The sequence below is a fragment of the Anolis carolinensis genome, chromosome 5, assembly GCF_035594765.1.
Source record: "Anolis carolinensis isolate JA03-04 chromosome 5, rAnoCar3.1.pri, whole genome shotgun sequence".
Classification (NCBI taxonomy): Eukaryota; Metazoa; Chordata; class Lepidosauria; order Squamata; family Dactyloidae; genus Anolis; species Anolis carolinensis.
This window is the reverse complement of record NC_085845.1, coordinates 46644678-46716766: the sequence shown is the minus strand read 5'-3', so window position 1 is coordinate 46716766 and position 72089 is coordinate 46644678. Positions and strand designations below refer to the sequence as shown.

Here is a 72089-nt window from a genome sequence, read left to right as displayed (position 1 = left end):
ATCTCCTTAAGCCTGCTTGGATCCTGTCAACCATGGTGACACAGAATCGGTACCTTGGAGCATTAAAATGTATTTGCTTCATTTTCTGTGGCTGCAGCAATGGAAAGAGACCCAAATTTAAATGTCTTTGAAAATGCCTCTTATCTTCTATGGTTTTGATATATATAGTCCCCGCTCCCCACACTTCTCTTTTAAGCAAGACCCTAAGGAAGCAGTATGCTGAACTTCACTACACATGGTCACCTACTCTCTCTATCTATCTATCTATCTATCTATCTATCTATCTATCTATCTATATATATATATATTGTAGGTGACTATGTGTAGTGAAGTTCAGCATACTTCTTCCTTAGGGTCTTGCTTAGAAGGGAAGCGTGGGGAGCAATTGCAAGGGGAAAAAGTGGGGGACATATGTGTTACCTTGGGTACCATCAGAGGGGCTAATAGTTTTCCTTGGATGTAGCCTTAGTTGCAAGTAGATTAGCCTAACTTTTGGGCTACCCAAGATAGGACCTTGCAGTAGAAGTGGGATGTTAAATACAAGAAACTTGCTTTTTCTTAAACTGATTGAACTAAAGGGAACTACTAATGCTCTGAGCCAACTGTCTGTCATTGGTTGCTTGTCCATCGTCAATTCCCCTTCAAACTAAAAGGTCTAGTCCCCTTTTTTACATACCTCCTCTGGAGATAGCAAAGTGGACAAAGTGGACTAAGAGTTGTACTGAAGATCACAGCATGATCCTATGCTCTGTCTCTCTGAGCCCATGAATTAAAAAACAGCTGAAACATTGTTGAAGCCGCAGTTGAACTTCTTCATTCTCCATGCTTGTCTTCTGTTGAACCATCAGACTAGATGTGATTATACTGGAAATCCCGTTTGAACAGGAGGTCCAACTGCTTTCCCTAGAAAACTCTTAAAGCAGCCCTTAAAAACAGATAATGACACATGTATGGCTGATCTAGTGAAACAACATGATCCATTTTCTAAAATTCAGTCTTTTCAAAAGTGTTCTTGTGTGTTTCAATTAGATAATAGTAAAGGTAAAGGTTTTCCCCTGACATTAAGTCTAGTTGTGTCTAACTATGGGGGTTGGTGCTCATCTCCATTTCTAAGCCAAAGAGCTGGCATTGTCCGTAGACACCTCCAAGATCATGTGGTTGCCATGACTGCATGGAGCGCCGTTATCTTCCCGCCAGAGCAATACCTATTGATCTACTCACAGTTGCATATTTTCGAACTGCTAGGTTGGCAGAAGCTAGGGCTAACAGCAGGAGCTCACCCTGCTCCTCCGATTCGAACTGCTGACCTTTCAGTCAGCAAGTTCAGCAGCTCAGAGGTTTAATGGGCTGCACCACCGGAGGCTCCTCAATTAGTTATACACTGTGCAAATTTATACTGAGCACATTTAATGTTGGTGTTCCTATCATGTGCCTTTACATCAGATGTGTGCATTTTAAGTTATAACAAAACTGGACAGAAAAAACAAAGATAACCATATCCTTTTTGCTTAGCATCTTATTTCCTGCCCATTTTAAGGATTTAATTTTATTTTCTGTGCTTTCCTATTTTGGCTATCATGACATTTGTTTTTGTCACTGCTGTTTGAATCATAGATCATGTTCCAGAGTTATATTAACAAAAACTGTGGGGTGAAATATCCAGGAGGAGCTTTTCAAACACTCCCATATCATCTCCTGGATGAAAGCCAGCAGAATCAAAAGCACATACAAATATTTGGGTTATTTCTCAAGTAACATCATTCTCCTGATTCCAAGCTTTTTAAATTTACAAGCCAGTCAGTTGAAAGGATTGTAAATACATGGTGCCTGATTTTAAAGAGTTTCATAATTTTTTATTTTTTTAAAAACCACTGAATTAAATTAAAAGATGCTTTCAGAAACCGCAATATTACAGAAAATTGGATCAAGATGATGTATAGGTGGTACATTACACCCCAAAAATTGGCGAAAATGTACCCAAAACTGAGTGACAAATGTTGGAAATGCGAAGAAAAAACGGGGACATTTATACACATGTGGTGGAACTGCAGAATGGCTAAGAAATATTGGTCAGAGATTCATGAAGAGACACAGAAAATCTTAAAGGTAAAAATTCGATTGAAGCCAGAATACTACTTGCTGGGTATAATCGATGATAAAATGGCTGAAAACAAAGAGAAACTCTTTCACTTCCTATCAACGGCGGCCAGGATCAATTATGCCAAGGTGTGGAGATCAAAGGAGAAACCAACAATAGATCAATGGATTTTGAAGATAATGGATATTATGAACATGGACGTACTGACTCAAACACTAAAACACTTCCAAGGAATGAAATGCAAACAGACTGGTCATCATTAAAGAAATATATGTTGCAAAGGAAAATGAAAATGATAATAACGATCTAGAAGAGAAAGTAAGAATGATATAAAGCAAGGTCTAGACAAGAGTAGGGGATGCCACAGTGAATATTAATGATGCGAAAAGTATAGACCGCAAAGGAGGAGATTGGAAGTTGACGAAACCCCTCACCCCCCCCCCCGGTTCCCCGTACCCCATTATCCCTGGAAACAGACACATAGTATAGAGTAGATAGACCCATAGAGTTGTTCTATCCTTTCCTACTTTCCTATCCCTACGATTGTTCCCCCACTTTTTAATGTATTTTTTTTTTTTTTGAAAAGAGGTTTCACAATAAAAATTTACTTGAATAGAAACCGCAATATTACAGTATACCTTCCTTCTTGGCTCTGCTGAAGAATGGTTCAGAAAAAGCGTTTTGTACATTATTAAACTGACAGCAGTGATTGATGATTGACGTATAGCAAAACTTTGCTAACATTCTTCTCTTACCAAATTGATTGCAATCCATTCTTTATCAGCCCAGAAATGTAAGAATATTTTACTGAGAGAAGCCAATGTAACATAAATGTGTGGATTGTAAATAGCAGTAGAGGTCATAAGTAATTTGGCACAAAGGTAATTCATAGCAAGTATTGGAAGAAACTATATTGCCCTGCAGTGGTCATTTAGTGGTGTACATATTTGCATTGAGTCCCAAAGGATGGGTAATAATTTGTATTGTATATGGGATCTCTATAGTATTCTTGGTTTCACCTCTTTTCTTCAGAGTGGCATTATCGTGTACTCAGTCGTGTTCTTCTGTCTCTTACAAGATACTACTATGTCTTCTATCCTTGTGAACTGCCTTTTGGTAAGAAGAGGGCGGGAAGGTCTTTTTCTTTGAAATCCTAGTGAAATGTTTAAAAAAGTAAAATGCTTCCCTGTGACCCTCATCACAGAAAACGCATCAAAGCATTCTTAAATTTAGCTGTCTTTTTGTCCACAGGAATACCAATGCTGAAGATCGTCTTTGAAGGCTATGAACACCTATCCTTAATTTCTGTCCCTTTACTCATCTATCACCCGGCTCAGATCCTCCTAGGCAGCGTCTTAGTGCCGACAATAAAATCCTGGATGATTTCTAGACAAAAGGTAAGAATTGGTGACAATAAGGGCAAATTATTTGGACTGCAGTTCGGCATCAGCCCTCATCGGCATGACCAGCATTTAGGAATGATAGGAGTTGAATCCAAAAATTCTGAAGAGCCTCAAGTTTGAGAAGGCTGGGTTACAGTGTCAAAATTAACCCTATTGTCATACCAATCTATAGAGTGGGAAATCAGGCTTGGTTTTGAAAAAATGTGACCCTGAGAGATTCACAACATTCTGATGTATTTCCCCATTGTTATCTTGCATTGCTTAACATGAGCATAAGTTGATAAAGTAATTTGAAGATTAAAGTGTGTGTTTTTCCACAGCATAGATAAGGGCAGTTCCCAAAGACTTGAAGGCGGTGGGATTGGGGGGGGGGGGGCTTTTCTGGGTCAATTTTCCTGAGAGATGATAGAGTCTTCTTGGTTTTACTAATTTCCAGCTTAGTTGTAGCTAAAAGATATTTAATTAAAATACTGTAACAATGGGATAACATCACAAGTGTCTCCCATTCATTCCAGAGATAAATATGCATATGCATGAGATGTAATGATCCATCCACTTGTTTGACAGCTCAAATGGTATTTCCCAAGACACAACTTTGTGAGTCCAACCAGGGAGCCCAAAAATCTTCTCCAGTGGGAATCTCCCCTGCCAACGCTCGTTTCACCCATCTTTTCATTCACCCAGGCAGGAAAGTTTCAGAATATCCAATGTGAATTGTTTTATTCCCTCCCCGCAAACAGTAGGGGGTCTGCTTCTTTTCTCTGAATGTACCCATGATTGGTCTCCAATCACGGCTTTTTGAGCTTAATCAGTCTATTGTGTCTGGCAGGTTTATTTTGATCATTTGTCATTTTGCCATGCAAATCTTCTTCTTCTGGTCTTCTAGGTTACCTTCCCAAGCATATTTTTTCTAATTATATGAGAATATTATTATTTTTGTAAATCAGGAAGATTTTGTTGTTGTTTTTCAGGACCAATAATTACAATAGATTTTGATGTCATGCCTGAATAATGGTCTCCTGCTTTGAAAGTAAACATGTCATCTTCACCTTGATGTTTATTTTCTATCAGCACTTGGCTTCGTTTTGGCATTTCTCTCATGGTGGAAAACTGTTATCCAGGCACTGCACTCAGCTCCACTGACATCCTTCCTTAATTATGATATCAATATATGATCGCTTCATGAAGCTGGATTTAAATATTTAGAGGTTCATCAAGAAGAGGCAAGGAGTGCAGCAGAAAATGACACACACCGAAATAAAAGATATTATTTGCCAAACAGCATCTGAAAATTTTAAGTTAATTCCTAATATAAGTAAAATTAAACCCAAGGCAGAAAGGTAGCAAAGGCCATTTTGCAGTTTTTGCTTGAGTGATGTTGTCTGTTGTAGTTAATCAGTCTGCTTGACTTCCATCCAAGAATCTGTATTGCCAGATATTTTTAAAAAGGAAATGGACATTACACATTATATATATAGTTTATCTTGCTTTGCAATGCATTGAGGATTGAGATAAGCATATGAACTTTTCATTAGTATCAGAAGTTGTAGAAATCTCAAAACATGAAGGCAATAATAACTTTTCCTTTTCTTTGCACATGGTTTCGATTGCTGCAGTTTTGCTTTTGCTGTTTTAACAAGAAACTAACAGAAATTTGCACTAGTCAAGACCCATCCAACTACCCTTTGATAAGACTTTGCAGTGACATTGGAGTTACCAAAGCTCAGTAAGCAAACAAAGAAGGGGACATTTTAAAGACAATGTGTTTTAACAAAAGAGAACTGCTATCTTTCCATTTGCAAGAAGACTCTTTCTCTACCTGTATTGCCTTATTGGCGCTACACTGGAGAGAAGCTATGCCTGCCTTAGATATCCTGTGAGCCAGTCTCTTGTATTCTCCAGAAAGGAACCAAGATGTGCCCCTAAAGTATTTGTAATGGAAAATGATAATCCAGGACTTCTTTTCCTCTAGAAAAGTACAGCAGGCAGTTTCTAGTTGTACCTAAATATTACTAGACCTTTGGTATCCACGTTATATCAGATGTGTAATTCAATTTCCTGATTTTGGGAATTCCTGCGAGTAATAGTGGAGCTCAGTCAATGGCAGAAAAAAAGCAATTCCATGTCTCTGAGTATAGGAGCATGAGAAAAGATCAAAATCATATGTTGCAGCACAGGTTGGGAGTTATGCTCTAAAAGTAACTTTTCCAAGCACTATGAAGCAGTGATGTGAACACTGGAAGAAGCCAAAAAAAAACTTTGTAAAGGTTCACACATTGCAGTCCACATATATGTGCATATGTTGATTTATGTATTTACAGTGAACATTATATTCTTCCTAGACTTTGGGTGGATAAGAGAAACCATGAATAATATCGAAATGAAAGGTGTATGATCTCAAAATAATAACAATAACAACAACAACAACAATAACAACAACAACACACATTATTTATATTCTGCTTTATCTCCCTGGAGGGACTCAGAGTGGATTTCAGTTTTACATATATAAGGCAAACATTCTGTGTTTTTTTACACAGTGAACAACAACATACAATACACAGATCAGGAGTAAAGGCCTTCCCCTTTCCATCTCCAGCATCTCGAGGCAATGCTCAACACTGGCCATGGGGAGGTGCTCTTGTTCCATTTTTCCATGCTGAGGGGTCTGTTGTCCATAGACTTTCTCAGATCGTTGCCAACATATAGAAACATACTGGAGGGCCTAGAAAATGCCTTGTCAAATGTGAATAAGTGAAATCATGGATACTGATATCATGCTGTATTCCAGGGTATTTCAGCATCAAAATGTGTGGCCAAAGCAGGAGTTTCTCACAACTGCCTTAGGAAGCTTTTCAACACTTGAAAGCAACAACTTTAAAAGTAAATAATGTTTAGTCCTGCCTTTATAATGATGATGTTCTTTTTAATGTTTGCAGGCACTGAAATTAACAAAGCAACCCAAGGCGCCCGTGAAGGTATAACAATAGAAGAGGTCCAGTGAATGTATATATGTACTATTTTGTACATACACACAGAGACAATTTGGAAGATGGGCATATACGAATGTCACTTCAGCACTTAACATTATTTTTATAAACACAAATATATTTAAAATATCTATGAAAGTGCCTTAAAATATATTTGACAAAAACATGGATTCCAAAATCAGATGGCTGGTTACAATAAGAGGTTGCACACAACTGGGTGTGTGTGTGTGTGAGAGAGAGAGAAAAACTATTTTGATCTTTCTTCCTAACTGAGTAGTGAAAGACGTATTTGACAAAAAGTCTTTCCAAAATCAGATAGCTGGTTACAATAAGAGGTTGCACACAACTGGGTTTGTGTGAGAGATACTATTTTGATTTTTCTTCCTGACTGTGTAGTGAAAGACTGGAGCTTCTGTCACCACCTCAGAGACATTGAGTGCAATTCCACCAAGTGTTTTTCTTGCATCCGCCCCATGGAACCAAGCAAAGACTGGACAGGGGTTGTGCTTTGTGCCGGAGCGTGCAAACCATTCACACACACGTGTGTTGGTCCCAGACCAAACAAACCGAGGACTATTCTCTTCCGATTTGTTACAGGAAAGCAGTTCCTGAAGTTCCAGTCAAGACTAGCTTGAATTTCTGTGTGATTCCATAACCCTCCCAACCCGTATGATTGTGACATGCCTTTTTCTTCTGAGTTTGTGTACACTCAGCATGGGGCCATCCTTTGGAAAGGAATTGAAAAGCATAAATTATTTGCATTTGTTGACACAGTTGTCTAGACATTCCTTCAAAGCTAACTGTTTCTTAAGACAATTCTCTCAGCTCCATTTTTATGATATTGTGGCATTGTACGTCTTAAATGCGCCATAGGTTCAAAGAGACGGATGCTTAAGGTAGTGCTTAGGGCAGTAAGGAGAAATCTGTGATCTGAAAGCACTGCTATAGGGGTATTTTAAATATATATTATTATCATTGTTACCTTAAATCTGAGTAAAACGTTATCCCCCTTTTCCCAAAGTGCAGTATTCCGTGCTCTCTAGCGAAAGAAGACTATTTGTTATTGCCATTAGAAGAACCATTTCCAGAATTTAAAAACCCTGTTGTTCATCGCCCAAACAAAAGCTAGAGAGGGTGGATAATATTGACATTTTTGTGACTAGTACAAATATCTATATTCTAAAGCGAAGCACATTTGTGAAGGACAAATGTTTCTGGTTAATTTAACAATCAGGTATATCTTGTGGGGAAATTTTTGAAAAGGGATTGATTTTCTTTACATGTTTATAAGAGGGATGAAGAAATGACTAGTGTCATAATGAATTTAGAGGAGGAAAACAGGGCAAAGGGATTGCATTTACTACTTCAGTAATCAGTATGCCTTATTTTTAAGAAGTTGCTATTAAGCTAAACAAGAAGGCAAGAAGCAAATGGACAGATACGACCTCAGCAGTATGATGTCAGTCACCAATTCTTTGTGCATTTGGGAGCTGAGGCCAAGATGTTGTATGTCAAATCGCACATGCAACAGACAATAATAATGTAGCGGGCAGACACTTTCACTGCTCCAACATCAATATATCCACAATCTGGTGCAAGCAGAAGAGCCTTACTGTACCACAATGGCATCTCCCCTACCTGCTGCATGCCTATGACCCAGATTTCACCAGAGGAGAAAGTAGTGGCAATGTGGTATACTGTATACCTCCTAATCCAAGGGCAGCTGTCTATAGAGTAGGCATAGACAAACTTTGGCCCTCCAGGAGTTTTGGACTGAAGTCCAAAACACCTGGAGGGCCAAAGTTTGCCCATGCCTGCTATAGAGTCTGTTACTTTTTCAATGCCTAGGCACTGGCAATTTTTAAGCTCCCCCTGTAATAGTGCCTTGACTTCAAGGATCCCGCTGAAGGAATATCCAGTTCTACATAGATCTAATTTCCCACAGGAGTCTTAACCACACCACCAAGATTTTTTGAACTGCCAGGAATGAACAGGATCTTGGTCTCAGAATTCCACCCCATCCAGAAGGTGCTCCGTGGCCAATTCCATTGAGGTGTGTGGGGAGGCTTGCTTTAACAAGAGCGCATGTGTGCACTTGACTGTACGTGGAGTTCGGGGAATAACAGCATTGATTTTAACATGGTCACCTCTGTCCATTTCAGCGGAAAGAAAGAACATGTTCTTGGGGACTGGCATTCAGCTTTAATGTTGATTCTTAACTGTACACACAAGTTGAAAGGCGTTCCGCTCCCCCTTCCCTCGCAGTTTAATCATGCTTTATTGGGATTAGCTGTCCTGTTCAGATAATTTTATTTGGTGCCAAGCTGAGGTGCCTTATGTTAGCAACAAATTGGTATCAAATGGTCTCGTACTGATGTCAAAATGATAGACCGCTTTTGTAAAGTAAAGAGATTAGCCCTGAATGATCATGGTACACAATCTGGTAACATGGTAAGCACCCATTAACAGGAATTAAGGTCAGTGAAGTTTAACATGCAACAAAAAGCCTAGTACATTCCTCCAATTAGGTTGCCTCAATCATGTATAGGTGCAAATAGCCCATAATTGTAGAACAGTTTTGTCACATAAGGGTTTTTTGTTTTGTTTTTTAAACAACAATAGTAAAGTGCATAAAGATGCAGCCCAAACAATCCACAACGAGGATCGTCTGTTTAAGTGGATAAATATGTTTTTGCATGTAAATAACAAATTCATTTGATTTACTCTTGGTAGCTCATTATATAACACTTGACTCATTGATTTAAAAATATGGGCAGGCAGAAAGAAAGAAACAGCTTATGTTTCTGTTTTATTTACATGTATCCTTTTCTGAGCCTCTAAAATACACTTAATTAATGACGAAATCTTCTGGACATACGTAAGTAGAGGGGAAAATATCAAACCTAAGAGGTTCATGATTGGAAATTTGCAAACAGATTGTAACATATGGTGAATTTATCTTGTGGCAAGTTCTGAGGAAGGGATTTGTGGAAAGTGAAAATCTGATCAACCTTTCTTAGCTGTTACACATGAGACATTCCTGGTCAATGGGTCCCTATTGCTGCTAAGCATCTATCCATTTTTTCTGTTCTGTCATTTGAGTCAAGGCTGCTCTTCAACAGTCACTACACTGCTACAGTTCCAACAGATCTACCTCGAATTACTTCAATGCCATCAGCTCATTATTCTAAATTATGAATATTTGTTTCAATCATTTCATTGATATTTTATTGTATTTAAGACTGATCTGGGAAGTAACACTGGGCTATCATGGCTTCTGGATCGTGAAAGCCTGAAAAGTGTTTCATTTCTGTCGCTTTTTGTTTAAATGAATGTTGGATTAATTGTTCTGAATGATGGGGGAATGGGGTAAAATGAAACAGAAGGACATTTTCTTCGATTCATACTTAGTAAAACTTAATTGTTCATATCCAAAATGTTACATGTCATGTTTAAACACTGTTAAGTTGTTTATTTCATGCCTTCAACTATAAAAGGAACTCACTGGGTGTTAGTTACAAAAGAGATAATAGGCTAATTTATGCTGCAATTTATTTTTGTAACATGGATCTTTCCTCCTCTTTTTTGGGGTAAAGTTTTCTTTTGGGTTTTTTAAAAGCTTATATAAACGTTTTTAAAAAATAAAAACAACTGATTGAAAGCCATTTGTTTGTTTTCTTGTTGATTTGAACAACTAAGAAAGCTAAATACATAGGAAGATATATTTACCTTATTACCATTCACTCCAAGGTTGCTTTGTTAAGACTATCCCGGGCTCTCAAACTTAAGACTTGAGGAATGAATCCTAGCCATGTCAGTAAGCTCAATACATTCATTTTCAACCACAATTTTAGGCAATGCTATTCAAATTAGCAACAATTTAATAGAGCAGGAAATAATTTTGTGTGTGTGTGTCTGTCTGGAGCAACTTGAGAAACTGCAAGTTGTTTCTGGTGTGTGAGAATTGGCCATCTGAAAGGACGTTGCCCAGGGGACGCCTGGATGTTTTACCATCCTCTGGGAGGTTTCTCTCATGTCTCCGCATGGGAAGCTGGAGCTGACAGACGGGAGATCATCCCACTCCCTGGATTCAAAGCACCGACCTTTCGGTCAGTGGTCCTGCCGACACAAGGGTTTAATGTAGACTCACAAGTTCCAAGACAGTGCTTTCACCCTAAGATTTTTTACTGCCACTGATATATTTCTGGTTGGGAGGAGAGGCCAGATCTGGGAACCCTATTTGACTCCTTTAGAGCAAATGTCAGAAAACTGGAGATAAACTATAAACAAGGACTGCAATTGCGCAACTCTCCCCATATTGAACTGCTGGTCCCTGTATGCTTCATCATGAACTATTTTGGCTAAAACTGCTAAGGGTTTCATTCTAGAAGGCTACACAATTTAGACACCTTTGTGTTGACCATGCCCAAGGATTTTTTAAAAATGCAATGTGTTTCTACAATTGCATCCGAGACTGAAAAACTCATTTTCTGTTTGGCATGGTCTGTCATATTAGAACTCCTTGTACATAGGCAAGATGGAGGGACATCTGGAGGGAAACAAAGAAGTATAAAACAGTGGACACAACTTCTACGTAAGGTAGGATTTGCAGGCCTCTGAATAAGCGTCTAGTGCAATCACAATCACAGCTCCAGTGCAACTTTGGACAAATGTCACCAGAGTCTTGGAATACTGATTCAAAGATACAATTCAAAGTCAATAATATTTGTTAAGTATTCCATTCAATCCTAAAATATTTGATGTTAAAGCGTGGGGAATGGAGGGAGCTACTAAATTTAACTTCATAAGTATTCTACAGACCTTCCTCAAAAATTTCTCTTGAAATGTTACATGTGAAGAAAATTCTAGTAGCTACCTTTGAAAAAGAATACGAACTAGCACCACTTATATATAAAACAAATATAAAACAAATGCAACTGATTTTCAGCAATGTGTGCATAGAGCCTTTTTAAATGGAATACAAAGAGTTTAAGGTATCCAGAGCTTACAAAATTTTCAGAAGCAGCATCAATAACTCTGAACAAACAGCATTCAGCAAAATTGCCTGCCAACTCAATGAGGCTCTTCTCCAGAACTAGGCAGAGACTCCACATCTGCTGCTGAACTCACAGTATGAAAAATCTCAGATATTACACTTAACCTCTTGCTAATTGGGTGAGCTTGTATTAAGTCAAATAAATACAATTTGGATTGTTTTTATGCACCTCATCTATCTATTTATCCATCCATCCATCCAATAACCTACTGGCATAAAGTTTAATGCTACTTCCCCATGTCTAATCTAATCACACAAACCCTACACACAGCTTCTGTTTCTAATGAGGTATACACACACCTTAGTTGTAAATACATAGTCAAAACCAGCAAGGCACCTTCATAACGATTGCCCTTGCTCAAGGAGGATCGTAATAACTAATTATAATTATTATAAAACAAATATATCCATAATAAATGTCATAACTGATTTGGAAACATTCTCATAATGCCATGCAGTGATTCCACAACCACTTTGTCATAGCTTGGCATCAGTAGCACAGAATAATATATGTTTTCCTCTGGATACAAATTACATGTAACCAAACAACATGGACATACAACTATTCACCATACATCCATGCCCTGAAGAAATTCTAGACCACATAATGCCTAAAAGATAGGATGGTACAGGTGGAACTACTCTCTGCCTCGTCAGTCCCTTCCAAATAACTAATTTTCTACAATGCCATGTAGTGGACAGGCCAAAACAGGGGTTGAAGGCAGAGGAGCCAGGAGTATGACATTGTATGATTAGCTATAGGGGCATAGCTTTCTGCTCCATTACCACTTCCTTTTTTCTCAGTTGGCCACTACATGGCTGTATTTAAGAACATCTACAGGATGGAGGTGAGTTTGGAGGGGGTTGGTGAAGTCATTGGTCAAGAGATGAAATGAATCCACAGCTAAAACAGTTATAAACATTAGTTAGTATATGTCACTAACATCATGCCAACAGATGTCTTATCACTCTAATTTTCAGCAATGTCATATGTACTTGTGCATATGTTGAAAAATGTATGCCAAAATATGTGATATCTCTGTGGCTTGCGGCACAGCTCCTGCCTTTTGTAATGGCTGCTCAAATAAAAAAACATAGTAGTGGCTCTTTGGTGCTTCCCCACCACAGTGCACAGGTTCTTTTAGGTTTTCTCCAGACATTTAGTCCGCCCCAGTCCGCCCCAGGAGAACTTGAAAAAAACACCAACCCCCTATGCTTTCCTTACCAAGAAGTCCTGATTCCCTCCATTCTTCCCACCAGCTGTTTGAATTTAAAGTGGTTAAGAGAACTTGAAAGAAGCACCTATTTTTCTTCTTCCCACCACAGCAACAGCCACTGGGGCAGGGAGTGTGGAGAGGATCAAGACTTCTTTTTTGGTTCTCCCCTTGAGGGCTTTGTCAGACCATAGATAACTTTAAGGAAGCACCAACTAACTACTCTTTACTGATGCGTTCACCTCTCTGTGGAATGGATCTCAGGAGCCCCTTGTTAAACCACACAATTTTAGCCCCACCTAATCACAGAGTCATATCAAGGTCTATCATCTCTGCTCCAAAGCCTGCTTTAAACACATTCATGAGATTGATATACACAGCTATGTATGATAAATATTTCTCAAATGGAATTTCATATCTTGCAATAATCAAGTAAATTCAATTTTAGGCCAATCCTTAACTGTGCTTATTGGGAGTGCTTGCCATAGTCATAGAATCATAAAAATGGAAGAGAACATAAGAGTAATTCAGTCCAACTCTTGGCCATGCAGGAATACACAATCAAATCACTCTCAACAGGTATCCATTTTACAAAAACTATCCATACCCTCCTAAAAAACCACAGCTTCTCTATGTGGAGTTTCAAAGCAGGAAAAGTAGATGGAGGAGGCAAAAGAATGGTTTACCCCAAGGCAGCGTTCTTGCACCAACCTTGTTTAACATCTTTACTAACAGTCGGCCACAGACACCACTCACAAAGAGCTTTATATATGCTGATGACCTTGACCTAACAACACAAGCAAAAGACTTTGAAACAGTTGAAAATCGACTTACTAATGCCTTGAAAGATCTTTCCAGCTACTACAAAGATAACCATATGAAGCCTAACCCTTCCAGAACACAAGTGTGTACTTTCCACCTATGTAATTGTGAAACCAACAGAAAATTGAAAGTTACCTGGGAAGGCCAAGAGCTCAAATATTGTTTCCATCCTAAATATCTCAGTGTCACCTTAGATCGAACACTAATATTTAGGAAACACTGTATGAATACCAAGCGCAAAGTAGCTGCACGCAATAACATCCTGCAGAAACTTACTAAAAGCACCTGGGGTGCAGACCCAAAATTAATATGAACATTAGCCCTAGCCTTGTCTTACTCAACTGTTGAGTATGCCGGCCCTGTTTGGCACAAGTCTACCCATGAGAACCAGGTCGACATAGCACTGAACAAAACATGCAGAATAATCACAGAATGCCTTAAACCTATATCTGTAGTTACATCTACAAGCTAGCTAGCATCCCCCCCCCCCCCCCCGGAAGTTGCTGCTAAGTATGAGAGAAATAAGATTGAACACTGTGAAAGCCATCCTCTGCATGGCTATCAGCCTCCTCCCAGTAGACTCAAATCAAGGAAAAGCTTCATAGAATCATAGAATAGTAGAGTTGGAAGAGACCTCATGGGCCATCTAGTCCAATGAGAACCACCACTTAATGTTCCCCCAACAACAACAAGTATATCCCTGTGGGCAGCTAAACCAAGAAATCCCAATTGGATGGTCCCCCACGAGGGTCTTCCTCCAGGGGCAAACCACGAATGGGCAACTTGGAAGTCCCTAAACAGACTCAGAAGCAGAGTAGGCAAGACAACCTGGCAAAATGGTACTACTAGGAACAGTGATTCTCAGTGGTTCTGGGAATTGTAAGCCAAAGACATTTGGGGACCCCAGGTTGAGAACCACTGACCTAGAAGAATCCTCCACCCTGTGTGACTGTGGAGAAGAACAAACAACATTGCATATGTATGCTTGTCTACAACGCCCTGCCTCATGTACAGAGGATGAATTGTTGAAAGCTACAGACAATGTTGTCGCTGTTGCCCATTTTTGGTCAAAAACTGTTTAACCACTTGCGTTCCCTCTATTTTTATGAGTTTTATACTTTTTATGCAATGCTTTTGACACAAGATAAATAAACTGGTAGCCATATAGCCTCTATTTAAAGATCTCTAGAAAAGTAGACTGGGGCAGCAAGTCCCACTACTGAATAGTCAAAAAGTTCTACCTTCTTTATATTTAGGTGGAATCTCTTTTCCTATAGTTTGAATCCATTGCTCAGTATCTGTGGTGCTGCAGAACACAAGCCTGCCCCCTCCTCAGTGTGACATCATTTCAAACATTTAAACACGGCTATCATGTCACCTCTTAATCTTCTCTTCCCCAGGCTAAACATTCCCAGTTCCCTAAGTCTCTCCTCATAGGGCTTGATTTCCAGACCTTTTACCATTTTAATATTATATAGTATACGAGGATGTAAGGCGTTGGTTCTACTCTTGTATAGGAAGCCTCCTGTCATATCAAAAACACCTTGTGAATATCCAGTTAGTCTCAAAAAAGAAAAAAGGTTGTCAGGCCTCACAGGGGATTGCCACATGCACAGAACTAGCAGAACAGTTCTCTTTATTCAGACCCTTGTGGGTAAGATCCAAGGGCACATCCAAGCATGCAAATTTGGATCAGAGGGAATTTCTATAGCCTGTTACCCAGCAGGGCCTCCTGTTCTACTAAAAAACCAAAGACACAGTGTTAATAACAACAGTAGTCTAAGTTGCCTCTGTAGTGCTGGAGAAGTCATTTCGGGTTTAGAGCTAGGTTGCCAATGAATAATAAAACACCTCCCAAATGAACCATGTTGGAGGTGTGACAGGATTTCCAATAGGCAAAGACACTTTTTCTGATGGGTGTTAACTTCAGATGAATCCTCTTCATTGGCTCAGCAGTGACAGGGCTTGGGACTTGAGAGCAGTAATGTGTCCTTACTGACACTGGGTTGCTGTGACTTTTCCAGGCTGTATGGCCATGTTCCAGAAGCATTCTCTCCTGACGTTTCACCCACATCTATGGCAGGCATCCTCCGAGGTTGTGAAGTCTGTTGGAAACGAGGCACGCAGGGTTTATATATCTGTGGAATGTTCTGGGTGGGAGAAATAACTCTTGTATGTTGGAGGCAGGTGTGAATGTTGCAACTGGCCACCTTGATTAGCACTGAATGGCTTTGCAGCTTCAAAGCCTGGCTGCTTCCTGCCTGCGGGAATCCGTCGTAGGGAGGTGTTAGCTGGCCCTGGTTGTCTCCTGTCTGGAACTGAACAAAATGAACAAAATCTGGCTACCAGTATTTTAAAAAAATTCTAGAATCAGGACAGTAAATAAAGAGCAACACTCAAAAAACATAGGAATTCCAGACATGAAACAATCAGGGCCAGCTAACACCTCCCAACAAAGGAATCCCCCAAGTAGGAAGCAGCCAGGCATTGAGGCTGCAAGGCTATTCAATGCTAATCAAGGTGGCCAATTGCAACATTCACACCTGCCTCAAACAGACAAGAGTTCTTTCTCCCACCCTGAACACTCCACAGATACGAGTAAACCCCATTTGCCAAGTTTCCAACAGACCTCTCAACCTCTGACCACCTTTGACAACACATTCTTACTCACACTGTTTGATCCAATTTGGGACACTTGTCTTTCTTGTTTTAGCTACACCAATTGTACCCAAACTGAAGTATGATGACCAAAGTTCTAATTCAGAGTTTTTCTTGACATTGACATCAGGGTGTTGTGATCAAACCTGGGAGATTTATGGTTTACAGTTTATATTTTATAATGCAAATGTATTTCACAGGTGGATCACCCAACATAAAATGCAGCTGTATCAAATTGTAGATAATAGATTTGATAGACAGATGGTAGATAGACGGACAGACGATAGATAGATAGATAGATAGATAGATAGATAGATAGATAGATAGATAGATAGATAGATAGATAGATAAGGATCACAGTTTGGCAGATGGAAAGACACCAACAACAAGTATTTTTTTTCATTCAAGCACTTCACAGAAAACACTCAAATATTGTTACTAAGTAATAAACACTGCCACGCACCCCCAAAATCAATAATCTGGATCACTGCTTCTTAAACTATGGATCCTGACACCAAATGGGGTCCCCTTAACTCAAATGAAAAATGTGGCAACAATAAATGTTTTCTGAATACCACCTATTTACACAAATCCATTAGCAACAATTTGCAGTGTTTGCAGTGGACTCTGCAGAAAATGCTTCAGTTGTACTCCACAAAAAGAAAAATCAGCCAGTTTAGCAAGCCTAAACTGATTTATTTTTAGTAATTCTTTGATTTTTATACCTATTTTATTTATATATCTATATACCTGGTGTTACGTCAAAATTTCTCAGGTTGAAAGGAATAGCAAGTGGGAAAAGTTTAAGAAACCCTGATTTGGACCACTGTTAAAGCTTTATAATCACAAGGAGCAATAGGAAAGAAAATGTCACTGTATGTAATGAACAATGAAAACCACTTATATAGCAACTCACTATTGTATTTGTTCTCATAAAGTAGTGTAACTTTTATGCATTTATAAGTTTCATGAAGCATTTTTAAAGAAGAAAACAAAAAGTTGAGACGTCCCAGGTCTTTAACAGTGCTGTGGGCTGCTGGGTTGCTTTTGTCACATTACTGCCCTTTTAAAAAATAAACATGATTTGAGAATGCATTTGAATGGAGAAACTGAATAGCATTGTCACATAAAATATCCAAAACTCTGCTGGAGAGGGGGAAGAAACCCCAGCAAAATACTTAGCTGCCCCATGGGCTGTTGCTGAAGGGACCAGAAAACTAGTCTTGCTAATTCTTAGCTTCAGGGGGTTATTGTCTCATGTACAAAGTGTTTGCTCAGAACTTGGAAAGTGCCAGTTCACACCCTGAAGGTAAACAAGATTTTATAATTGACATTAATTCCTTTGGATATTATGACAAGCAGAAATCAACCAACGGTTCCTTTGTAAAACTGAAAATTACTCAATCCATTTGGGATGTCTTTAAAACACAGAAATGCTTAATGATGGTAAAGTGACCAACATCTGGCTCGTTCCCTGTGCCAAAAAACAACAACCTCTTAGCAGTTCAGATTTTCCTGGGTAGTATTTTGAGTTTCGCAACAGGGGGGAAACAGGTTTTGGATGGCCTCTGCTAACATTTTCAAGTTTCTCGTTCTGGTGGCTTAAAAGGTACATCTGACTCTAGAAACTTCTCAGCTTGTGTTTTTACATTTTTCATCTTTTGAATTAACAAAGTTTGACTTGATAATATATTGGTAAAGGTAAAGGTAAAGGTTTTCCCCTGACATTGTCCAGTCATGTCTGACTCTGGGGATTGGTGCTCATTTCCATTTCTCAGCCGAAGAGCCGGCATTGTCCATAGACACTTCCAAGATCATGTGGCTGGCATGACTGCATGGAGTGCCGTTACCTTCCTGCCAGAGCGGTACCTATTGATCTACTCACATTTGCATGTTTTCGAATTGCTAGGTTGGCAGGAGCTGGGGCTAACAGTGGGTGCTTACTCTGCTCCCCGGATTTGAACCTGTGACCTTTTGGTCCCCAAGTTCAGCAGCTCAGCACTTAAACACACTGCACTACCAGGGGCTCCTGAAAATATATAGCCAACTCCTAATAAATATCAGAAATCTGACAACTGGGGGAATAAAATATCTAGTCGAAAGTGAGTATGGTTTCTTCTAAAGACAAAGTAGTTGTGGTTAGGCAATTCCTCATTGTGTGAGTATCATGGCCTTCCAAGTGTAATGTCTTGGCGGTGGATCCATAGGTGACTGTAGAGCCCTATCCTTGACCCACATGCTCTTCCACATCAATTTCCAGGTAGAAGGTGGTCCCAGTCAAGGACAGGGGCTACTGGTCCTTTGCATTATTTGTTATTGTGTACCTCCATGTTGTGTCCATCTAATGACAACTATCATGGGGCTTTCTTGACATGATTTGTTCAGAGATAGTGTACCTTTGACTTCCTCTGAGTAAGATATGTGCTAATACCAAGCGAGTAACAAAAGAAAAGACCTCTAATGAAAGACGTCTAGTATCATTCATGGATGTATGGATTGTTTTCTGTATTGCAGTTACAGATTTGGAACCAGGAGTTGTGGACTTGCACTGTATTTAGTAACACTACTATTGTCACAATAGTAAATGCTCTCCTTTACCAGGCAATTTTTTTCATTTAGTGATTAAGGCACAAGAAGAATGACATTTCCATCCTCTTTCCACTAATGAGTTAGGCAGTGACAATCAGAAGCATGATCCCTGTTCTCAATTTCTCGTTTTAGGTTCACTCCCGGGCCTGGAAATGTCATTCTCCTTGCTGTTGAATTGCAACTTGAACAGACCCTTGTTGCTCAATATTTTTGGTGGCTGTTAACATAGATCTGGAGAGGTTGACCCGGGAGATGTTATTAAATTACACATTCATAACTAAGTAAGTGATGTAACCTATCACCATATACTTGTAAGAGGAACTAGTTTGAGATTTAATTCTATGGCTGGCATTTGGTTGTGAAACAATGGAAAAATCCAGCTTACCCCTGTGTATGTATTTCTATTATTAGTGCAGATGGTAGATTCCAGCTCAGTCATATGTGTCCTTACTTACCTGGTGCTCAGATGACATACTCACACAAACACAGCCATTCATTGGTTTTGGTTTAAAAGGGGGAAAATGTGCATCTTGGCATAACAAAAGAGAAGACACTTCTAGACTTAACAGTACTGCAAAAAAAGAGTTTTTTCTGCTGTGTGTGTGTGTTAAATTGTGAAGGTGTGCATATTTCAAACCCAGCAAATTATTGTTTAATGAGATAGAAATATCACTGTGATCTCCTCTCCATATTATCATAATCGCGGCCAGAGAAATGTATGGATTCTTGTCCTGAAATCATGTTTTTTAACTGTATGGCCCTGAGGCAATGGCTTTGCCCCATTTGGATTCTTTTCAAAAGAGGGAATCAATACCAGCCCATTATGTCCCTAGATGAAGACCATCAATTAAGGAGAGACTAGCTGGGGGTGCAAAGGCAATCCAGAGGATTTCACGGTTTTAACAAAAGGTTGGCCATGCTTTACAAGGGATTTTGCGTTACCTACAGCCCTAGCTGAGAATGGCATAAAAACAGCGTAGATAAATAAGAAAAGAGATCTTTAAAAATTTAGCCTTTATGTCAACAACAGATTTATCTGAGCACTTTTGATTGTTCTTTTGAACCAGAAACAACACTGAGGGTATATTTACTACCGTATGATATTCAAAACCTGGTTCTGAGCATTACACATTCTGTAGACACGTCTGCTAAATTATTTCTATTCTGATTCATTCATTTATTTATATTTTTAAATTTAACTTTATTTTTATTCCCCCTTTCTCCCCATAGAGACTCAAGGTAGATCACAATAACATGAGACAATGAAATAAATTTTAAAAACAAGGCAAATACAAAAATTAAAAAAGAATTAAATATTTGTGTCATGGATACAAAAGTTAAAATACAATGAAAAAACATTAAAATACAATTATAATTACATTTAAATGTGAAATATCACCCTCAAAATTCATTTCACTCTGCCCAGTGATTTGCTGAAGATTCAGATAGGAGAAAATCAATTTTTGAAATTATTCTAAAATAGAGGTGGAAAGTAGAGGTGTGCAATTCGGCTAAAAGGCATGCCATTTTGGGATCCATTGTTGGCTGATTCCTCATTCTGTTTACCAGGAAGTTACTCAAATCTGGAGGGGTGTTGCCGTTTTTATTCGGCAAAGATTCAGCCCATTGCCTACAATGGAAAACTTTAAAAACCCAATTCTCAGTCATTTTAAGGCCTATCTGCACGAAAAGCTACCTCAGTTTTAGACCCCATTTACAACTGCAGGCTTGCCAAGTTTCAGAACAATTCACCAATCTAAAAAATTTTTAGAATTATTTTAAGTTTTAACCATGTTGTTGTTTATTCGTTCAGTCACTTCCAACTCTTCGTGACCTCATGGACCAGCCCACGCCAGAGCTCCCTGTCGGCCGTGGTCACCCCCAGCTCCTTCCAGGTCAAGCCAGTCATTTCAAGGATACCATCCACCCGTCTTGCCCTTGGTCAACCCGATAAACCCTCTTCCTTTTTCCTTCCATTTCCCCCAGCATCTTTTTCTTCTCTAAGCTTTCCTGTCTTCTCATTATGTGGCCAAAGTACTTCATCCTTGCCTGTACTTTGAACCCATCTGATGGAACAGACTAAAACTGGATTTTGTTTTTTATGATTTTAGCAGGATTGTATGTTTTGTTTTATGATGTTTATCTTGTTGTATGGTCTTCTATTGGTAAATGAATGTTTTGCTTACATTGGAAGCCACCTTGAGTCCTCTTGGAGAGATAGGGCAGTATATAAATAACATTATTATTTATTATGACACAGCAAACAAGATAGATATGCTGGATTTCGTATCATAAAATCACAAGTCGAACACTTCCCAAGTGTCTAGGACTGTGTGATGTATTTTCGGATGATGCGTACAGATCTCAGTAGGGTGGACTTCTGCAGTTGGCAGATCGTGATTTTGTCAATGTCTATTGTTTCCAAATGCCGACTGAGATCTTTTGGCACGGCACCCAATGTGCCGATCACCACCGGGACCACCTGCACCGGTTTCTGCTAGAGTCTTTGAAGTTCAATCTTGAGGTCCTGTTAGCGGCTGAGTTTTTCCTGTTGTTTTTCGTCAATGCGACTGTCACCTGGAATGGCGACATCAATGATCCAAACCTTTTTTCCCCCCACAGTAATTATTATTATTATTATTATTATTATTATTATTATTCCCTCCAATTTTAACCATAACATTTTTTAAAAATAAGACCAATAAGAGAGGGTTCTGGGAATTGTAGTCACCAGTTGTGTCCATTCTCAGCCAATCAGAAGCATGGACACAATCAGGCTTTTTATTGGCTGAGAACCAGAGAGAGAAACTTCAACTTCCATCATGGTCTGAGAGGAACTCAAAGACTTTTCAATGTCTGCCTTATGTAAGTGCTGCTGGGAAAGCGAGTTCCCAGCATGGCCCTCTCTAGAAGAAGAGCCTGGGAAACTTTCCAAAAAGAAATGAATGGCTACTGCTTCTGCCTGGAGGGAGAAAAGACCCATCAGATCCCTGCCTCAGGTATATTGCAGATTTAACTCCTTCCTCTCCAGGATAAAATATGGCTCCCTTGATCTGTTTTGCCAGGCTTTGCAGCTCCCTCCTCCCCGTTCTGTTTTCAGAGATTATATAAAACGGACCACTGAATATTACAAATCATTTTTGTTCAAACTGATTTGGGCACAAGCCTACATGAAAGTGTCTGTGAGTGAGAAAGAAAGCAGGGTAGGTGGGAGAGATTTCAAATTTCAGAGTTCAGCTCCTTAAAAATATTTTCTCTTGAAATATTAATATATATATAAAGTTGTGCCACATAAGCTACTATAGATGCTTTTAACACAACGAAAATATATTTGCTAATGTTGATGAAGAGCCTGCTGCTTCCAACATTACATTCTGCAACCAAAACAAGGGGAAGAAAATTGGAAATATTCCCTCTGCCCCTTATATTTTAAATGCCAGCTGAATTTTTTTCTATTTTTTTATGGGAACATGTATGAATTGAACTAGACCATCTTTTTCTTTAAAGTAATGCCTGAGTAGAACAATACATTTTCCAATGGTGCCCTCTAGTGGGAAAGGTACAGCCTGCAGCAAAACCAATGCAATGCAAAAGTCTGATACACAGCAGGAGTCTGGTCTCCCACATACAAAACCTGTATTGCAACAGCAGCTTAATCTTGTTGAAGATTATCTCCTGTTGTCACTTTTCAGTGAAAATCTAAAGTAAGTAACAATTGGAGTGGGTTGCCATGAGTTTATCGGGCTGTATAGCCATGTTCCAGAAGCATTCTCTCCTGACGTTTCGCCTACATCTATGGCCGCATCATCAGAGGTTGTGAGATCTGTTGGAAACTAGGCAAGTACAGTTTATACATCTGTGGAATATCCAGGGTGGGAGAAATAACTCTTGTCTGCTAGAGACCACCTTGTTTAGCATTGGATAGCCTTGCAGCTTCAAAGCCTGGCTACTTCCTGCCTGGGGGAATCCTTTGTTGGGAGGTGTTAGTCAGCCCTCATTGTTTCCTATTTTTAGTGTTCTTTATTTACTGACCTAGTTTCACTGTTTTTTTTTTTAATACTGGTTGCCAGATTATATTCATTTTCATGATTTCCTCCTGTGGGTGCAGGGGGGGAGGTGTACACACAGGACTGGTTGACACCATCAAAGAAAGTAAAGTTTTCCCCTGACATTAAGTCTAGTCGTGTCTGATTCTGGGGCTGGTGCTCATCTCCATTTCTAACTGAAGATCCAGAATTGTCTGTAGACACCTCCAAGATCACGTGACCGGCTTGACTACATGGAGCGCCGTTACCTTCCTGCCAGAGCTGTACCTATTGATCTACTCACATTTGCATGTTTTCGAACTGCTAGGTTGGCAGAAGCTGGGGCTAACAGCAGGAGCTCACCCTGCCCCCCGGATTCAAACCGCCGACCTTTCGGTCATCGGTGACTCCAACCATCAAAGAAGGTAACACTAAAATTCCTTTCTATACATTTTTGAGGAGTTATTTCAGCAGGAATGCATTATTTTTATGGAAAATATACCACAAAAACATTTTTGTAAGCCAATGTAATGTATCAATATAACTACAAGGCTAAAACTTGAATCTTCTAATGTGCATGCACTCATGTCAGAGTCATCGTTATTACCCAATTACAATTGGGTGCACACAATACAAGCACACAATGTTGTTTTCACTGCTACAAGGTTTTTTAAAACCACAGATTTTGTCATATTTTCTGGTATTTTAGCTATAACATTGTGCCATGGTTTGATACAGAAGGTGCTTCATGTGGGTGACACTCTGAGTCATTGCACTGGGTGGCATCAACCCTAGTGATAACACTGCCCTTTGGTCTCCACCAGCCATGGAATAGATACAAGGATTTGGGAGTAAGAGGCAAAGGGGTGGCATTGATCAATGCAATTAACAGAAGGCATTGCCAACATCCACAACTACTAAAGAATAACATATGCAAGCATAAGGTGTATATCATAGATGTCAGCGGAGACTCCATACCTCACTAGCAGGATGCTATCTGCAGACTCATAAGTCTTCCATTTCAAATATATGCCCTTTGTACCAAGTTTTATTTGATATATTTCAAGTTCCTAGTTTAAAAAATAAAACCTAAAAAGTGGATCCTGAAAGTCAGAAGTCTGTCCTTTGTTGTTTTATAGTATGGGACAGTTTATACAACAAGTTCTCCAGCCTTGGCATATAAAACAATGGAAGATATGTCTACTCTCCATAGGGGAAGATTTATTTTCGTGCCAGGAGCGACTTGAGAAACTGCAAGTCGCTTCTGGTGTGAGAGAATTGGTTGTCTGCAAGGATGTTGCCCAGGGGACGCCTGGATGTTTTTGATGTTTTACCATCCTTGTGGGAGGCTTCTCTCGTGTCCCCAAACCAGGAGCTGGAGCTGACAGAGGGAGCTCATCCACACTATCCCCACATTCGAACCGGCAACCTTCAGGTCAACAACCCAACCTTCAAGTCAGGAGTCCTGCCAGCACAAGGTTTTAATCCGTTGCGCCACCAGGAGAAGATGGGAGTGTGTTAAAGTAAACAAGTAAAACATGACTTACATGGAAATATATGTCATTATATTCAATTGGGCTTACTTCTGTATAGGGTTATACAGCACTCTCCTCAGTTGCCTTCACACTTTCACAATAAACACCATCATGCACATTTACATTTTCTCCACATTGGTAATTAACTAGCCTCAGCACCTATACTCCAGTACCTAATGTACATCAACACAGACTTAATAAACACTGATTCTGATCTTTGACTTGTCTGCAAAACAGCAACTGTTTGTAAAGAATCAATTATGTGTTGACATGAGAAGGAGCAGAGCTGTAATGGAGATTGCCGCTCAGGAGTCAAAGAGGCCATCTGGGATCTTCGACCTTAATCCGGGGGAGTGGAAGTCTTTCCCCTTGCGATCCTATTAGTTGTTGGTAGAGCACCACCTTGAGAGCCCATTTTCTGACTGAAGGTTGTTAAGCCCCCACTGCAAAATAATAATTATCATAATAAAGTGCTATTACAAGGAGCAGAGGGAGAGGAGAGTACCGACATAGAGCACGCATGGTGCATTAGTCCTATGATACTCAAGCTTGATGATGAACTGGAACAACCGTCCCCAACCTGGTGCCCTTGAAATGTATTACACTACAAGTGCTATTTATGCCACGGGAATTTGTAATCCAACATATCTAGAGGGCAACAAAATAGAAGAGCCTGAACTGTGAACATCATCTGACAACAAGAGGATAAGAAGTTTGCTTCTGGTAATGACAAGGTATAGCTTGGAAATGTTTCTTTTTGGGACTACAAATCAAAATCTGGTGCATTGTGCAAGTTATTTCTTTTCATTTTTTTCAGGATCACACAGCAATATCAAGGTAAGGCAGGTGAAATTTGATGGCTTTAAAGAAGACTATTTTCCCCATGTCTTTACTTCCTCAGAGGTGTTATTCCAGAAGTATTGAGGCCCCAGAATCCCCCAGCCAGTGTAGCAGTAACCTTTACAAACTCTTTTCTGAAAATAGTTGGGATGTAATGCAAGCATAACTAATCCCCATAGTTTTCTCTCTTGCTGCAGTTTTGTATGTTGAATATCAATCTTTTTCCATTTTGACTTAATCATAATACATGTAAACTGGTGTGACCCCCCTCTTCACAAATATTTTTGCTTCACTCCCATTTAATTTGATGTGGCACTTATGAAAAATAAAGTAAAGCCATTGTATTTACTAGGTTCTGTGGTTTTCTTTATGTTTCTGCCAATATGGCTATATCCATATATGTATTTTATGTCCAAGTTTTTGCAGCATGTCATTTTATATTTATTTTGTCATATTGTTTTAATTCACAGATTGTGTTTTAACCCATGTTGATTTTGGGCTCGTCCTCATGTAAGCTGCCCCGAGTCCCTTCAGGGAGATGGAGGTGGGATATAAAAATAAAGTTGTTGTTGTTGTTATTGTTGTTGTTGTTGTTGTTGTTGTTGTTGTTATCCACAGCAAAAGCTTAACCAATTTATTGTCTTATTTCTGAGTATACAACCCATCACAATGAAGTCCACTTTAAAAGCTCCCCTCGCCAGAAGATAATTTCCAATCAACCAAAGACAGGCACGTAATGTGGGTAACTCTCATCTGCCACCCCTACTAAGACTTCCCTGTTTACTCTGATACCTTGGTTGCAGCTGATGGCAAAAGGGAGTAGACATGTCCAGCAACAATGTCTTGTATGTCTCCTATCACTCAAAGTATTTGACCAAATAGCTTTACATAAGACCTGCAGCTGGAAGAGATGAAAAAACATCTACACCTGCTCTGCTGTCTTTTGAATATGTGTGTGTTGGGGGCAGTTGTTTCCTGATGCTGGAGATTATCTGGGCAATTTTAAGGCAGTGGATTTGTGCTCTTTGGAGGCATGTTGTGTTCCTCTCTTACACCATCTCAGTACTATTCAGTCAAAGTCCAGCTTGCTAATATTCACATTGCCCTTTGTTGCACTGTAGCCCTGGAACACCTTTTTACCCAACACCACACAATGTTCAGATAATCCAATAAGTAAAAGTTTATTAGTGAATAAGTATAAAAGAAAAAAGACAAGTCATAAAAGAAGCACCAAAAGTACAAAAAAGTAATTCCCAGCGAGATAAAGAGTTGATCAGCTTTCGAATCAAGGCATCAAAAAGCAATCCACAGAGACTTGAGTTAACACAAAAAAGAGTTCTTAAGCAGGATATTGTTCAAAAGTTATATCAATCAACATGAAAACAGGAACACAAGAAAGGCAAAACCTCCAAAAACATGAAGTCATAAACAGGAATCAAACCAAGAATCTTGAAATACAGGAACCAGGAATTTAGGACTAGAACCCGAGAGCTGTTTCCCCTTTTTACAACGTTGTTCCCACTAAAGGCCTGAGAGCTCAGAAACCACTTAAAAGGCCTCATCGCACACACACACACCCCATGACATCACTTCGCACACACCTGCCTTTTCTCTCCTTACCTCTATGCCTCAGAGAAAAATGAGTTCATCTTTGTCTTACATACTGCCTCCTAATTTCAAGGTGACTTGACCTGGAAAAACCTTTGTTTCCCACAGTCTCCTCTGAAGGCCACTCAGACCTATTCTCAAGGGAATTGATATCACTTTCTTCCATTGCCTGGGAACAGTCTGGAGATTCCAAAACATCTCTCTCCGGCTCTGCTATCTTCCACACATTCTTCAGAAATTGCAGGTTGCAACCCATCATCCCCTTCCTCATCCTCTGAGCACTCAAAAAGCTCATCCGATGCTTGTTTGGCTTCAACATCCTTTGCTTACTCACTTTTCTGTAACCAACAGCTGTTGCAAATAGATTGGTTACTAGACTGTGCTTGGATCATAGTTATGATGACAGTCATTTCTGTTTCAAAATTTGCAACTGCCTCACTAGTTCCAGTGAAACTTAAATAGACCAATGCCTACATAGCCCAGCCTCTGGTTTCATATCAAAACTATTCCTTAGAACTAAAATCTTCCACTATTGAATTTTAGTTATCTTTAAAACCATACATTAGAAGGATGAATTGCTTGCTACTCAGGCGACTGCCAAGAGTAGCCTGCACACCAACTTTTGCAAAGCTCAGACTGGAATTGTTTGTTATTTGTGCCATCAAGTTGACTCTGATGTGATATGCTGTTGTTTTCCTCTAAGACTGAACTACAGCAATTTGCTAAAGTTCACTAGTGGGCTTTCGTGAACTGAAATTGGTGCCGATGTTGGTTTAATTCCTGTGCCAAGTCAGGAATGCTTTATTAAAGCCTTTGGGAATTAAATGTACGTGTACATAGGTGTTAATTGTTGCAGGCTATTAGGTCATCTCAACTTGTGTTAATATGTTTTAGCCTGCTTAAACTGTTGGACAGTTGGTGAGTGAGCAGCTCTATCCATGCTGGAATTATCACGTAGTACTCTACTTTCTAGTTTAGTGATTTTGTTTATTTGGCAATCCCAATAAAAATAATGCAGGTTCTAATTGTATCTTTGATTTGAAAGTTGCCTGTAGTATTTTTTGGACCTTGCCACAGAACTCTCTTATATAAAACCTTAAATCCCACAATAAATGATGCAATACAGTAGAGTCTCACTTATCCAAGCTAAACAGGCCGGCAGAAGCTTGGATAAGCGAATAACTTGGATAATAAGGAGGGATTAAGGAAAAGCCTATTAAACATCAAATTAGGTTATGATTTTACAAATTAAGCACCAAAACATCCTGTTATAAAACAAATTGGACAGAAAAGGTAGTTCAATACACAGTAATGTTATGATGTAATTACTGTATTTACGAATTTAGCACCAAAATATCATGATATATTGAAAACATTGACTACAAAAATGGCTTGGATTATCCAGAGGCTTGGATAAGCGAGGCTTGGATTAGTGAGACTCTACTGCATAAATATATTAAGTCCTTAATTGTTTTTAAAGAAAGGTTTCTGCATCTCCAAACATGTACCTGGCACTCCACCTGAATGGCCCATTTGTCTCCTGCCAGTGAGATTACTCTATGAATACAGAGTTTTCCATGAGCCTCTAGCTTTCTACCATTAAGTCTTCAAAGGAACATACATAAAATCTCCCAGGTACCAACCAGATGAACACTTGCTTACTTTCAAGATTGCTGCAACACATGCATGCCATCCAATGGTACCTTGAAAGGAAGTAGGGTTCTTAGTCCAGTCCCAAAAATCCAACCCTTTGAAGCATCTACTTCCTTTGGGGTACGTATGTTATTTTGTGCAGAAAACTGCTGCCTTGTTTTTTTTGTTTGTTTTTTTAAAACCCACCTAAACAGAAAGTTTAGTTAACAAAACAAAGAGCAAGAAGATGGTCTGTTGGTGAGTGAGTGGCTCCATGAAAAAATGGGAAACAGTCTTTTTTTTCATCTGGGCAAGCACTAATTGCAGTTTTGCCCCCTCTTTGCTAAACTCCTAGGCCACTGAATAGTCCTCAGAGACGCCTAGATTAGCACAATATGGGTGTTACATGACATGCCTGAGCAAACTATAAGAGAACCAGCCTGATCAGGTTCCGTGTCTTTCCTTCTCTATTTAAGATGGGAACAAGCAATGCTGATGGCTTCTTTTTTTAAAAGCGAAAAAAGAATCCCAAGTGATAACAATCTAGTATTATTAAACACAGACAGACAGAGAAATACTGCAGGAGGACATAAGAATTAGTAATTTATTCATAAACTGCTAAGCCATCATAGCAAACTTTTTAAATGAAATGTGATAGTTGTTTAAATATTTACCAGCTTGTTGACCTATTTTCTCAGTTAATTAAGGATTGCATTAACAATGCATTGAATATAGGCAGCTTTTAAAATTAAGCAACAGAACTATTGTGGGTTACACAAAGTTTTTTTCTATTAACCTAGAGGAGAAAAGCTCAATTGAAACCACGTTTTCCCCCCACCCTGTCTTTACCAAGCATTAAAAATAGATAGATAGATATAGATGATAGATTGATAGCTGAATCCATCACTTTTCCTATGAATCAATAATCAAATCTAAATTATCCCACTAAATGTGTATTTTCATCAGCCCTTTCTTTTTTGTAAACTTTGTACTTATTTGCCCTTCACAATACTACTAGCAATTTATTAATGACTTGAATTGTTTTCCATGCAAGGTTTTGGAATAGTTAGCTTCCAAAGGAATGTGTTCTCAAATTTTGCTGGTTTATTTGTCCATTTCCCTCTAAAGGTGGAATCTCTTATAGGGACCAAAATCTATAATTCTGTTACTAAGAATAATCTAGGCAAGATGCAGTATCTTACACTTTGAGTTTAAATTCTCAATATAGTTTTACTTCATTTGGATTAAAAGATTTGCTCTTACGAGTGTTGCATATGGAGATCGAAAGGTGGATAAGTTAATAAGTTAAGACTGTGGAGAAAGTAGCATGATAGCTGCAGTCCGTATTGTAACACTTCTATGACCCTAACTTCAATGGAACCTTGCTTCACTAAGTCATGATTGTGAATGCAAAACAGTTATGGATGAGTAAATCTAGCTACCTGTTCCATATTCACAATTGTGACAATATTAGGGGGTGGGCATCAGCTGCATGGTGATATGTAGTAGGAGTGTAGGTGAGTAAGGTTTCCATCAGGATTTGGGAGATCAGATCAAGAGAACAAACTTATTTAAGTATACACAGGCATAACCCTTTTAACTAATCCTCTGGCCAAGAAATCTTTTATGCCCACTCAGACCCACATTCTTCCCTATCCTCTGTCCTCCCATGTTCCAGGGGAAGCGCCCTGCCATGATGTCAGGACGCTTCCTCCACGAAGCCCCAATGGCAGTTACCGTATGTTGTGTGATGGCATCTGGTGGGCTCCGAGGAGGCATCTTGGCAGCGTGCTAGGATGCCAATTTCTCCTTGTGTGATGAGGTAGAATGACATATACATAAACTGTAATAGAAAAATATATGGGGACACAACATATCTCAAGAAAATTGAAGTTATTAGCAAGTATATGTGAAAGGGATCTAGGAGTCTTAGTAGACCATAAACTAAACATGAGTCAACAGTAAGGCAGTTTAAAAAGCCAATGCTTTGACTGTGTATTCCTGTTTGCAGGGGTTTGTGCTTGATGGCCCTTGCGGTCTTTTCCAACTGTATGATCTCCTGCATGTGTGTGTATGTGCTTTCAAGTCGCCTGTTGACAATTCCATAGATTACCCTAAATGTATTACCATTTTCCTCTTTAAGAGTTAATAGTTTCATTTTGCCAATCTAAAGAACAGAAAACAGGTTCATCATATATACTACTAGCATATATGGAGCTTATTCAAAGCATAAAGGTAAACAACCTTCCATGAACAAACTGGATTTTTTTTTACATTATGTCATACTGAGCCAAGGCCATTGAAGTAGCTTTCTATAACATGTCCTCAAAAAGAAAGTTTCCTTGTAACATTGCAGAGTGCTAAAATGCTGCAAAAGTTGTGACAGGGCCACTTCTGGTCTTTATCAAACTGATCTTAGGTCACGCGGCTTTTCAATAAACATTTTTTTCCTTCCAATAGCTGTATCGAAGTGACCCAAAGTAAAAAACAAAGCAAATGCTGGCTGTGAGGATTAAACAAGCCAACTTATCAAGGTGCAAATGGCTAGAGAAGCTTTCTCTCCATTTACACCTGATGGGGACCCATGTCCTCTCCCAAAAGGTGGCACTGGCTGTGTCTTTGTTTCCTTCCTACAGATCAATTCACAATACAGTCAGCCAGTGTTTGCATCCTATGATCAATTTTTTTTAAAAAAAACTTGCCAGTGTTGTTCTATTCTGCTTTGTAAAAGAGAAAAGTTAGCTGAAGTGGCAAACATTTGACCGATTTGAGAAATATCACACACCAAACCAAAGACATCACAACCTAAGTGAGAAGTAGGATAAGAGCTTCTGTTTGTCTGAAAAAGAAGAACGAGAGAAGCAGAAACTTTTTTCACTGAGACTAAATAGGAGGTGACGCACAATTGCAGAAGAAGGATTTCTATTTCTGATGGCACCTTAAGGCAACAAAGGAAATGTAATGGCTACAACAACTCCATTTAATGAGCAGGTATGCAATATTAATTGCACTAAGGGTAGATAACACTTTGAACAAAATGTCTATTCATATTTTCATGATCTCTGAAACTAAGAACATCTACATTTCAAAACATCTGTAGAGTAGTTAAGATGCATCTGTACTGTAACCAAAACATGCATACATTGAGTATTTTTTGCTTAGATTGTTATATGCAACTATTTTTGTCTCCTGTGTTCTTACTCATTTTTACCCTAGCTACCTGACCTATAAGTGCAGGTGAGGGGGAAAGCGGGAGGCTCTCTAGAAACTAGATTGCAGCTTTTTTCCCACTGCCTGATGGGCTGATCCAGTTGTACTCTGCCTGTACCAAGACAAAGCTGTTTTCTCGTATCTTTCTGAAATGCATCATCTCTCCATTCTCTTGAAGTGCAATGACATTGCTGTCTGGCTCACTAAAGGAGACTTCAGTCCGCTTGTGACAATACTGGGAATGGATGCACCGTAAAGTGATAGCCAACACCATGCCAAGGACAGCAGAACATCCAAGGAGAACACCAAGTTGAGCAGCTACCAGCTGTGGCTCTTTCTCTGGCCCTCCTCCTCTTCCTCCTCCTCTTGAAACAGTAGCTTTGGCCTTTCTTGTTACCTTCAGAGGGATGTTCCCAGAAATATCCGTTTTGCCTTTTTCCTCCTGCGGAGAGGTCGTGACTTCTGCCTGAGGCAGGAATTTTGCTGATGCATTTTGTGTCATTGGTTGCTTCTCTGCCATTTGGTGGACATCTAAATCCTCTTCAATAGATAAATCCCCTGGTATCTTCCCCATGTCTGCAAGCATTGGAGAATCCCCAAGTTGGATCAAGACAGAAGCTGTAATGGGTGGAATAGGCTTGCTTATACTTGTCTCAGCTTTTTCAGAAGGTATCTTAAAAACAAAGAGATTAAGTGCATATTGAGAACAGAAGCCTTATTTTGCCCAAGAATTACGTTATGTCCTTTAATTGGACATAACAGGACAAAAGCTATCTAGTGAGAATGGAACTCATTAGCCTACTGGAATGTGTTGCTTTTTCCATCAGGCAACTCTTTCACCAAAACTGTACACCATTCCTTGAAAGCTACTGAAAGTAAAGTCATAGAGCAATACCAGATGATATGGAGGAAAAAGCAAAGGATAATTAATTTTCTTGGGCTACCAGCTGAGTAATAAGAGATAAGCACAAAGAATTGTCATTTTAGTAAGAAAGCTTAGCTCATAAAAGTAATGTTATACTGTGTCCTCATTTTGTGGCCTTCCTAGCCAAGTATCAGAGTCCCTGGGAAGAGATAGCATAGAAGAATTCAGTTTTCCCCACTGGCTTAGGCTCAGTTAATACACTGCCTATACCAGTGGTTCTCAACCTGTGGGTCCCCAGATGTTTTGGCCTTCAACTCCCAGAAATCCTAACAGCTGGTAAACTGGCTGGGATTTCTGGGAGCTTTAGGCCAAAACACCTGGGGACCCACAGGTTGAGAACCACTGCCCTATACCATCACAACTTAAATGTAAACACATGTCCACAATTATTTCACACTCTTCCTGTGTTTTTCACCATCTATCTTTTGCTTCCCCCAAAAAGCTGTGAAGCTTCAAAAACAGGTATATGATGTATTTTGCCCCTTTTGGTTGGTCCAATAAAGGCAGAGAATGAGTTCTTGTTTCTTGTTATATGGTCAAAACAGCTACCTTGAATAAGGGCTATCTAGATTTTTAAGTCAAAAGCATTCCCTAACAAATATAAGAAAATGAAATTATTATATATATATATATATATATATATATATATATATATATGTATGTATCCTGCTTTAATCTCTTTGATTGAGACCAAAATTAAAGCTCCAATGTGGTGCATTGGATAGACTGGAGTAAATCAGGTTCAAGTCCTCACTCTGCCAAGAAATTCACTAGGTACATATTGGCCGATGCAATGAATAAGCCATTCCAAATGCAACCCTTGGAAGGTTTTGCACATTATCTTTAATTGGCTTTTGCCTTCAAACTCCTACTCACATTCCAAAATTCAGCGATATCATGTCGCAAAATGTTCAGGGATTTTACTGGAGATCAGCATGGTGAAATTTATCATTTATGTTGAGTATACCTTGATATTCAGAATATGAAATAACAAAACTATGGGAGAGGAAAACTACTTCATGCCATTGGCAGCATCAAGAGATGTTTTTGAGCCTCAGACAGTCAAGCTCCATGAAGCAATCACAAGAGCTGGGAGTTGTAGTTGAAAAATGTAAATTTTCCAAGTTTTATTGTCATCTAACCATCCATACTTACTATTCATAGGACATGACAATAGATATCCTTTCCCTAATAATTTTATCCCATTTTAACTGAAAATCCTCTGGGCAGGTTTAATATCACAGGCACAAAACATTGTAAATGATAGTTGTAGCAGCTGTCAGCTACTGCTACTGAGAACATTGCTAGTAGAAAGAAATACCCAGAGTCCTGGCTATTGCTCAGCAGAATAAGAATTTTAATTTCCCTCTGCTTGAACTGTTTATAGCTAATTCGTATAGAGGTGCACTCTCTCACTCTCAGAGGAAGAAATACCACAATAGGTTCACCTTGTGTGTATGTGTGTTCCTTCAAGTCTTCTGTCAATTTATGGTGACACTATGAATTTCATGGGATTTTTCTTAGGTAATGTCTGCTCAGAGGTGGTTTTTGCCAGTTCATTCCTCTGAAATATAGCCTACCACACCTGATATTTGTTGGCGGTCTCCTAGCCAATTACTAAACAGGGCTGATTCTTCTTCCAATATAGACAAGATCATATGCCTTTAGGATATTTAGGCATATTAGGGTCATCATAAGCCTGAAACAACTTGAAGACACACAATGACAACAATATGTTCATACTGTTTGTTTGTTTAAATATTTATATCTCTCTCTTTATCATAAGATCTAAAGGCAATGTGGCAGTAACACAATATGTATATAAGAAATAAATGAAATACTGCATATGGGTGGTCCAAATTTGAACAATAAACAGGTTAAAACATTTAAAATGCTAAAATGATTAAAACCATGTGCAGCTCCTGCTGAAAAGTTAATTAGACACCAAAGTCATGTTTTGATCTGGCATAAGAAAGCAAGGAATGGTTTTAGCACCCAGTAGACTGCCCGGGGTTGATGAAGAGGCTCTGAGGGCCCTTCCACACAGCTATATAATCCAGAATATCAAGGCAGAAAAGCCCACAATATCTGCTTTTTAACTGGGATATCTCAGTCCACATTGCCATTCCAGTCCAAAGCATATAATGTGGGATTTTATTCAGTTGTGTGGAAGGAGCCAGACTCTGCTCTTAGGTAGATGGGTCAAGTACTTCAGTTAGCAATGCTCAGAGGCATCCATAATCACCAGAATATTCCCTTTCCCCTAACAATTTCACTTTGTTGAAAGATGTGTGCCGCAAGGCTGGTTTTGGCCATCACACTGCACTCAGCTAGTACGCGGTATAACCCAGTTGACAATCCTGTTCACATGCATACAGTTTATAGAAAATATATCTTCAGCCCTGTTAATGAAAATACTAAGCAGCATTTCTTTTTAGAGAATATTTCTTGAAAAACACATGTACAACAGGAACGCAACAAACTTTTAAGTGTCCACATAATAAGGCATTGTTAAAAAGTCTATGCAAAAGTGTTTAAACTTAGAACAATTTCAGAGCATCTACTGCCCTCTAACTGGAATAAATGAGAACAGCATTCATGCTTCAATATACTGAAGCAAGTTAAATTGCTACAGCCAACCCCAAAAATCAGCAGATTCTGCACCCACAGATTCAACTACCCATGTCTTGAAAATATTGATTAAAAAATAAAAAAAACCTCGATTTTATATAGGAGAAACTATTTTACCATGACATTTTATATAATAGGATTGGCGCATCCATAGATTTTGGAATTGAGGGGGGGGACCAAATCCCACACTGATATTGTACTTAAAGCTCACAATCAGCTGTGAATTAGCCAGCTTTCCACTTATCCAACCTATTAGCAAGAATCCTACAGTCTTCTACTCACATAGCTTTTCTCTGTACACTGTGAAGTTTCTCTTGAGATGACTCCAGTGTTTTAGCTTTACTCTGCATTATAAATATGATTCATCTTGCATTCCTGGTGAAACTGGACTGCAAATCCCAGTAGCTTCTAGTGAACCCAAACATTAGGGACATATGATGGAAGTTGCAGTCCAACAACATCTGGAAAGCTGCATGATTCCTACTACATTTGGTCACCTTAAAGGTAAAGATAAAGGTTCCCCCTGATGTTATAGTTGTGTCCAACTTTGAAGGGTGGTGTTCATCTCCATTTCTAAGCCAAAGAGCCAGCGTTGTCCATAGACACCTCAAAAGTCATGTGGCCGGCATGACTACATGAAGCGCCATTACCTTCTTGCCAGAGCGGTACCTATTGATCTAATCACATTTGCATGTTTTCAAACTGCTAGGTTGGCAGAAGCTGAGGCTAACAGTGGGAGCTCCCCCTGCTCCCCTGATTCAAGCCACCGACCTTTCGGTCACCAAGTTCAGCAGCTCAGCAGTTTAACCCGCTGCGCCACTGGAGAAAATCAACACACGGTAGATTCTCAGTTAACCAAAACTTAAGCAACCAGAACTTTTGAGCAACTGACCAAAAAATTGAAGAAATAATACTGTAAATAAACTTTTTAATAAAATCATTTTTAGCAGAAATGTTACATTAAGTTTGACTTCATTTGTTTTAATTTACTTTGAATTACTGCATTTCAATATCAATATCAAGTTAATACAGAGTTTATGGTATAGTATGGGATATAGTATTCACGCTATTTCAGCAGTAACTCTCAAGCATCTACCAATCCCAATGGAGAATCTATTGAATACGCTTCTTTTTGATATATGGCTTGGAACATGACTATGTTTAAAGGCCATTGCATTGTAGATAGAATTAATTGCTTCAGAGTCTCACAAATTTTGCAACCAATTAAACTCAGCAAGTTTTTTTAGTTTTGGGATTCTTTTGCAAAGCATACTCACCAAGAGATATTAAATTACCTCAAGTAGAGCCTATATGTGTCAAAATATGCTCAACAGGCTTTGAAGGGTAAAATAAAATAATACGCTTGGTTGGCCTGAGGAGGACAAACTTTCAAATAAAAGCATGGGTTTCCTTCAATGCAAAAGACTTCTATCCTGGGGTCAATAGAAATAATTTTCCTTTAATTCAAGGCTAGGTAGCCCAGTCTCTTGGAAACTGCAAGAACAGCAGGGAACTTTTTTACCAGCCAAGAAAAGGGAATGCAGCTATACATTGTTTTAAAGCCCACAGCACTGCGTTGTTGTTATCCAAAAGCAAATTTAATATGAACTCAATTAGTTCAATGACATTTGTATTGCAGTGATTACTTGTGAGTCTTTCATTACTCTCTTATAGAACTAATCATTACCATAGTCATTACAGTAAACAGCCTGTACATAATTGGAATCTAAGAAGCTCTATTTAGAGCTATGGGATGCTATGTGTACAGTTTACCTATGTATTTCATAATACAGCTTGTCTTTCCAGTCTCCACATTTGTGGGTTTGACTTTTGTGGATTTGATCATTCATGGATTTGATTAAAATGCTCCAGGATATATTTTTTTTTATGGTCAACTTCCACTGAATGTTGGTCATAAAGTCATGTTCAAGGACCGAGATATTCCTTGAGAGACCTCTTTTGGAATCTCTGAGTCCTCCAGTGTGATTCTATGGTCTACTTCTGGCAGAGCTTGACCAAGTGTCCTCAAAGAAAACCTAGAAAGGTGTTCACTTAGGTAATAAATAGCATTTTTAGTTCACAGTTGCAAGTTGCTTCTGGATCAAGGCATTGACATCTCTGGCCTATTCCCTGTTCGGGTATCAGCCAGCACGCCTACACCTTTAATCAAGAAATAGTTTTCTAATATCTACAGAGATACTCGCAGGACATGCAAGTGTGGAGAAGAGCAAACCACCTATTACAATGCAGTCTGAGCCCTGACACATGCATTTCGGAGGACCTTCTTACAGCAACACCTAAATACTCCAAAATTCACCTCAAATAAATATTTCTATTGGATTAGACTCCTAACATGAGCTAGAATGTATTATGAAGTTGCCGAGAAGTTGCTGAATGCTACAAAACCAAACATGATCTTCCAGTGCTTACCTCCATGCCTTCCTTACATGTCAAGCACAGCAGTGACACAGGAACAGCTGAAATATTTTCAGTCCTAAAATGTTGGGGAGAAAAGCATAAATTAATTCTGCACCATATAAATTCATTCAGTTTGCATTCATCATGCCCATTCCTAACTGCCACTGGAATCCCTACAAGGCTTATTCAGGTGAAGGCGGAAAGAAGGTTGCCACTGCATCTTAATCCTATGTTTGCATTTTTGCACTTGTTCACAATTGTATCTTGCTTTCTGCTGAAGCCAGCTTCATGCCTTGAATTGTGACAAATGTAAAAAACTTCCTTCTTTCAGTCTTTTTTCTAATAATAGTGGGCTATGCGTAGATCTCAGCAGAGGGAGCAGATTTTGAGTGTCATAAAAGGATAACAGATTGTTAGTTAAGCTATAGTTATATGAGTTTTGTTGGTAATGGGGAGATACTTGTAGGATTTTCTGACTCATATGCCAGAATAATTTGGCTGGCTTTGAGTATTACATGCCTTGAATTTGATGTATGGCAGCAACATTTGCTGTTCTGTCTCAGACCCCATCAACATTGTCCTATAACACAGTTTAAAAGTGCTTTACATAGCCAATGTAGATTCCTATAATCAGAGGCGGTTCAACCACCAGGCCAACTAGGCATTTGCCTGTGGCGCCATCTTGTTGGGGGTGCCATCGAGGCAACTCCTGTCTCTTGCGCCCTGCCTCCGCAAGGTATTGAACTGCTTTTTCTGTTGATTTGTTGTAAAACATGATGTTTTAGTGCTTAATTTGTAAAATCTTAATGTAATTTGATGTTTAATAGGCGTTTCCTTAATCCCTCCTTATTATCAAACATTTTCGCTTATCCAACACTTTTATTTTTCAGTGATTGTTTTTTTTTGGGGGGGGGGGCACCAAAATTCTGTTCGCCTACACTTGAAAAATACCTAGGGCCGGCTCTGCCTATAATGCAGTTTAACTGCATTGTACTGCATCTACAGTGACCATGTAATGCAGTTTGGAACTGTGTTATATGACAACGTTGATGGGGGTCCTCAGGCAACTAATTAAAGTCAGTTCTGACTATTTTGATACAGATTTTTAATCTTTGGACTAACTTTGGAATGACATGGAAGGGAAAACACTTCTGATGCCTTGTTGCTATATTTTGCAATTGATAACAAATGCCGAACATTTTCTGCAGTTTGGTCATTTAATTCATTTCAGATATATGCACTGTGCAATAATGTTTTTCCTGACTGTTATGTTTAAATGTATTGTTTTTAATAATTTGGAATTTTTACTATAATGAATATGTTATTATTATTTTATACTTTTTGATACTTTTTAATATTAAGCAATATTTAAAGCTAACTGTATTGTTTTATCTATTTTGTAAACCGCTCCGAGCCAAATTGGGAGTAGGGTTATACAAGTCCAATAAATAAATAAATAAATAAATAAATAAAGTTGTAGCATTGAATGTTTGCTGTTTTATATGTATGTTAACCATCCTGAGTCCCTCTGGAGAGAGAGGGCGATCGAGAAATAAAGTTTATTATTTTTTATTATAAGATATCATTCTTTTCTATTTATCAGATATCCTAAGTTTTGTAAAATTTCAGGTGATGTAAAAGTTCCTTAACTAGCAGGCAGTATCTGAGAATATCAAACCATTTTGAGAACAGATTTTTTGCAATAATCAAGAGGTCTCCTTGGTGCTAACATTCAGTTCTTTCAGTCACAATTTTGACACCTCTATGAATCAATGAGTGAACAGGCTCTTCACAGCTCACCCACACATCTTTATAAATATAATGTATTGACAGCATTTTTTTATAAAGGATCTTGATTCATTCTCAAAAAACACTGCTACTTAGCGAGCAGCTTTTCATAACACCTAAACAAGACATGATTTTAAGTATTTGTCAAACTCAATGTGAATATTGTTATATCTGAAATATATTTTTAGAAGTCACAGGCATGAAACACACCTTATTTCTTGTTTAGGATTTACAGTAATTACATGCAATGTAATTAGCAATTTAATATCAGGTACAGCGGACAATGGGAGAGCTATAGTCTGCAGATTGAGTGAAGGGAATTCTTACTCCAGCCCAAATCTCACATAAAAAGGCACCTCCCTCAGCATCAGATGTGATAGACACTACATGAAAACCATTGAAACTGATTGGATGTGCTGAGCTCTGGATGCACCTGCTGTTGAGAGGAATGTTATGCAATAAATGGAAATGAAGCTCATAGGAGTGGATGACTACCTCAATAGTCTCCAGAATGTTTTATTGTTGCTCCCAGCATTCACTATCACTGGCTAAGATTGCTAGGATGTATAGGTCAGCAACTGAAGGGCACATGATCCCTACACCTACTTTTGCCAGCTCTATGTTTGGACAGTATCATAGAGCCCTTCCACGCAGCCATTCAGAACACCAAGGCAGAAAACCCACAATATTTGCTTTGAACTGGGTTATCTGAGTCCACATTGCCATATATTCCTGTTCAGAGCAGAAAATGTGGGATTTTATTCAACCATGTTGAAGGGGCCATAGATATTTGAAGGTGTTGCACAATAATTGCTCTGGTATTAAAACTGACAACACATCCCTGTATTCAGCGAGTAAGTCTTGCTGAGTTCTACGAGTATAACATGTACAGTACAATGCACATGAAATATGCATACACTTAAAACACAAGCAGCGTATAAGAGAGAAACGTCAAGATATAAGCATACAGAATCTCATAGGACCATGCCATGTTTGGCAAATCCAATATTCCTAAATCTTTGTGAAATAATTGTATGTAAAATGTGACATGCTATGACAACACAGTACCCATTGTAGGAGCTGTTGCTGGAGGAATAATTTTGAGCAATGAAGCTGAGATCCCGGAATTGAAGTGATGATTCCAGTGTGAGATCACCATTGGTGTCACTTCCATTAATTGGTCTTTTTCCGCTGTGGCTGTTAGGTTGTGAAGTAACCAGGTCTGCAAGGAACTGAGATAGAAGCCTCTCATTTTCATGGGGCTCAGAGACTTCTTGTCCGCTATAAACTGGATCGAAAACCAATGTTGCTGCAACCCACGTTTGGCTGCTAGGTGTAAATGGTGACACCTGAGTGTCAAGTGTAGTACTTTCTAGAAGTGAAAAGGCAAATGTTAACAATGTAACACCGAGAATATTTAAAGATTGTTAGACACATTTTACTTAAATCTTTCTTAGTGCAAACTCGTATTAGGAGTATATCTGACTTACTGGATCAGATAAAAAGTAGAATCATAAGACACATAAGCACAATGGCACTATAGAGAACCAGAAGAAGATAGTAATGACGTTCAAATCATGCCATTGTACTGAGGAAAGTGATTTCACCCTTTTTGGGAACATAGCATCCCGTCTCATTTCGTCAAAGGTAGAAGAAGACTGAAAATAGCCAGTACTGATCTAGATGTATTAGATCAATGTTGAGATTACAATTCTCAACATTTTCACATTGTCTGGGGCCAATGGATTAGTCCAAAAAGTTCTAGAGGTTAATCTTCCCTGAGCAACAGTAATTCTGCAAAACTTCAGATTTTCATTTTATTTTATTTTTTTTACCTTATAGCCATTTATTAAAAAAAGAAAAACCCATGCTCTACCATTGACATATGGTCTCTCCATAATGTAACTCTCAGGGGTAAACAGGTTGATTGCCAATGAAATAGCAAGAGTTGACAGTTTCTTTAAAGAGGAATCAGGCAGCTTGTAGCATTAGGAAGAATATGAGCATATTGTGACTCTACCCTGCCTACCTGGAGACCATGCTCTATGGGGAGAGGCTTAAAGAGCTGGGTCTGTTTAGCCTGCAGAAGAGAAGGTTGAGAGGAGGCATGATAGTCAGGTATAAATAACCCCACAAAATTCGTCTCCCACACCAAAGCAAATACCGGTAGTAAAAACAAAATAGAAATAGGACAGAGGAAAGAAGGAGCAGGCTTATTTTCTACGACCCTGGAGACTAGGACTCGGAGCAATGGGTTTAAATTACAGAATCTTTGCAGTTTGATCTTTAAATCCTCATATCGTATAAGCTTTTCCAGTTGCTTCTTGTCGATTCTGCTGTCACCTGGGATTGCAACATTGACTATCCACACTTTGTTTATTATTATTATTATTATTATTATTATTATTATTATTATTATTATTATTATCATCATCATCATCATCACCATCATCATCATCCACTTTCCTCTCTTGAGACCCAAAGTGACATGCAGCGAAAAAGCTGACTACCATAAAAACATCAGAAAAGAACCTGCACTGAGCAAGAAAGCCTTTCTATTCCCCCAGTTCTGCCCCAACAGCCAAAAGAGGACACTTATTGCTTTCATCTCTGAGGATATTTGGCAAATCCAGATGTCATTGTAGGGTTATGCATCTCAAACTGTGGGTTTAAGGCATAACCGCAAGCTATTCTAAACTAATAAGGGCATGATCTAGGTATCATTATTAAGGATGTTTATTAGGGACTTATGTAGAAGTCTTGAAAAATTAAGTGATATGATAATACAAGAAAACAGAAAGATGAAACAATGTACATATCCATACAGAGTTTGGGAAAGTTACTTTTTTGGGTTACAACTTTCAGAATTTCTCAGAGCCCTTTCACACAGCCCTATATCCCAGAATATCAAGGCAAAAATCTCACATTATCTGAGTGTGGACTTAGACAACCCAGTTCAAAGGAGATATTGTGGGACTTTCTGCCTTGATATTCTGGGATGTAGAGCTGTGTGGAAGGGACCTCAGCCAGCAAGACCACTAGCGTATGGATGATTATTTAACCTCCTTCCTCCTGAGTTCACGCCTGGATTTTGGACTGAATTGACAGTGATCACCTTGTTGGATTACCTTCTTCAAGAGAAGGACTGGCCCAACTGGCTGTAGGACTTTAAGAATTGTGTTCCTTCAAAGCAATTTATCCAAATTCTGTTACAGTATGCACATGTCTAATGGGGCTAGATAGACTGAGGAGGAAGAACCTACCTTTGCTTGCAGCAAGTGGTGCTTTTAGATCACTAGGCTCCTGAGAAGGCATGGGCTTTACAACAGTAGAGGCTGCCCTATTTTCTGTAGCGGTTTTGTTTTGTGTTTGTTGTGACACAGTGGAAGATTCAATCCGTGCCCAGTAAACAAAGTATGACTGGACGACTGATAAACTGTTTGTTGTTGTTGTTGTTGTTGTTGTTGTTGTTGTTGTTTTTTAAAAAAACGGAAATGAAGCAAGGGTTTAGTCATTCTGTACCATTAATAAATCATCAGAACATTTGGTTAAATCAAAGAGAATTTTTAAAAATCTACAAACAGAATGAGTGCAAAGGACATTAAAGGATTATCCCATAACACTTTTTTATTTTGAAATTACAACCAATAAACAACAAAAGCTTTAGCTAAAGAACTGTAAGTAAAGTAATGGAGCTAAACAAAACACAATTTGGTGAGTGTGATCTTTTAATTTAATCACCTTATTAAAAATTAATTTTTTACATTTCACAGTTCTATTTGGAAAAAAGACTTTGGGTAGGAGTATAAATCATAGTTAAGAAAACTTAATCTTCATCATACTTTAATTGGGAACAAGCACATATATTTAATGTAATTTGAAAAAGCATTAAGTACCGCATTTTTAACTGCCCATATCATGCCATTTTCACTTGTCCATTATGTTAGACCTCAGGTTCTTATCCCATCATCCATGGGTCCTTAGGAAATCTATGGTCAGGTTTCTGAGGGTCAAAGTACTTGAGATGCAACAGTCCAAATCCAATCTTCAGCCAAGTATATGACACTGGTTCTTAAACAGCAGCCATTCCCAAGCACCTGTTCTCATTCTAGGCAGCTCTCCAAGATATATCAAGCACAGAACAATTGTCACTATGTGCTTTCAAGTTGACTTCGACTTATGGCAACCCTTTTCTTGACAAGATTTATTCAGAAGAGGCTTACCCAATGTCACGTGGCAGGTTTCAAATGAAACCCTGGTCTCCTACAATTGTAGTTCAGCATTCAAACTTCTACACCACCCTGGCTGTAACAAGGATTTTTTTATTCCTGATTATATACATAATGTAAGTAAAAGTAATCAAAATCTCATCCTTGTGCACTTAAGACATCATAATGTCCTTGGCAGAGAAGGTTAAATACCTTATAAAACTACAACTCCTATAATTCCACTTCATTGAACCATAGCAGTTAAAGTGGTATCAAACTGCATTCATTCATTTTGGCCTACAATTCCCAGAAATCCCAGCCAATTTACCAGCTGTTAGGATTTCTGGGAGCTGAAGGCCAAAACATCTGGGGACCCACAGGTTGAGAACCACTGGTGTAGATGCACCCGTAGCTTGTTTTACACAAATACTTATTTAATATTTACAGCTCTGAAATAAATAGTTATAATAATAAATTTCCTACTCTGTCTGATTGAACAAAATCCCTAACCAAACTTCAATCTGCAAGAGCACAACTCCAATTTCGAAAGAAAGAAGAAAAAAGAGAAGAAAATTGTTCAATATCAGGCATATGGAATATTATAATGTGGGGATGCTGCAGTGTTTAGTGGTTAGAAAATACCTCCTTGAAACACAGTTCTATCAGCTTAGTTGGTTGATTGATTGATTTTTTTTTACAGTTTGTTCAATTGCTAGCACCTGGGAATTTAATCACTTATAAAAACCTTCCCACTATTGTACAATCCCCATAATTTTCTTTTTTGTTTGTGTACCTATGTTCCTGCCGGAACGTACAAAAACAAATTAAACTGTCTTATATAAGGAAATCAATCAGACTTAATAATGTTGATGATAATACTTTCAAACAAATGGCAATGTTAGTCTGTTTCTGTATAAAATGAAAAGGAAAAGACATTCTGGTGGTTACTTTAAGGCATATAAGAAAATATGGGTTCCCAAGGGTTTAACTGACAAGTATCCACTATTGGAATAATAACAAGGTATTAAATATCATTAAACATTATATTATATACATATTATATACAATAAATGAATGTAAATTCAAAATAGGCAGTTACAAATCACAATCAAACTGTTGCATTCATAGTATTATACATGGTAGTTGCATTCACAATGTAGTAATTTCCTTGTTTATTTCCTTAATTCTTCCTGAAGGATGAGTAGACTAGTGGTAGAGTCTGTAAATGTTACTTGCAGTCAATTATCTGTGAAATCTTTCCATACTATCTATGAAAGATTTCACAGATAATTGACTGCATTCTTCAATTGTTTGAACTAAATAATAAGAGTAAGTAGTCGGTACTAATATTAGTTAATTTTACTAAATCAGAAAACTCTTTGCACAATTTTATTAATGTCACGTAACACTTACAGACCCTATCACCAGACGAAGACTCTATGTTGTAGTCGAAACCAATTGTAGACTAGAAGTCTACTCATCCTTCAGGAAGAATAAAGGAAATAAACAAGGAAATTATTACATTGTGAATACAACTACCATGTATAATACTATGAATGCAACAGTTTTATTGTGATTTGTAACTGCCTATCTGGATTTTACATTAACATATTGTATATAATATAATGTTTAATGATATTTAATACCTTGTTATTATTCCAATAGTGGATACTTGTCGGTTATTTTAAGCTAGCTATGCATCTGCACTGTAGAGCTATTTCACATTGATGTTATTTTAACTGAGACATCTCAATTAATATTTTCAAGTGAATGCCCAGTGTATAGAAGGGGGGGGGGGGGAATCAGAATTACAATTTCTGTGTCAAGATTCTAAAAGATACTGACATTAATAGTGAATACTGCAAAGAAATAGCTAAACAACTTTAAAGGGTTGCTTTACTAAAAGACTTCTTTTCCAAAAAAAATAAATTGCAGTGATTAGCAATAATAAAACTTCTTACAAGAATCTGATGTCTCCAATGGGCTGATCTGGTGCTTTCCACACAAAGGATAAGTTTCTTTTCAGTGACTTGTCCGAATGAGTGACAGTGTCACCATCTTCAAAACAGGTCAACAGCTTGGAGCCGGGAGGAATGTACACAAAAGTGCCGGCAATTTGATCATTCAGTACTCTGCGAGCCTGGAGCATAAAGCCCATGAAATCACGTGTGCTCCTAACTGTGACTGGAGACAGAATTACAGAAGTCCATAAATAAATTTTAGTAGCTGCATTTTAGAACTATTCATATACATTCTGTGATGGGGGGAAATAGTATTTCATTTGTCATATATTTCTATACTGGATGATATGGACAAGCCAGAATGTGAACTGAGAAACTGCTTAGAGAGTTGGCATGTTATTGTTTAGCTTGGGGGGAGAGACGGTTGCAAGGAGAACCATGATATACATGTTTAAATATTTGAAAGGATATTATATTGAGGAGGGGGTAAATTCATTTTTTGCTGCTCTAGAGACTGATGCAGAATTGCAGGAAAATAGATTCTATCTAAACATTAGGATGTAATTCCTGACACTCAGGGCAGTTTGAGAGTGGAATATGCTGACTGAGAGTGTGGTGGGGTCTCCTTCTATGAAGGTTTTTAAACAGAGGTTGCATAGCTTTGATTATGTGTTCCTGCACAGCAAGGGGTTGGATTGGATGGCCTTTGTAGTCTCTTCCAACTCTGTGATTCTATGATTCTATGAAGGAGGTGGAAGTGAGACTTGCACCCACTACCACTACGTCCAATGCCTACCTCCATAGATCAGCACATTTGGATATGAGGACATTCTCCATATGCTCATGAATTCTGCACAAATGGAGACCCTGACTGCATGGAAAGTATATGTGCATCTGACCCTATGCATGTGGACTTCCTCTGTGAGATGTTACACAAACATGTGGCAGGCAGAAGAAAAAAGCAGCAGAGGCATAATCTGATTTCCACCTGCATATGTTCCCAACCAGCATGGAGAGGAAATGAATCACCAGACATAGTGCCTTTGTGGAGCAGGAAACAAGAAATCCAAGTCTCACTGGCTACTAGAGAAAAACAGTTGACTGTGACACCTCATCAAAAATTGTGGGCCCTGGCATACAAGCTAAGGGGTGGTTTTAAATTTCTAACTTTAAATCATGGCTTACAAAGAAATAATTCATTTGTATTAGTAGCTTCCAATCTTTATTTATCCAGGGAACTAGCCATTCAATAAAGTTAACAGTCATACTTGTGCTGAGCAATGGTGTGTGATGTTTTATTGATGCTATTTTATGGAATGTTGTGTTCATATTTTCCCTTATTACACAGCCTTTGGTTTTAACAATCAATCTGGGTCATTGCTATAAGAATGGCAAGAACTACATAAAATGTTCTGCCCCAATTGTGCATTGTAATATATGTACAGAAGGAACTTTGCTCTCTCATTTTTAGAACCGTAGTAGAGTCCCATCCCCTAGAGTTTCCACAGTAGGAGGCTAAGTCATCTCCTTTGGCAATGGCCAAAGAGAAACAGTCTGTAACTGGCAGCAGTCCATCAACAGTGTGTGAAAAAACATGGATAATTTACTCAAAACAAGGCTACATGCAAGCTAATTTCTCAGTGGCATGCTTAAATAAGATTGCATTTTATTTTATGCTTACATATATGCAATCAATCCTGCATGAAAACAAAATTTATAGTCTTATTTTAGCATCTTACAGGTGGAACCTAGCTTGTTGCTTTGAGTAAAATACCTATGTTTTCCACACAGTTTAAACTAAGGAATCAATCCTGGAAGCTAAGCGGGGTCACTCCTGTTTAACATTAGCATGTGAAACCACCAGTGAATCCCAGGTGCTGCAGACTGTGTTTCATAAGAAAGGGCAAAACCCTCCTCTGAGTATTCCTTGCTAAGAAAACCCTCATGGGATTTCCATAAATCAACAGACAACTTGAAGGCCCATGCCCAGCCCACACAATTCTGCATGGAGCTAGGGTCAATAAATTGTCACATGCATTTTATAGAGGAAATTTTCCTTTTAAGTCAGGAGAGACGGGGAGCCCCAAAGCTTCTCAAGACCACAACTCATGGTTGTCCTGTATTTAATCGATCATACTGTGGGTCCAGCACAAGCTTATTAAACCGTCCATCTGTACCTCGGGAGGCTTCTGGAGGCACAAGTCACTATATTTAGGGCCACATTTTTTTCCAGTCAGGGAGGAAGGCAATATGGCTTCAGGAGTCTCAAAAATTGCCCACCCATCATAAGTGACACATCTTCACAACTTGAAAGCTTGTGATTCTAAGACATCTTTCACATAAGAATTTCCCCAGCCATTTCAATTGCCATGCAAATTTCCTCTTCCTAGTACACCATTATTATTATTATTATTATTATTATTATTATTATTATTATTATTATTATTATTATTATTATTATTTGATACACGACAAGATTAGTACACTGCAAACAAGATCACTATGCTGGCTGTTGTATTGGATCACATGTTGGATACTTCCCAAGTATCTAGAACTATGTGATGTATTGGCGAATAATGCATGCAGATCCAAGTAGGGTGGCCTTTTGCAGCTGAAAGATGGTAATTTTATCAGCTCCAATTGTCTTAAAGTGCAGGCCAAGGTCTTTAGGCACTGCACTTATTATTATTATTATTATTATTATTATTATTATTATTATTATTGACACAACGACATTGTATGACACAGCAAACAAGATAGATATGCTGGATTTCATATCACAAAATCACAAGTCGAACACTTCCCAAGTGTCTAGGACTGTGTGATGTATTTTTGGATGATGCGTGCAGATCCCAGCAGGGTGGCCTTTTGCAGTTGGCAGATCGTAATTTTGTCAATGTCTATTGTTTCCAAATGCCGGCTGAGATCTTTTGGCACGGCACCCAATGTGCCCATCACCACCGGGACCACCTGCACTGGTTTCTGCCAGAGTCTTTGAAGTTCAATCTTGAGGTCCTGATAGCGGCTGAGTTTTTCCTGTTGTTTTTCATCAATGCGACTGTCACCTGGGATGGCAACATCAATTATCCAAACCTTGTTCTTTTCCACAACTGTGATGTCTGGTGTGTTGTGTTCCAGAACTTTGTCAGTCTGGATTCGGAAGTCCCACAGTATCTTTGCGTGTTCATTTTTCACGACCTTTGCTGGTTTGTGATCCCACCAGTTCTTTACTGCTGGGAGGTGGTACTTGAGGCATAAGTTCCAATGGATCATTTGGGCCACACAGTTGTGCCTCTGTTTGTAGTCTGTCTGTGCAATTTTCTTACAGCAGCTGAGGATATGATCAATGGTTTCGTCGGTTTCCTTGCACAGTCTGCATTTTGGGTCATCAGCTGATTTTTCGATCTTGGCCTTAATTGCATTTGTTCTGATGGCTTGCTCCTGGGCTGCAAGGATCAGGCCTTCTGTCTCCTTCTTCAGGGTCCCATTTGTGAGCCAGAGCCAGGTCTTCTCCTTATCAGCTTTTCCTTCAATTTTGTCAAGGAACTTTCCATGCAATGTTTTGTTGTGCCAGCTGTCAGCTCTAGTTTGTAGTGTGGCTTTCTTGTGCTGGTTTTTTTGTCCGCTGTGCTTTGAGGAGTTTCTGATTTTTGACTTCAATCAAAGCAGGTTCTTCACTTTGCTTTACATATTCTGCCAGGGCATGTTCTTCTTCTTTGACTGCTTGTTTGACTTGTAAGAGTCCTCTGCCCCCTGATCTTCTAGGCAGATATAGCCGGTCAACATCACTGCGAGGGTGCAGTGAATGATGAATGGTCATGAGTTTTCTTGTTTTTCTGTCCAAATTGTCCAGTTCCATCTGTGTCCAGTTTATGATGCCAGCAGTATATCTTATGACAGGTATGGCCCAGGTGTTTATGGCCTTGATGGTGTTTATGGCCTTAGGAGTCACGGCACCACCCCCCCGCAGGTGCCACCTTGACGTGGTGGGGGGGCTTAACTGCTTCAATGATGACTGAGGGCTGTGCTGGCGGTAGTGTAACTGCTGGCAGGTCCAACCAAGCCAGAGAGGCCTCAGCTGAGGAGCAGAACTAAGAGCACCTAACCCATTAGCATTATGGAGAATCAAACCCAAACGAAGTCTATACTGGCTCGGTCGTCGCCCAGGATAAAAAGGACCGCGGTGGATGCTGCTGATTCTGGACATCCATCGACAAGTGGGCTACGGAATCATTAAAACCCAAATGAACAGTCACAGAAGCGGCAGAAATATACAATGCCAGAAAACCGCACAATTATGAAACGCTACTACAAATCTGAACCTCAAAGGCATGGCTACCAAAAAAGGATGCATCAATTATTATTATTATTATTATTATTATTATTATTATTATTATTATTATTATTATTATTATTATTATTATTATTATTATTATTTGGATTTCATTCTTCTAATCATCTTGCCAATGTTGTCCTCCAACATTTTTAGAAAGTAAGGAAACTTTGATAAATGTAGGCTATTTTCCGCAGGCAAAAGCAACTGAGAAATATGTTATCAATAAAGTCAAAGCATAATGAAGAATTTTGTGTATTGTGTATAACAGCTTTTCCTAACCTGATACATTTTAATATACTGGATGACAACATACATTATGGTGTAGTGCAGTCTAATGAGGGGATGTCAGATTGGAAAAGACAGGTCTTTGGCCTTGGAGTACAGTATAACACCCATACACACAGTTTGACCTACTTGAATCCTCTCTAGGGGTTTTCTCCATCCTCCAGACAATTCTATTGCTCGCTTCTGCTGGAAGCTACTATAGAGTTGCCCTGGAGGATATAGCAGATTCCTGGAGAGAATAACATTCTAAGAATTTGCCAGGTCCTCCAGGATAACTGTGTGGTAACTTCTGTGAGAAGTCCCTCATACTAAAAGGACTCGCAATTATCCATGGTTTCTTGTTTTCACAAGGTTGGGAACATACTGCATATCCCTAAGATACAACGATTGTACTGCACTCTGTATATACAGCTCTATGGCTTTTCCCAAAACTATAACTATTAGTCATTATTCCTTACCTGGTACTTTATCACCCGGGGAAAAAGACATATTGGTGTGGATGGTAATATATTTATTTTGTGGGTTCTGAAGGTGAGCTCTGATATGTTTGGGCCTCATGTCAGTACAAGCCGAAAGACTGGCCCCATGGGAAAATCCTGCAGTGTATGAAACCAAGCACAGGATCGTAATTGCCCACACAAGAAGCAGTGCTTGGACTTTCATCTCCTCCTCTGTCTGTCATGGGGGAGAAAAGACATTGAAGTACAGTAATAATCTCTGTAAAAATACAGCACGTATGAAGTGAAACCGTGACCCCTTTGAATTCCAGATTTAGTTGAAACCAGGGTTTTCAAATAGTTTGGACTGCTAGAAAGGAGAGCTTAATCATCCATGGAGCTCTGCTTGGGTTAGCCTGCAAAAATAAAACATTTTGAGAACAAAGCAGGCTTTGACTTCTCCTGGAACTGTTTTTCTTTTTTAAAACCAGCCATCCTGGCAGGGTTACGACCTACAGTGCTGTGCCAATACACTTCTGGCTCATGGCAAGCAGGCCGTTGCTGACACTGCAGCTGTGCTGCAAAATGCAAGCCAGCAATGGGCAACACCAGAGACGTCTAGGGACTTTTCCAGATAAAGTTTAAACTACTCTGTTTTTTGTATATAGAGAATGTTGCAATGGGCAACAAGTCCACTGCAAAGAAAAACATATCCCTAATTTTATTATCCAATCCTTTCCTCGTTTCCCCCCTCACAAAACCAGTTTTCCACGGAATAGCCTTGGCCATAACATTTTATAGTCATCATTCCATCACATGTCTCTAGCCAATCAAAGCCACTTGCCATGTGAATTATACCACCTCAAAGATCCTTAAATCCATACACAATAATGCTTCTGTGGAGCCAATGAGGTTCCGCAGATGCAGATGTTGCGAACACCTATAAAGCTTCTTGGTCAAATACCACAAAACAGTGAGATCTTCTTTCTTTCTCAAATTTAAACAGAAAGCAAAAAAGCCACAGTGGCACAATGGATTAAATCCTTCTGTCGGCTGAACTGCTGACTTGAAGGTTGGTGGTTTGAATCCATGAGATGGTGTGAGCTCCCGTTTGTCAGCCCTAGCTTCCCAGGTGGAGACATGAGAGAAGCCCCCCCGCAGGTTGGTAACACATCCCGGCATCCCCTGGGCAACGTCTTTGAAGACGGCTGATTCTCTCACACTAGAGGCAACTTGTCTCAATTCGCTTTTGACATGATAAAAAGGCAGAAAGCAAATGGGAAAAGGTTGCTATTTAGCTCAGTTCTGTTCCTTCAAAATAATTTCTGCAGCCATTTACATGTTGGAAGAGGCTATAAAAGACCCAATTATCCAAAACCAAGCCACCACTAAATTAGTTTAAACCAGAATTTGGAAATGTTATTTTTTTTACTACAGCTCTCAGGTCAACATGACCTTTGAGTATGCTAGCTTGGGGATTCTAGGGACCATCGCCCAAAAGGTAATGTTTCCAAGCTCTGATTGGAACAAGAGAATCACCAATACTTTTGACTATTATCTTGCCACAATCACTCCATCCCACCAAGAAATTAAATGTATTCCAATACAAAAAGGATAAAGAAAGATTATTAGATTACATTCTTCCACTATAGTTCTCGAATTGTTACCCTATACAATCCCATCCTGGCATCAGATGCCTCAAATCCATTTATATTTTCTGGTACTCACCTTGGTACACATGTTCCTTCAGAAAGGCAGCAGTTTTCTCCTTCAGCCTTTTAAGCAAACATCCTTTAAAGAAAAAAGTCATTTGCTTTTTCCACTAATAGGAAGTGCTGCAGCTGTTGCCTTAATACTTAAAACTTACAGGAACCCTGTCAGTGCGTAAATTCAGTTCTAATCATGTTAAGATTTCGTCACACACAACTCATCCTCTTTAAAAACAAATCGATACACTACAAGCACTACGTTTGTATAATGGAAACAAAATATGAGGTACAATTATAATATATTACGGGAAGGAATCCCTGCTGATGCTTCTTTAAGTGAACATATAATTGGAACTATCAAATTATTACAGAGAGATTAAAAACTTGTGTCTGTAAACCTTCAGTAGGTTTTTTTCCAACTCGGATTTCTAGGACTAAGATAGAATAGTTTTATTGCACACAGTGGGAGATTTTTGGACAAGTTCAAGGATCTGGTTTCTAAGGGAATCATTAGAGGAAAAGAAATAATCCATGAGCAGAGGAGAATTTAGACAAACGTCAATGTGTGTGGGTTTTTTAAAAAAACACACATAAAAATTGACTTCAGCATGAGATCACTACAAGGGGCAATGGCTGCTGCCATGTGAACTTTAGTTTTCTCTGTCCTCTTATATCTACTTGGGCTAACGTCATTGATTTTAGCCAAGGAGATATATCATGACTACAAAATCCCATTCTTAGCATGAGGAAATGCTGCAAGTGGTAACTGAAGTTTCTGAGCTTGGGCAATATAAGGTTTTATACCAGGCATGGGCAAACTTCAGCCCTCCAGGTGTTTTGGACGTCAACTCCCAGAAATCCCAGTCAGTCTATCAGCTGTTAGGAATTGTGAGTCCAAAACACCTAGAGGGCCGAAGTTTGCCCATGCCTGTTTTATAACATAACATTGAAAACCATCTTGTTTAACTGTTCAAGTTTTATTCCATATTATCATAATTTTTAAAATGTTTCAAGCAGAATTAAAAACAGAACTATTGCTTTGAGAATTACAGAACATGGTATATAGTATACATAGATGTTAAATATTAGATGGCCACAAGAGCAAAGAGAGAGAGCTAGAAAGTTGTTCTAGACATTCAGAATGTTAAAGGCATGAGAAAGCTAGCACCCATTTTAGTTGATAACTTAAAATTTTAAAAATACCAAACAATTGTTTCAGGAGTCAAATTCTAACTGAATTCACTTTACCTTTGTAACTAGAAAATATAGTGCTTTGAACATTTAAATGTTACAGATCAGCAGCATACAGAGATTTAGTTATGTTATTTTTTATTAAAATGCACATCATTTTGGTGAGTTCATTTCCTGCAGTTGGGATTCTTTCCACTCCGTTCAGTATGCATAGTCTTAAGGCAAACAGTGAACATCCAGCACACAAAGGGACTTAATCAAACATGGAATATGCAGCTCACAGTATGCAGATAGGCATAAGAAGCCTATTTCACTTTTTAAAACTGAGTAACAAAGACCCCTTGTATCCCTGATATTACCAATGTAGTTTTCCTTGAATAGGAACTGTGTCCAAACAGGCCATGAAAGGTACAGCTACATTAGTCTTCTATTGCTACGATATTATGATGGACACTGTGCTTCCCACAATGCAACACAGGTGAAAATGTGAATCCCCAACTGCTGTCTTGAGGAATGCATGCATTGCAGTGCATATATATCTGGGTCATGGCTCTTCAAACAAGCTCTTAAAGTTTTGACAAGATTAAACAACTGTGGAGAAGATAATTGTGAAATGAAACAGCTTGTAGCTAGGACAAATATTGCACTCATATACTGTTATAGATAATAAGTAAAATAGGTTACAGTCTGAGCATACTTTTTGATGGTTCAATGTACACAAACTTGTTTCATGATCAAAATTATTAAAAATATCGTATATATAGAAGCCCCTGGTGGCACAGCGGGTTAAACCTCTGAGCTGCTGAACTTGCTGACTGAATCGTCGGTGGTATGAATCCGGGGAGCAGAGTGAGCTCCCACTGTTAACCTCAGCTTCTGCCAAACTAGCAGTTCGAAAACATGCAAATGTGAGTAGATCAGTAGGTACCACTCCAGCGGGAAGGTGACACTCCATATAGTCATGCCGGCCACGTGACCTTGGAGGTGTTTACGGACGCTGGCTCTTTGGCTTTGAAATGGAGATAAGCACCAACCCTCAGTGTCGGACACAACTAGACTTAATGTCAGGGGAAAACCTTTACCTTTACCTATCGAATATAGTATGACCTTCAGGTTATGTGTATAGAGCAGGCATGGGCAAACTTCAGCCCTCCAGGTGTTTTGAACTTTAACTCCAATTCTTTAGGAATTATAGGAGTTGAAGTCCAAAATACCTAAAGGGCTGAAGTTTGCCCATGCCTGGTATAAAGTGTATGTGAAACATAAGTGAAACTTGTGTCTAGGCTTGGGTCTCATATCCAACATATCTCATTGTATACATATATGCAAATACAGATATTACAAATTTCAAAACACCTTTGGTTCCAAGAATTTCAGTGATGGATAATCAAGCTACAGTTGCTTCCAGGAACCACTGGAGAAGCTGAAGGGACAAAGCTTGCTATCTTTTTACAAAAAGATAAAATTTTAAAAAACATTCATTTTTTTCTTTTAAAAGATACTGATAGAGCAAACATAGGGTTTTGCTTATACAACAGACCTGTTAAGGCCGTGCCAAAAAGTTAAAGTTATTGAACCATACTATACAATTGTCTCTTTTTATTCTGAGTAAAAGCATGAGGAAATGTTTAATGTTACTAAGTTAACAATTATTAATTTGTCGTCTTCAAGAGTTGGTGTTCCCCTTTGTGTATTAGATGCCCTTAGAAAGTATAGGGAGATGAGACGTTATGTTCACACAATTGTTAGTGTTCATTCATGCCTACGGTAAAGTATGTGCTGCTTCTAAAAGGCATCACGATGGACAATACTTGCAGAGTATTTTTGAAGTTTGATATCAAGACAGCAATTTAAGCTCTGTATTATATTCTTCTGGTTTACTTTAGCTTCTCTAGCAGCACAATTCTACTCAGAAGTGAGGCCCATTGAGTTTAAGGGAAATTAAAGCCAAGTATTAGCATATCAGTATAGCCTAGAAGTATTTGAAAGAGGACCAAGACGCATTTCTAGATACTGTTTTCTGTTTTTTATTCTCATTTTTTGGGAAAAATATTAGTTTCAGGAATCTGCAAGAAATAAGATTTCAATGCTTTAAGTATATAGTTAGTAATGACTAAGTTTTCTAAATTTAGTCTGCTAGACATAATTTCTGACTTCAAGCTCCTTTCCCACTGCTCCTTCATTTTTTCTGCTTAAAAATCCAAGTATCTAATTGATTATGTCTGGCAGAAAGGAGTTTGTGGTGTGGTCTCAACAATGACTAATAAATCCATGAGATGAAATCTTGACTAGTCCAATCCTATAGAGATCACCTCTGTGTATATTGTAAGAAAAACTGCAAATCCATTTTCTTGTTTCTATTTGAAAATGCCAGGTATTTAAAACATGGTTTTAAAAAATAAAGGTTAATAGATTCAAGGGCTTAAATCCCTAAACCTTTTATATTGTGAGGCCTCATAGTTCACTGATGAAGAGAGAAAGACAACAGAATTAATGGCAACCAGGAGAGAAAAATGCTGCCAGGATATGGAGTGCTGGCACACAAACAGCAAAGCCTCTCCCTTTCTCACTTAGTGCTTTCTACAGCTGGCACAGTGTTAATCCCAGGCATTTCCTTCCAAGTTCTTGCTATTGTAGGATTGTCACCGTTACAATCCCATAGCCAAGGTTTTTGTGGGTTAACTTCAATCAGCAACTGAACATTTTACTTAATTAGTACAGCTTAAGAAATTAGACTGTGTTTTTAATATTGGACAGACTGTCTTACCTTCTCGGTCATCCAAAAACTTGGAGGACTACTTTTGACACCTTGGCAACCCAAGAAAAGTTCCAGTGTGGTGTAATTCCTCAACATGGATCAGTTCATATGAGTATCAGATGTTGCTTAAAATTAGCTTTACAGAATAAACAGGTCAGATTATTTTCCATTTTTATTTCATTTCAAATCGCAACAGAAAAAATTGTTCCAAACTAAGAAAAAGTTCCAATTTGTTTTTACATATAAAAATATCAACTTTTTATACAGACCATGTAACTTTATGGCACAATGTAATAATCTTGTACACTGAAGGATTACAGGTAATAAACAAAACTTTTAAGAAACTAAAGTTGCAAAACGAAATATTTCATCTTCTTGTAGGCTCACATTCTCCTCTTCTGTGTACTTATATACAACACTGTTTGAAAGGAAGAGGAAAAAAAATTAAGATACATTGAGGATCTAGCAGCATATGACTGATATATCAACTTCATTTCACTAGGGCCCTTCCACACAGCTGAATAAAATCCCACATTATCTGCTTTGAACTGAGATACAGTTGAGTCTCACTTATCCAACATAAACGGGCCGGCAGAACGTTGGATAAGCGAATATGTTGCATAATAAGGAGAGATTAAGAAAAAGCCTATTAATCATCAAAATAGGTTATGATTTTACAAATTAAGCACCAAAACATCATGTTATACAACAAATTTGACAGAAAAAAGTAGTTCAATATGCAGTAATGCTATGTAGTAATTACTGTATTTACGAATTTAGCACCAAAATATCACAATGCATTGAAAACATTGACTATAAAAATGCGTTGGATAATCCAGAACGTTGGATAAGTGAGACTCTACTGTATATGGCAGTGTGCTCAGATAACCCAGCTCAAAGCAGATATTGTGGGATTTTCCACCTTGAGAGTTCACGCAGAGGTGAGGAGAGGAAGCAGGAAAGCAGCTTGCTCCTTGGTTTAGGTAAGGCCTGTCTAATAATTCCTTAAAAACCTGAGAGTGTGCACTCTTTTCTTAGATTGCCTACTCTTTTCTTAGATAGCCTTAAAAGCCTTAAAAACCTGTGTTTGTTGGACTCTTTTACCTTTAAAAACCTGAGTCTGGGCTGATTCTTGAGTGTGGGCTAGCTGTAATCAAGGCTTGCTGTTCTGCCATTGTTTGGAAGGTGAGGCAAGGCTATTGTTATTGAAAGTGTTGGCTTCCTGTTGAAGCTTTCTGAGCCAGCGTCGCTCGCGCCTGACGGCGCTCGCGAACCCACCACTACAGCAAAACACATTCTTACAGTATATACAATAAACAAAACAACTTTAAAAATACACACACAGGAAGGGGATAGCATTCTGCCCATAACACACACAATCCTCCTCGGTCACTTCACTCACCAAGAGATGGACCAACAGCAAATACTTGCCACCACATGCACCAGCTGTGGCATGTTCTGCTTTTTCACACAAAAACTAGTCAACTACATCTGCTCCAAATGCAAACAGATGACTCTGATGGAGCAGAGGATCCAACAGCTCGAGCACCGTATTAAGACCCTTAAGGACATTCAGGCACTCGAGCTCTTCTTGGACACTGCACAACACACTGCTGTAGATCTGCAGCCTGCATCACACCAACACCACCATGAACATGATCAGGAACCTTATGGGGAGATCAACTCACAGGTAGACAACCCTCAGGCTTGGAAGGAGGTCACCCATAGAAGGAGACACAGGACCAGGCAGCCTCCGCAGAACTCCTCTGCTCAGCTGCATTTACACAACAGATTTGAAATTCTAACACCATTAACATACAATCAGGAAACACATCTTGTGGAGGACCACAGTTTCTTAGATACCACTCAGTGGGCCACCCTTGATCAATGCGCAGGGGATAGCCCGGACGGGGACAGTGCATCACCACATTCACACTTATGTAATCATGCAAATGCTCCATCCCCAATCGTAGACCAGGAGCAACAGGAACATCCTTGGGAGAGTAATGGGCTCTCGGATGTATCTCAATGGATTGTCATTGATGAATGCACTGGGGATGTTGAGGAGGAGGACAACACTTTACACCTGCATGATTCACTTCAACAGGAACACTCTTCAGGGGACATACACACTGTCTTGCACAAAAGGGACCCTGTCAATCCTCAAAGGAAACAGGTCTTGGTAGTAGGTGACTCCCTCCTTAGAGGAACGGAAGCCATCATTTCCAGACCGGATGGGATGGCTCGAGAAACATGCTGCCTCCCGGGGGCAAAAATACACCATATCACTCAGAGGCTCAGCAGGCTCCTAAAGCCCCATCACCCTCCCCACCTTATGTTGATTCATGTAGGTACCAATGACACCGCTAGGCATACTTTTCAAAAGATCACAAATGACTTTCGAGCTCTGGGAACAAAGCTAAAACTGTATAATGTACATGTGATCTTTTCATCCCTCCTCTCCGTTGTAGGACACGGCTCTACAAGGGCCGGAAAAATAGTACAGGTCAATAACTGGCTCAGAAAATGGTGCCAAGAGGAGCATTTTGGCTTCCTTGACCATGGTCTACTCTTCCAGGAGGATGGCCTATTGGCAAGTGATGGGGTGCATCTCACACAAGCAGGAAAACATCTTTTTGCACACAGACTCACAAACCTCATCAGGCGCACTTTAAACTAGATCCACTGGGGGAGGGGAACAACAGCCTGGCGAACACTATATTACCCACAACCACAGGGAACCGCCAAAAGGCTAAACGGAGGGTTGCACAAACACAGCAAGGACCAAGTACGGAGAGCACAATAATCCCAAATAAACAGCTCAAGGGGAGGTCACAGGGGCTTACATGTCTTTACACCAACGCTCAGAGCATGGGAAATAAGCAAGACGAACTCCAACTCTTAGCACAGCACCACACATACGATGTCATAGGCATCACTGAAACCTGGTGGGATGACTCCCATCACTGGAATGTAGCCATTGAGGGCTATAACCTCTTTCACAGAAATAGAACAAAAAGGAGAGGAGGGGGAGTAGCTTTATATGTCAAAAACAGTTACGTTGCAGAAGAAATGCAAGACTGTAATCTGGGAAACCAGCTAGAAAGCATCTGGATAAGAATCAAGGGAACCGGGACTCAAAAAGATCTTGTTGTGGGTGTCTACTACAGACCTCCGAGTCAGGATGAAGGACTTGATGAAGCCTTCTGTCAACAGCTGACCAAACAGGCACAAAGAAGAGATATAGTAGTCATGGGCGATTTCAATTATTCCGATATCTGCTGGAAAACAAACTCAGCCAAGAGTACAAAGTCCAACAAATTCCTCACTTGCCTTGCAGACAACTTTATGGTCCAGAAGGTAGAAGAGGCAACAAGAGGATCAGCAACTCTTGATCTAATCTTAACAAATGTGGAAGACCTGATCAATACAGTTGAAGTGGTTGGATCCTTAGGGGCAAGTGACCATGTGCTCCTGGAGTTTGCAATACAAAGGAATGCTGAAACTAAGACAAGTCAAACACGCATTCTCGACTTTAAGAGAGCTGACTTCCAAAAAATGAAGGAATTACTGAGCGGCATTCCATGGACACCAATATTAAAAAACAAGGGAGTTAAGGATGGATGGGAGTTTTTCAAAAGTGAAATACTCAAGGCGCAAATGCAAACAGTGCCAACAAAGAAGAAAAATAAGACAAGTGCAAAGAAGCCAGAATGGATGTCCAAAGAACTTCTAACTGAGCTAAAGCTCAAAAGTGACATGCACAAGAAGTGGAAAAGGGGAGAAATCACCAAAGAAGAATTCAAACGTATAGCCAACACCTGAAGGGAAAAGGTTCGCAAGGCTAAAGCACAAAATGAGCTCAGGCTTGCCAGGGACATAAAAAACAACAAAAAAGGCTTTTTTGCTTACGTTGGTAGAAAAAGGAAGAAAAAGGAGGCGATAGGGCCTCTGCAAGGAGAAGATGGGGTGATGGCGACAGGGGACAGGGAAAAGGCAGAACTGCTCAATGCCTTCTTTGCCTCGGTCTTCTCACAAAAAGAAAGCCATCTTCAACCTCAGCAACATGGAATGGGCGAAGGATTGGGGGAACTCCAACCCCAAATAGGGAAACAAGTTGTCCAGGAACACCTGGCCTCTCTAAACGAATTCAAGTCCCCAGGGCCAGATCAGCTACATCCAAGAGTATTGAAGGAATTAGCGGAAGTTATTTCAGAACCACTAGCAATTATCTTCGAGAGTTCTTGGAGAACGGGAGAAGTCCCAGCAGATTGGAGGAGGGCGAATGTGGTCCCTATCTTCAAGAAGGGAAAAAAGAACGACCCAAACAATTACCGTCCAGTCAGCCTCACATCGATACCAGGCAAGATTCTGGAAAAGATCATCAAGGAAGTGGTCTGCGAACACTTAGAAACAAATGCGGTCATTGCTAATAGTCAACACGGATTTACCAAAAACAAGTCATGCCAGACTAATCTGATCTCTTTTTTCGATAGAGTTACGAGTTGGGTCGATACAGGGAATGCTGTGGATGTAGCCTACCTGGATTTCAGTAAGGCCTTCGACAAAGTCCCCCACGACCTTCTGGCAAATAAACTAGTAAAATGTGGGCTAGACAAAACTACGGTTAGGTGGATCTGCAATTGGCTAAGCGAACGAACCCAAAGGGTGCTCACCAATGCGTCATCTTCATCATGGAAAGAAGTGACAAGTGGAGTGCCGCAGGGCTCCGTCCTGGGCCCGGTTCTGTTCAACATCTTTATTAACGACTTAGACGAAGGGTTAGAAGGCACGATCATAAAGTTTGCAGACGACACAAAACTGGGAGGGATAGCTAACACTCCAGAAGACAGGAGCAGAATTCAAAATGATCTTGACAGACTAGAGAGATGGGCCGAAACTAACAAAATGAAGTTCAACAGGGACAAATGCAAGATACTTCATTTCGGCAGAAAAAATGGAAATCAAAGATACAGAATGGGGGACGCCTGGCTTGACAGCAGTGTGTGCGAAAAAGACCTTGGAGTCCTCGTGGACAACAAGTTAAACATGAGCCAACAATGTGATGCAGCAGCTAAAAAAGCCAACGGGATTCTGGCCTGCATCAATAGGGGAATAGCGTCTAGATCCAGGGAAGTCCTGCTCCCCCTCTATTCTGCCTTGGTCAGACCACAACTGGAATACTGTGTCCAATTTTGGGCACCACAGTTGAAGGGAGATGTTGACAAGCTGGAAAGCGTCCAGAGGAGGGCGACTAAAATGATTAAGGGTCTGGAGAACAAGCCCTATGAGGAGCGGCTTAAAGAGCTTGGCATGTTTAGCCTGCAGAAGAGAAGGCTGAGAGGAGACATGATAGCCATGTACAAATACGTGAAGGGAAATCATAGGGAGGAGGGAGCAAGCTTGTTTTCTGCTGCCCTGCAGACTAGGACACGGAACAATGGCTTCAAACTACAGGAAAGGAGATTCCACCTGAACATCAGGAAGAACTTCCTCACTGTGAGAGCTGTTCGACAGTGGAACTCTCTCCCCCGGGCTGTGGTGGAGGCTCCTTCCTTGGAGGCTTTTAAGCAGAGGCTGGATGGCCATCTGTCGGGGGTGCTTTGAATGCGATTTCCTGCTTCTTGGCAGGGGGTTGGACTGGATGGCCCATGAGGTCTCTTCCAACTCTACTATTCTATGATTCTATGATTCTATGATTCTATGATATTATGGGATATAGGGCTGTGTAGAAAGGCCCTAACTCTATTATTTCTACCAGAATGACGAGCTGGATCAAATTGTGCCATTTCACACATGAGAAGAGCATTTTAAACTTTACACTTGAGTAGAAAATGGAAATTAAATAAAAATATTATCTATTCATGCATCTACTTATACAGAACTACTATAGGGTCATTCTATTATAGCACCATGACAATTTTTCTGTATTTGTACAACAGAGCCAACATTTGCACAAAAACTTCCTTCATGGTTCTGAGGTATTTTTTATAAGATCAGCAGAATGAAAAATCTTAGTAGTAGGAAGTCCACATTCTTAGAAATAAAAAACAAGACCCAGAAAAATACTAAGCAGTTTTAAAACTTACTAGTTAAAATGTAAGAGGTTTAAACAGGAACATAACTCTTTAATTTGGCCAACAGCTTTTTGCTTTGTTCCCAAATTAAATGTGGGTCCTTCCACACAGCCATAAAACCCAGAATATCAAGGCAGATAATCCACAATATTTGCTTTGAACTGGGATATCAGAGCCCACACTGCCATATAATCCAATTCGATGTCAATTTTATACAACTGTGTGGAAGGGGCCTGTGTGAAATTGTACTGTACTTGTAATGAGTATCAAAGAGAAAATCTTTTCTGCTAGAATTCTGTAGTAATTGCATGCATTTTGGATTTTATCCATTCTATTTTATATGAAATTTTCTGTATGGAAAATTAATTTACTATGCACACACACACACACACTGACATACAAACATTCTCACCACTCTCTCATTCATTTACCTCCCACTACAACTATCTGAAATGGTACAACACTTAGGAAGACAATCCCATTTTCTCACTTGTATTTCCAGCAAAGATGGGGAAAAAAACTAGTGGGAATTCCAACCACATATAAACCCACACACATGTGCGTGCACACACACAAACAAACATACAAAATTATAAATTAAACACACACACACACACATATGCCCCATCACCATATAGAGGTTGAAGAGAAATGAAGGGAAACTTGATCTCTAACTCTTTTCCCAGTTTAAAAAAACAACAACAAATAAAATGCCACAAAGTACAGTAGAGTCTCACTTATCCAACATAAACGGGCCGGCAAAATGCTGGATAAGCGAATACGTTGGATAACAAGGAGAGAATAAGGAGAAGCCTATTAAACATCAAATTAGGTTATGATTTTACAAATTAAGCACCAAAACATTATGTTATACAACAAATTTGACAGCAAGAGTAGTTTAATACGTAGTAATGTTATGTTGTAATTACTGTATTTATGAATTTAGCACCAAAATATCACGATATATTGAAAACATTGACTACAAAAATGCGTTGGATAATCCAGAACGTTGGATAAGCGAGTGTTGGATAAGTGAGACTCTACTGTATATGCAAAGTATCTTCATCACCAATATATGATGAAAAGAGGCCAACTGGCAGGATTTCCAGGCAGACTATTATCTGCAGTTTTTGTATTTCTCTGTGAAGATGATAGGCACCATTTCTTCAAAACATCTGACATACATATACCCCAATCTAGTATCTCTTAGTAAAGTATAAGTACCATTATTTCCTCTGATGAAAGCATCTCCATATTTATTCTTCAGTTGTCCATTTACATATTCCTCTGTCTGTTCCAGAGCTATATTCATGTATCCATCCAAGCAAGCTAGCACTCCTAGAACAAGTAAACGCAGAACTATTCAGATTTGAAAACTACAGTTGTTTTGACAAACATTTGGGAGAACAAGCAAAATATACATCAAATCAATCAATAAAACCCTTTCTTTAACAAATGTCGCATTAAAACTGCATGTAAATACTGCATCACAAAAATGAATGGACAAACTGAAGGCCATAGATAATGAGAATGCACACCGCCTATCAAATAAAGCAATAATATCATTCTCTATCATTCGGGATACAAAATAAAAAGTATACAGAACTTTTGTCATATGACTAATCTTCTTTGAAAGCTAGAAAAGCTATTCTTTCATTTATGGATTATGTTAAAACTATGTTAAAAGACAACTGATGCTAACAGAGAACTTTCCACAGCCCTTCTGTACCATCAGAATTTATATTGGTTCTTTGGCCTGACTAAAATATGGTGTAAATATATCAAGCTGGCTAAATAAAAAACATACCTCGATAATCAACTCCAGAATTTAGCTTTACAACAACTGGTCTTCCAATTATTTGTTTCAAGAAATCACTTGGAGTTTGTTTCCGCAGGCTCATTCTTCCTGACCTAAACAAATAAGAACTAGGAAAATGCTTTAACTTGAAGAATGCAAAACAGAAAACAAACAAATGCTCAACAGTAACATTGTAATGGCACACACAGGAGTATGCTAGGAAAATAAATATCAAATAAAATGTTTATTTTATATTAATAGATACTTTAAAACTCTGGTTCCACAATCATCAAAATTAGCTTTAGCTACATAATCTGATATTCTTTTTTAGGTTTGCACATGAGTATATCTATTCGCCATACGAAACATATTTCTCCATTTAAATATAATATGGAACAAATGGCCTCTAACAACATTTTTCAGGATTATAAAGTGGCAATACTATTTATATTCTTAAATTTATATTTTTCTTTTCATCAGCCTTCATTCTAAGTGTCACTTAGAATTTTATCTTTAATGTTTTCTAATGAATTTTGATATGAGCCACAAGACAATGACTGTCACAAATGGTTAAACAATCCACAACATCTGAAACACAACAGGTCTTTGTAAATACACACAGAAACATAGACTGAATTCATTAGCAGAAATAGGTTTCAAAGGATCCAATTATTTCTAGAACAGTGAGAAGAACTGCTGCTATAGGATATACAGTAATCTGCCACGAAGGTGCTGGCCTGAGAACCCTCACCAACAACACTCAGATTAGTTCACAAGCAAAATCCAGGGAAAAAAATATCTAAAGAAAAGTGGACCAAGGGTAATTCGAAATTAGAATTTGGCCCTTTCAGTTACTTTTCAGGACAATAATTTGCTTTCCACTGTCAACGTTTTTATAAGTGCCCGAAATGAGAGTGCGGAGGGCTTGCTGATCAATTTACAGAAATATAGGTGGCACCATAGGTACCAGTATTAATTTGAATAAACAGATTATGCCAAAACAAAATGAGGTTCAACAGGAGGCTTGAAATGAACATGATGAAACAGGATTCTGCTCTGTGATTCCAGAGGGTAAAAACAGAAGTTTAAACAGATTTCAGTTGAAAATCAGGATACATTTCATAATCATGAAAATTGTTATGTTGTAGGAGAGACACTTGCCTATTGAGATAGTGGAGTCTCCTTTTGCTAGAGCAATTTAAGCAGAGCTGGACAGCTGTTAACTAAAAAGCATCAAGTTTTGCAGAGCCTATGCTTAGTAGGGAGTTGGATATGACCTCTAGTAGCTTTCAATTTATGGAAGAAGTTTTAGTTAGTCCCAACTAAAGTACTGTAGTCCAACTAAATCTGTGGGCATTAGTGGTTTACTTTCTCCAAGGAATGACTCTTGATTTATCCACAGTCATATCAAAATCCAAAATTTTGGCCCCAAAACCTGTCCTCAATTTATATATAAGGTTGACTTATATATGAATATATATGGTATATTATTTCAGCTGTTACATTGGGATTTAGCCCTATGGAAATTTATATTTCTAAACAGCACTAAGAAAAAAAGGCTCTGGATTCTGAATTAAACTGTAGTCTAGATACACTTATTACTTAAACCAGTGGTTCTCAACCTGGGGTCCCCAGATGCTTTTGGCCTTCAACTCCCAGAAATCCTAACAGATGGTAAACTGGCTGGGATTTCTGGAAGTTGTAGGCCAAAAACATCTGGGGGGCCCAGGTTGAGAACCACTGACTTAGACGGTCCACAAAACCCTCTACTCTACTGGATTGATTTCCAAGGAGATATGGATATGATTGTGGTGGATGTCCAACTAAATCCATTGGAACTTTGCCATTTATATATAGCTATGTACTTTTACATTTTAATGGATGGATTAGGAATATGCATTTCGAAATTGGGTGGGGTGATAACCACTGCTTGGTGTCCTATTGTCAGTATCTAACGTTTATAACCTAGTAAAGTATTAAAAACCGCACAGGATGTGGTGGTTAGTATCACCTGAACTGGGTAGAGATCTTGTTTCAAATACTCACTCAGGTCACTTGGCGACTGCTATGAGAGTTCCTGTGAGGATAAAAATATAGAGTGAAATGAGAAAACTGACCTCGACCCTAACTCACTATTGACAAAATAAAGATACTTTCAGCCTTAACCTTTATTCCTTTGAAAAACCAACTACACGGATCCATACTGATATTTTCTCTCTTTCTACTATTATAATGGGTAGTTTGGGAAGGGGAAAAAAACATTTTTCCCAATATTGTAGCTATTTTGAATTTTGGGTGCTGAATCAGAAAAATTGTTAACTACACACAGTTCTTTCACAACTTTGATTTTTTTTGCTATTTCATTGTTTCCCAGTTTTGATTAAAATTTGGATGATTCTATTGAGATTCTAGTGTGATGCTTTAAAATGCTTTTGAGTGGATTTTCACATCAGATGTCAGCAAAGTTGAAAATCTGTTAGTGTGTTCCTACGCTGCAGAATGAATTCAGTTTGACACCAATAGGCAATAGCTCAACTTTATAGAATCCTGGGAGTTGTAGTTTGGCAAGGCACCAGCACTCTGTGGCAGAGAAGAGTTTTAAAACCACAAGTCCCAGGATTCTATCACATAGAGCCACGGCAGTTAAAAGTGGTGTTAAACTACATTAATTTTGTAGAGCAGATGTGCCGGGAGACTTTAATAACAGCTGTGTATATATTATTATTGGTTTTTATTATTGTTCTTTGATGTTTCATATTTTATTTTATCATTGTTTTGTATCTGATTTTGCTGTAAGCCGCCCCGAGCCCCCTTCGGGGGAGATGGAGGCGGGATGTAAATAAACTTATTATTATTATTAGTAACCATCATAATAAATATTTAACCCCTTTCTTACTGCTTGTAAGGAAATTTAGTATGCCAGGTTTTTAACTTTGTTTGTGGTTTTTTAGCACATTATTACTTTATTCTCAATTCACTTCTGACATGATAAATAAATAAATACCAGAGAAATTTAGTCTAGTCACAAATTACATAATAAAAATGTCAAAGCAAGTTGTGGAGGGTGGGAAATGTGGTGGAGCAATTATTGGAGGATTTGGAATTATAAATAATAATAATAATAATTTTATTTTTAATCCACCCTCTCTGCCCAAAGGGACTCGGGGGTGTATTTGCAAAAGTAAGTTTTTAATTGTTTCTAAAAGGAGAGGAGTGGAGAGGCTGTTCTTATTTCTGTAGGGAGGGAATTTCAGAGGGAAGGAGCAACCACATAGAAGGCCCCTTCTATTGTTCCCACCAGCCACACTTGAGATGGGGTGGGTCTGAGAGGAGGGTCCTCTCCAATGATCGCAGTGTCTGAGTAGGTTTGTAAGTGGGGATGCAATTTGTCAAGTAGTCTAGGCCTGAACCATTTAGAGCTTATAGGTAATGATCAGCACTTTGTATTTAGCCCGGAAACGGACCGGTAGCCAGTGGAGCTGTCATAACATAGGAGTTGTCCTCTCCCTGAACTGTGCTACAGTTAGTAATCTGGCGACCAATCTCTGAACCAATTGAAGATTCCGAACCATCTTCAAAGGCAGCCCCACGTAGAGAGTGTTGCAGTAGTCGGGATGTAACTAAAGCGTGGACAATCATAGCCAGATTTGACATCTCAAAGTATGGGCGCAGCTGGCGCACAAGTTCTGATTGTGCAAAGGAGGTCCTGGCCACCGCGGGCACTCCAGGGTCAACAGAGTCCAGTATCAACGACAAGCTGAGAACCTTGCAGCACAGGCTGTAATCCAACAGTCTGATTCCCCCTTTCAATGAGCCACGGTGGCACAATGGGTTAAATCTTTGTGCCGGCTGGACTGCTAACTTGAGGGTTACCAGTTCAAATCCATGGGACTGGATGAGCTCCCATTTGTCAGCTCTACCTTGTGGGGACACGAGAGAAGCCTCCCACCAGAATGGTAACACATCCAGGAAACCTCTGGGCAACGTCTCTGTAGACGGGCAATTCTTTCACAACAGAAGTGGCTTGCAGTAAGTTCTCAAGTTGTTTCTGACAAGATAAAAAAAAATCTCTGTTTTGACTGACCAGGAGTACCTCTGTCTTGTCTGGATTGAATTTCAACTTGTTAGCCCTCATCCAGTCCATTACTGATGTCAGGCACCAGTAACACCATTTCTTTTTGTGTCAGGAGCAACTTGAGAAACTGCAAGTCGCTTCTGGTGTGAGAGAATTGGCCATCTACAAGTTTGTTGCCCGGGGGACGCCCAGATGTTTGATGTTTTACCATTCTTGTGGGAGCTTCTCTCATGTCCCTGCATGGGGAGCTGACAGAGGGAGATCACCCACTCTCCTCGGATTCAAACTGGCAACCTTCAGGTCAGCAACCCAATCTTAAAAATCAGCAGTCCTGCCAGCACAAGGGCTTAGCCCATTGCGCCACCAGGTGCCACAAATCCACATATCGCCAACATAATTTCATGACAAATTCCCATGCCAGTATACTTTTTTTTTTCAAAAAAATATGACCCTCAATGTAAAGCAGTGGTTCTCAATCTGTGGTCCCCTTTGGCTTTAGAGCAGGTATGAGCCAACTTCTGCCCTCCAGGTGATTTGGACTTCAGCTCCCACAATTCCTAACAGCCTACCGGCTGTTAGGAATTGTGGGAGCTGAAGTCCAAAACACCTGGAGGGCCGAAATTGGCCCATGCCTGCTTTAGAGACCGGAATTCGAATCCTTGCTCAGGCACGAAGCCCACTGGGTGACCTTGGGAGTCACACTCTCTCAGCCCCAGAGGAAGGCAAACCTCTGAACAATATTGACAAGAAAACCCAGCGATGGGGGTTGCCTTAGGTCGGAAAGGGTAATATAAAAACAGTTAAACCTTGAAGGGGAGAAGCCGCTCGAAGAGGTGAAGGCCGAAGCCAAAGGGTAAAGTGGCAGAATGCAAAAAGGCCCCTTGTCTTTATCTCAGGAAAGGGCTGAGCCAAGAGGAGCAAAAGGGGGGAGACAGAAATGGGCCCTTCCAAAAATCCCTCCAAAAGAGGAAGAGGAGCAGCAAAGCGTCGTCCCTGATCTCCCCTCCGAAAAAACAAACAACCCGAGTGGAACGTTCCGGCGCGAGAGCTCGCCCTCAGCCACTCACCCGCGCCTCCTTACGTCCGCTAACCGTCTCGAGCGCTCGCCCGAACCAACAGTGATGGTGATGAGGAGCCAATCAGCGCTTCTCGGCTTCACGTGGCAGCTACGGCAGACAGCGCAGGCCAAAACTCTTCGATAGTAGGATTTTCGATTTCAGGCTGTTCTTGCTTCTGTTTGGAAAAGGAAAGGTATGGAGGCGTTAATAAGCAGCCCCCTTTATTGAATTATTGAGCATGCAAAATAGTGGAGTGTGTATGCTACTGCAGTTTGACACCACTTGGAACTGCCATGGCAGAATGCTATGGAATCCTGGGAGTTGTAGACTCTTGAGCAGGCCTGGGCAAACTTGGGCCTTCCAGGTGTTTTGGACTTCCTGTTAGGCTGTTAGGAATTGTGGGAGATGAAGTCAAAAACACCTGGAAGGCCCAAGTTGACCCAAGCCTGCTCTTGATGCTTCAGAACTATTTAGCAGAGAAGGCTAAAGACCATTATTCCATGGCATTGAGCCATGGCAGTACAAGTGCTGTCAAACTGCATTCATTCCAGTGTAGATGTACTCCAAGGCCCCTTCCACACAGCTGTATAAAATCCACATTGAACTGGATTATATGGCAGTGTGGACTCAGATAATCCAATTCAAAGCTGATATTGTGGATATCTGCCTTGATATATTGATATTATATGACTGTGCAGAAGGGCCCCTAGTCTTCTGTTCTGAATGCTTGAAACAATAGTTACACTGATAGGTTGCTGTGAGTTTTCGGGGCTGTATGGCCGTGTTCCAAAAACATTCTCTCCTCACGTTTCACCTACATCTATGGCAGGCATCCTCAGAAGTGTGAGGTCTGTTGGAAACTAGGCAAGTGGGGTTTATATACCTATGGAAAGTACAGATTGTCTGTTTGAGGCAAGTGTTAATGTTACAGTTGATCACTGTGATTAGCATTTAATGGTCTTGCAGAGTCAAAGCCTGGTTTTTCCTGCCTGGTGTTTTGGACTTCAACTCCCAGCTTGGCCAACTGTCAGGAATTATGGGAGCTGAAGTCCAAAACTAGAAAAGATTGAAATTAGTGAAATAATAGTTGTAATTAACAGCTGTAATAAACTGCTTTTGTCAGAAGGGGGATTGTGTTGGTGTTTCTTCCCAGCATACAGAAGCTTATTTTTTTCAAAAATTAAAACCTTACACACTTACATGGTCTGCAATTGCTTGTTCCAAATTTTATCCTTGAGCGGCTTGTCCCTAAATGTATCAGAAATAATAATAATTATTATAATAATTATAATAATTATTATTATCATTCCACTTTTATCTCTTGATTGAGATACCATGAAAGGTCACACTGATTCCAACAGAATTTTTTTTATTAAGAAACACACATGAATACTAATAAATTATTATTATTCTTATACCCTGCCACCATCTCCTTGAAGGGACTCAGGGTGGCTTACAATGGGACAAATGTCCACAAGAAATAAAAGCAAACACAATCAGTAAAACAAAACTCATTAAAAAAGAGCATCATAAAATACAACAACCAAGATAAATCAGACTAAATATTACAGAGTAATACAGATTACATTGGATCTCCATCAGACCAAGATCAGCAAACTTCTAAAATGGGCATGACCGAGCTATAAAAAGGCTGAACAAGTGCAAATGGCGTACCATAGGGCTGGGGAAGTGGATGAAGTGCAAGACAGTACTTTCTGGCGAACTAGGGACTTGGCATATATAACTAGGAACTAATCAATCTCAAATGCTTGCTGGAACATCCAGGTTTTCAACTCCCTATGAAAGGAGGACAGGGTGGGGGCTTGGACGCTGTATCACAAGCCTATGTATGTTTTACTCACAAGCAGAACCAACACAAGCAGTTGAGTTTCAGATTTCATACTCAACCAGCTTCATATTTCAAGGAATAAAGTACTTGTGGGATTTCCTGCCTCAGTAGTCAATATACATGGCCTTGGGTACTCAGCACTTCGACTTCAGGCAGTCTCATTCACTATTATGTATATTTAAGACTGCATACTCATGAAGCATTATACCTGAGAGAATAACTTGTGAACCAATGAGATATCTAACACTTCAAATAAATCATTCTGGTATTGACCTGGTATTGAAAAAGCACACAAAATCCAATATTTGTGCACAATTCCTACAGAAAAGAAGTGACAAAAACCTCAGGTAGATGTTAGGAGAATGGAAGAGTTGTTTGGTGAGAAGTCTGTGCATTAGAATCATTTAAATGTCGCTGCAAACAATATTGTTAGTTTAATTGTCTTTCCCCCATTTAAAAGATCATCACTGTTTAGAACAAAATACTGTCTATATGATTTTTAGACTTGGGGATAGCTGAAATTGTGAGGCTGGTAAAATTGCTTTCTTATGCTTACTATCAAGAGTGCATCTGCACTGTAAACATAATACAGTTTGATATCACTTGAACTGCCATGGCTTGATGCTATATAATCTTGTAGTTCTACAAAGTTTTTAGCCTTCTCTCCCAGGCTGGGGCCCCTTCTACATTGCCCTATATATATCCAGATTATTAAAGCAGATAATTCACATTATCTGCTTTGAACTCAATTATATGAGTCTACACTGCCTTATAATCCAGTTCAAAGCAGATAACCTGGATTTTATATGGCAGTGTAGAAGGGGCCTAGGTCTACACTGCCCTATATGCCATGATCTGATCCCATATTATCCACTTTGAACCGGATTATATTTGTCTCCACTGCA

The 72089-nt window shown here is 39.2% G+C and overlaps 3 protein-coding genes across 10 annotated transcripts in view; 1 reads left to right on the top strand and 2 right to left on the bottom strand.

Annotated features, from left to right (window-relative positions):
- slc10a7 (solute carrier family 10 member 7) overlaps positions 1-10156 on the top strand; it is a 183403-nt gene extending 173247 nt beyond the window's left edge. For all 3 annotated transcript variants that reach the window (XM_062980930.1, XM_062980929.1, XM_016994091.2), the window contains 2 exons: positions 3350-3495; positions 6441-10156. In XM_062980930.1, coding sequence (XP_062837000.1) covers positions 3350-3495; positions 6441-6485 — 191 coding nt within the window. In that variant the 3' untranslated portion in view covers positions 6486-10156. The remainder of the gene's footprint in view (positions 1-3349; positions 3496-6440) is intronic.
- A 16234-nt stretch (positions 10157-26390) lies between these two features.
- reeld1 (reeler domain containing 1) lies at positions 26391-52593 on the bottom strand. Its single transcript, XM_062981529.1, has 6 exons — positions 50691-52593; positions 45612-45834; positions 42656-42878; positions 40511-40866; positions 37667-37730; positions 26391-32353 (listed from the first exon to the last, which is right to left on the bottom strand). Exons 1-6 carry the CDS (start codon positions 50893-50895, stop codon positions 31739-31741), a joined length of 1686 nt encoding a protein of 561 aa, XP_062837599.1. The 5' UTR covers positions 50896-52593; the 3' UTR covers positions 26391-31738.
- A 3888-nt stretch (positions 52594-56481) lies between these two features.
- Positions 56482-69459, bottom strand: lsm6 (LSM6 homolog, U6 small nuclear RNA and mRNA degradation associated). Of its 6 annotated transcripts, none has more exons than XM_003221693.4 (5): positions 69345-69459; positions 66249-66279; positions 64212-64315; positions 63629-63742; positions 56482-56745 (listed from the first exon to the last, which is right to left on the bottom strand). In XM_003221693.4, exons 3-5 carry the CDS (start codon positions 64303-64305, stop codon positions 56711-56713), a joined length of 243 nt encoding a protein of 80 aa, XP_003221741.1. In that variant the 5' UTR covers positions 64306-64315; positions 66249-66279; positions 69345-69459; the 3' UTR covers positions 56482-56710. The 6 variants fall into 6 exon arrangements, with proteins under 6 accessions (XP_003221741.1, XP_016849586.1, XP_016849585.1 ...); XM_016994097.2 differs by having other exon boundaries at positions 64212-64330; positions 69345-69446; XM_016994096.2 differs by having other exon boundaries at positions 66214-66279; positions 69345-69437.
- Positions 69460-72089: the final 2630 nt, after the last annotated feature.

Bases quoted from the DNA above. Each gene is read 5' to 3' on its own strand.
- reeld1 (XM_062981529.1), bottom strand. From the start codon at position 50,895: ATGAAAGTCCAAGCACTGCTTCTTGTGTGGGCAATTACGATCCTGTGC. The intron at 45,835-50,690 runs GTAAGGAATAAT...TTCTGTCTCCAG, and splicing joins CCCGGGTGATAAAGTACCAG to TCACAGTTAGGAGCACACGT. The intron at 37,731-40,510 runs GTACTGTGTTGT...CCAACATTTTAG, and splicing joins AGCAACAGCTCCTACAATGG to GACTGAAAATATTTCAGCTG.
- lsm6 (XM_003221693.4), bottom strand. From the start codon at position 64,305: ATGAGCCTGCGGAAACAAACTCCAAGTGATTTCTTGAAACAAATAATT. The intron at 63,743-64,211 runs GTATGTTTTTTA...TACTTGTTCTAG, and splicing joins TTCTGGAGTTGATTATCGAG to GAGTGCTAGCTTGCTTGGAT. The intron at 56,746-63,628 runs GTACTTATACTT...CCTTTCAAACAG, and splicing joins TTTCATCAGAGGAAATAATG to TGTTGTATATAAGTACACAG.